General features: G+C 36.4%; 1 protein-coding gene across 3 annotated transcripts; it reads left to right on the plus strand.

Annotated features, from left to right (window-relative positions):
* The first annotated feature begins 19160 nt into the window (after positions 1–19160).
* Positions 19161–53288, plus strand: mroh1 (maestro heat-like repeat family member 1). Of its 3 annotated transcripts, XR_010896907.1 has the most exons (44): positions 19161–19378; positions 20077–20173; positions 21843–21988; positions 23424–23555; positions 24453–24615; positions 25188–25286; positions 25849–26000; positions 26611–26751; positions 27003–27095; positions 27984–28062; positions 28875–28988; positions 29147–29220; positions 30308–30430; positions 30811–30918; positions 33081–33225; positions 33717–33760; positions 34276–34417; positions 35110–35162; positions 35355–35462; positions 36164–36283; positions 37106–37228; positions 37487–37633; positions 38390–38416; positions 39270–39392; positions 39583–39662; positions 39803–39941; positions 40059–40154; positions 40242–40346; positions 40992–41127; positions 41283–41395; positions 41528–41680; positions 42794–42948; positions 43051–43216; positions 44286–44491; positions 45738–45875; positions 46211–46325; positions 46987–47133; positions 47480–47668; positions 48290–48439; positions 48593–48727; positions 49371–49473; positions 49620–49685; positions 49971–50245; positions 52054–53287. XR_010896907.1 is itself a non-coding variant. In XM_067406780.1 (43 exons), exons 2-43 carry the CDS (start codon positions 20143–20145, stop codon positions 50045–50047), a joined length of 4956 nt encoding a protein of 1651 aa, XP_067262881.1. In that variant the 5' UTR covers positions 19161–19378; positions 20077–20142; the 3' UTR covers positions 50048–53287. The 3 variants fall into 3 exon arrangements, 2 of the variants coding, with proteins under 2 accessions (XP_067262881.1, XP_067262894.1); XM_067406780.1 differs by having other exon boundaries at positions 49971–53287; XM_067406793.1 differs by lacking the exon at positions 38390–38416 and having other exon boundaries at positions 49971–53288.
* The last annotated feature ends 18801 nt before the right edge of the window (positions 53289–72089 follow it).

The raw sequence follows: 72089 nt of genomic DNA on the forward strand, positions 1-72089 counted from the left end.
ACTGGCTGCTTATATCATCTTTTGCAGTGAGACCAATGAGCTAATTTTTTGGCTGTGCAGTTTTGTTAATGTAGATTAGGGCCCAAAACAAGTCATCCATTTTGGGTGTGGGTGAGTACATGCAGATGGATTTTTAGAACAAATATTTGCTGGAAACTCTCAGGGCTCCATTATGTATGGCGTAAAAAACAAGAATTGAGTATAATGTACAATTGTGTCTGCTTTATCCTCAAGCGTTGGCTTGGTTGTTTCTTTTCTTTATAGAGTTTGGCAAAATTGTTCGACTGTAGTGGCCAGATCAGAAATAATATGAAAACCCTTAATGCAGGCCATAAAGTGTTCAAATGATTTACAAAATGGCCTCAGTAAATTTGGCATTGAAGCTTATAGTAAATTGTCAATAAAATGTATGAACTTTCAAATTTACTTTTTGAAGCCTAACAGGAAGTTTTTGCTGTTCATTTATGATGGTGCTCTAGTATGTTTGATCATGCGGCCTATTCATAATTTAAACTGATTCTTGTGTGTGTGTTCACACAGTTTGAAGGATCTTTAGGACATATGCTTGTCATTATCCATTGAGGAAAAGCTCTGAGTGAGTGTAAAGGAAATCCACAAGGCATATATCAGTCATATACTGGCGGAACATTTTCTCTCACACATCCTTTTTTAAAATGTACGTCCTCGATAGCATCCAAAAACAAATAATTGCGGTCACTCCGCCATCTGAAATGAATTGCCAAATTGCCCTCTTAATGTTGCCTCATTTCAGATGAATTTGTGTTGCTGAGTTATGCCTGAAACCAGCCAGAGACAGAGAGGGGACATCAGCACTTCATCAGCACCACAAAAAAAAAAAAACTTCCTTTAAAAGAGTTTCATCATTGCTGGATACGTTATAATGGGATGTTAATTGATGGACTGGAGTTATGGACTTTATACTGGTAATTTGTAATGATAAAGCTGACAGATACAATTTTAAGGTGTTTGATGAACAATTTGGGCAGAGACATTATGATATGAATGGGAGAAATCATAACACTCAGTATGGCGCCTGTAGGTTGTAGTTACAAGATCTCATTTTTTATAGAGACATCGCCCGTTTGTTTAATCTTGAATGTGCAAGTGAATTGGTGGAACAACCAGAAAAATACATATGTGTGGCATAATTTGATAACATTTATGGTTGGTTTCATTGATTTGTTCATTCCCCATTTAGGTAAATGGGAGCTTAAACAGGACTTTGTTGTGGATTTCTGAGGTGTCTTTTAAAGAGGTGATTGGCAGAGAGCATGAAAAAGGTATTTATCACATCCTTACTTATCACACTTTATTTGGATACCTTATTCCAACAATATTAATAATTCTAAATTGCATATCATTTAGATTAACCTTGATCATTTTCAAGTTTTCATTTCATCACTTCCTCTACTGAGATGTAACTCACTTAATCAGATGTGCAGTTTTTCCTCAAGATGGGTTGGAATAGTGCCATGTTGATATAACCTTTGCCCTGAAACCATCTTCCAAGAGCATCATGAATAAGTTCAGCTGAAATGTCCTCACGGCAGCCTGCAGAGATTACAAATCACACAAATGTGTTTGTAATGGCTGTAAAATAGAAAATAAATGCAAGGAAAGTGCAGTTTACAGCTCAAATCCACGGTACGCTTGATGAAATACAATAAATTACGTCTAAAAAACCCTGCTTCTCTCTGCGCTGGAACTTGAAAAATATTTTTATTCTTTTTTTTTTTTTTTTTTTTAGAAGTGAGGTTTTATTTTATATTTAAGCACTGCCTGACTATCTTTAAATGGAGATGGGGAGTTTTAGGACTGAACTGAGATTGTTTAAAGACTTTTAATTCTTTTGGGGTATTTTCTACAACACCCACTCAGGCACAGATTAGTCCTTTTCCAAACCTTTCAATGCTGCCCTCAGGAGTGATTTCTGTGCTTGGTATATGCTTCATGGGGTAAGATGTTTTACTTACAGCAACAGTGCATTTTTATGAGCCTGCCATGCACCATAATGAAAGTGTTTTTTCTGCTTTCTCCCAGAACAGCGGCCATACTGATGTACTGTATCAGTTGAACCAAAGGGAAAAACAAGTTATCCGCTTTTGGAGAAACACTGGAATGTGAGAAGTCTGCTTAATCATTTCATCTGGTTTGCGGTGTTCATTTCTACACAGTTCCCTTTCGAAGTTGAACTTTTACGCTGCGTCTTGGTATTGGCTATGGGGAACGGCATCAGCGTGACCGGTGTCTGAAGCATGTGTAAACAAACAGCAGTAATCATTGGCAGACAGCACTCTGTCACACACGGAGTATAAAAGTGCACCAGAGTTACACGTCATCAGCTTTTTTGTCTTCAAGAGCTACTTGTTTGAATGCATGTGTAAGTTAAGAGTCTATTGGAGCCTGTTCAACTCTCGAGGGAGCTGGATGAGCTCATTACATTGCATTCACGATAAGCTCTGTTCTTGCTTGATTTTCTCCTAAGGGATAAGAATCTAGTGTTTACACAGAAAGCATTTGACTATCAAGGGAGCTGGAGGCACTGTATTCGCAGTAGGAGGCTCTGTTATTGCTTCATTCTTTCTAGGGATATGAATCTAGTTTTTGTACAGAGCACGTTCAGCTCTTGAGGAAGCTGAATGCATTCATTGTGATGCGTTCACTGTGGAAAGCTCCACCCATGCTTGACTCTCTCTTGAGGGATTACAGGCGAAAGTCTGCACTTCGCAATCCGGGTCTCACGGCCACTGAGGGGGCAGGGCGTGATTGATCGCTGGGATTGTAGGTGTTGCATAGTGAGGAGTCTGACAGAAGTTTTTCCCCTTTTTGGACATCTCCTGCTACCTCTGTTGCTTTCATGTCAGCTTGCGAGCTATCTCTCCCCTTGTGCTGCATCCTCTTTGAATGCTCCTGCCTTGCCACAGATCCAAGCGTGTTCAGCTCTCGAGTGCTTTAGCGGGTCTTAAATAGAGTGCCTTCACTCCAGGCAGGGTATGATCTGCTCTTTCCCAGGTCATTTGGGTCTTTAAGTAGGGTCTAAGCTCCCCTGTGACTTCCTTGGGCTTACCTCCCTTCCAAAACTGTTTTTGGGTCTTGAAGAAAAGACGTATGCTCCCCTTGGGTGATGATGGTCTCTCCAGATGATCAGTGTTACAACTGATGAGTGAAGGTGGACTGCCAATGGTGTCCCTTGTTGTCATTGTAGCATTCTATAGTTAGCCATTAACTGTAGTGAGTCCTGGAGAAGTGCCTTTACTCAAGTCAGGGTACGAGCTGTTCTTCCCTAATTACTCTAGGGTCATTAAAATGGAGTAGAAGCTCCCCTGCGGTGTGGTAGTACCAAAGGTTATAGTTGGAAATGCTCCCTTTGGTAGGCTGCTACCTAAGAACCTTGTCAAAATACTGGTATGATATGCCTGACGTAGCTGAGGCTATGTTGAATATTTTCCCCTTGGAGCTCTGGTGTAACAGCCGGGAAATCCCTTGCTGTAGAGCATAGAATCTTGGGGATCTTTCGGGGAGTGTTGGCTTAGGGAGTAGCGCCACCATATGAGTCACATGGGATGCGGCCATGGTGTTGATTCAGTCTGACTAATTTGTAGAGTTAATTTATGCCATGCCCACTATGTTTTTACAAATTCATAGGCTAGTGAGGCAGGTATTCCCTCAGTATGGCATAGTAGGTATTGGTTCCCTATAGCGTCAATGCCATTTCTATACCTTAGGCTGGCATATGCAACCTGAGACGTTTTTTGTTTTGGTCATACTTTTTAATACAAAAATCACAAGCACCTGAAATAAAATTATAAAGAGTACCCTATAGAGTGCTGCAGGGCTGACGTATTTTTGTTGGCCAGAAACAAGCTAGCATTTTAGCACTTCCGGTTCCATTTGTTAAACACTTTTTTGTCAATGATAAGATTAACACTGCTGGTTTGTCTGTGCATGACAACTGAAACACTTGACTTGAGCCACTGAAATTTCCCCATTATCTACAATAGGTAGGTGAGCAGAGAGACTGTAAGTTTGGAATATATTTCCAGCTGTCAAGTTCACTCTGAAGTCATGAGCTAAGCGGCCTCAGAGCCTTTCAAGGCTCCAGTTCTGTGACTGTGGATATGTTTAGTTTCATTCAGCATGCCAAAGTTAGAACTGACAGAGGATGGAGGGTCTTCCAGTCGGTGAAATGTGCTTCTGCCACTTTTGTCTACTGTGCTCATAAAGTTCAAACATATATGCATGGACAGAGGCTCCTTGTGAAAAACAAGATGGCCATGCTGAGCTTTGCCAAGAGAAACATAAGTAGACAGAAAAGCGTGCGCAAGCCTGAGAAACATTCTTCTCTTCATGGCAGATCCATCATTTTTTGAGTTCCACATGGTTTGTGTCTGAAACGTTATGTGGTGTATTATAATGTGTTGGGTTTGTGGAGTTTGTTTAACCCCTCTTCTCCCTCTCTGAACCTGATATGCTCCTTTTTTTGCTGATTGACTTGTCTGATATGATCCATTTCATACCTTTTAAAGGTGCCCTAGAACTTTTTTAAAAAAAGATGTAATATAAGTCTAAGGTGTCCCCTGAATGTGTCTGTGAAGTTTCAGCTCAAAATACCCCATATATTTTTTTAATAAATTTTTTTTAACTGCCTATTTTGGGGCATCATTATAAATGAGCCGATTCAGGGCTACTGGCCCTTTAATTCTCGTGCTCCACGCCCACAGAGCTCGCACTTTCCTTGAACAGTGCATAAACAAAGTTTACACAGCTAATATAACCCTCAAATGGATCTTTACAAAGTGTTCGTCATGCATGTGGCATGCATGCGTCAGATTATGTGAGTATTGTATACTGTTACATTGTTTACACTGATTCTGAATGAATTTGAGGCTGTGTTCCGTGGCTAACGGCTAATGCTACATTGTCGGAGAGATTTATAAAGAATGAAGTTGTGTTTATGAATTATACAGACTGCAAGTGTTTAATAATGAAAATAGCGACGGCTCTTGTCTCCGTGAATACAGTAAGAAACGATGGTAACTTTAACCACATTTAACAGTACATTAGCAACATGCTAACGAAACATTTATAAAGACAATTTACAAATATCACTAAAAATATCATGATATCATGGATCATGTCAGTTATTATTGCTCCATCTGCCATTTTTCGCTATTGTTCACCTTTGCAGATCCAGACGTTAATACTGGCTGCCCTTGTCTAATGCCTTTTAATAATGTTGGGAACATGGGCTGGCATATGCAAATATTGGGGGCGTACACTCAAGTACGTAACAGTCGGTGTTATGTTGAGATTTGCCTGTTCTTCTGAGGTCTTTTAAACAAATGAGATTTATATAAGAAGGAGGAAACAATGGAGTTTGAGATTCACTGTATGTCATTTCCATGTACTGAACTCTTTTTATTTGACTATGCTAAGATAAATTAAATTTTTCATTCGAGGGCACTTTTAATGCGAGTTGGTGTTGTAATAGCAACCAATGCCACACAAAATACATTATTAAAATAGTTAGAGTACTTTTACATACTTCAAATATCTTGAATAACTGTAGATTCAAATGTCATATCCAGAATTACAACAGAGAGTATCATTATCTGTAAAAATGGATGTCTGATTATTTTTGTGCTTTTTATTCACATACATTCAGAGATTTTTAAGATACAGAATGTTCTGTTTGAGCCCAAATACACATATGTGTGGTTTTTATGTCAGCAAAGTTTAATATCACTCAAAATGTATTATGCTGTATAATTTAGATTCATGGAAATGCAAACTCTTAGCCAAGACAGTTTTCCATGTTATTTTTCACTCAAGCATGGTGTAGATAGATAGTAACATCTGAATTGGCTTTACACAATTGAAAAGCCCAGTGTAACATCTTCTGCTTGAGAAAAGCGCATGTTTAATCAGTGTTTTGTGATTTAGAAGTGAGATTTAACAGTGATGGGATGTATATATGCATATTCTATCTTTTTTATAAAGTGTGCTCATGAAGTGGAGGATCACAAGGCTTACATTTTCCCAGATACAAAAAATAAAATGTTGCTTATATGATTGAAACCTTTCTAGATGAGATATGGTTTGAATCAAAGTTTTTCTTCTGTTTTCTTTCTTTCAGATGAGTGACTTTTTTTTTTTTTTTCCGGATAAACTCAGGCGAGCTCTCAACTACTGCCAATGTGCAAGGATTATGGGCCACTTTTAAGGCGTGTTTTATTATTAAATAAATTATTTTGGACTTTATATGATTTTTTGCTGATGAATATCCCTCACTATATCTTTGAAAGGAAGTCGAAATATTTTTTTATTTTATATAAATAAAATAATTCCCTTATGTGCTAGAGTAATGGTGGATGAGACACCTGTGATTTCTCACATGAATTTCACTTGGAGAAATATAAGGAGAGATTTGTTACAAAGTCAAAATGTAAAAGAACTACTGTAAGAGCAGGTGCTGTAATGTTTCCTGTGTAATTCATTTTCTTATGAGGATACCCACTCAAGCCACTTTAGCTGTCAAATACCGATCATGGCAGCCGTTGTAAAGCAGCTCTTCCTGCTTCCCTTCCTTGATTACCCTTCATAACCATACTTTGATTTATCCCTCCCTCGTTCTCAAGCGTCAGCTGTGTATTGACCTTTAGCACAACAGGAAACCCCCAGAGTGCCATAAACCAGAAAGCCAGAGTCCTCAGCTGGAAAGCACATAAAGGGATAGTTAACCCAAAATGAATTGAAAAATTCTATCATTATTTACTCACCATCATGTTTTACCAAACATATGACTTTCTTTCTTCTGTGGAAAACAAAAAGAGAAGTTTAGCAGAATGTCTGAGCTGCTCTCTTCCATATGGCCCCTTCTAGTCAAACCAAAGACTTTAGATATGCAAAAAACGCTGCACTCATATTACTTATGAATGGGAGAAAGTGCAATGCACAATATGGCAGAATGGTCCCACCTTCTCAATAAAAGCTTCATATGCTAATTTGTAAAATCGTGTCACTACAGCTAAGAGAGGCATTTCAAAGATGGCTGCCGAGTGAAATTACTTGCCTTAAAAGCCACAATATGTAAATTTTCACAGATTATTGAAAAACAAAGGTGTAGCTTGCTGATGCTTTGATTTTGTGGAATCGTGGGAGGTGTTGTCTTCATATCTACAAAATAAAACCGGAAACCGAGGTTAATGCGGGTATGACGTCATTGATAGGCGACGCACGGACATGGTCCATGTCAAAATTGCTTATTTCTCTGGATTTAAACATTCTTGGAAACGTGGGATAATTGGTGTAAGTCTAAATGTACACAAAATATAACATTGTTTTATTGGTTTTTGGACATTTTAAAGGTGCCCTAAAAATTGAATTTACCTTGGCATAGTTGAATAACAAGAGTTCAGTACATGGAAATGACATACACTGAGTTTCAAACTCCATTTTTTCCTCCTCCTTATATAAATCTCATTTGTTTAAAAGACCTCCGAAGAACAGGCGAATCTCAACATAACACCGACTGTTACGTAACAGTCCGCCCCCAATATTTGCATATGCCAGCCCATGTTCCCAACATTATGAAAGGCATTAGACAAGGGCAGCCAGTTAACGTCTGGATCTGTGCACAGCTGAATCATCAGACTAGGTAAGCAAGAACAATAGAGAAAAATGGCAGATGAAGTCTGCCAATAATAACTGACATGATCCATGATCCAGAATAATAACTGTCATGATCCATGATATCATGATATTTTTAGTGATATTTGTAAATTGTCTTTCTAAATGTTTCGTTAGCATGTCGCTAATGTAGGCTAATGTTGGTTAAAGTTACCATCGTTTATTACTGTATTCGCGGAGACGAGAGCCGTCGCTATTTTCATTTTTAAACACTTGCAGTCTGTATAATTCATAAACACAACTTCATTCTTTATAAATCTCTCCAACAGTGTGTAATGTTAGCTTTAGCCACGGAGCATACTATCAAAACTCGTTCAGAATCAAATATAAACACCCAAATAAATACTATACTCACATGACCCGAAGCATGCATGCAGCATACATGACGAACATCTTGTAAAGATCCATTTGAGGGTTATATTAGCTGTGTAAACTTTGTAAATGCACTGTATTATAGAGTCGCGAGCTCGATGGGCAGGGAGCATGAGATTTAAAGGGCCAGCAACCCCTGAATCGGTGCATAGTTAATGATGCTCCAAAATAGACAGTTAAAAAAATTAATTTAAAAAAATATATGGGGTATTTTGAGCTGAAACTTCACAGACACATTCAGGGGACACCTTAGACTTATATTACATCTTGTAAAAAAACGTTCGATGGCACCTTTAATCTAAAAATCTTACATATTGTGCCTTTTAAAGGGACTTTGGTCAAATCCAAAAAAACAGTACCATAAAATCATCATAAAAGTAGTCTGTGTGACTCATTAAGTTTTCTAAAACCATATAATAGATTTGTCTGGTGGTCAGACTGAAACTGACATAAAAACTTGCTTGACAGCCATGATCACCAATCACTTTTCTTGTATGGAAAAGATTAATTATAAATAACTTCAGCAACACTTAGGGTCCAATTCTCACTATTAACTAGTTGCTTATTAGCATGCTTATTACTAGGATATTGGCTGATTAGTACTTATAAAGTACATATTAATAACTTATTCTGCATGACTATACTCTACATCCCTTAATCCTACCAATGCCAAAACTTAACACCTACCTTAACTATTAATAAGCAGTAATTAGGAGTTAATTGAGGCAAAAGTCATAGTTAATAGTGAGAATTGGACCCTAAACTAAATTGTGACCATAAGTTCTTTTGTGTTCGAAATGCGTTTAGCTTTAAAAGACAAGACATGAGGATGGGTAAATAATGGCAGAACTTTCCTTTTGAAATGTCCCTCAGACATAAGGGCTCAGAATTATATACCTAGAGATCCATTGTGAGGTCCCCTCATGTTGCATGCGTAGTTCACAAGTGTTCATGTTTGTTATCGTAGTTTGCATGGACACTAGACTGATGATCTGCACCGCAGTAAATCTCTGAACTTAAGAGCTAAGCAGGGCGTTTAACACTCTCTTGGGATGCACAGAATCACTGTGAAATTAATCTCTGGTCTTCTTAGTATAAAACACATGCTTGACAAGTGGATTACTACCAACAGATGGCATTGGGCTAGTCTTGCTTCCAAACATCAAGAATTTAGCAAGCAGAAACTGATCCCTTGTTGGAATAAAAAAGGAGTAATAATGAAATAATGTTTGAAATATGACTAGATGAACTTACACAAGCTAAAGCTTGATTAATTCTGTGGTTTATATTAGTGGAGCCAATTTAAAAAATGAAATCATTTGTGCTCTCTGACCCGTTCGCTTCTACTAGATGAAGCCCAACTGAATGGAAACGAATGCAGGGCCTTTTGAGGCAAATTAAAAAATTTTTCTGTTTTTAACTTGACACAGCCTCTTAAATTTGAGCTAAAGTTGGCCAAAGTTGTCCATCTAGTCCATGTTTACATAGTTTATGCAACATCTATTGGCCTAAATTTAAAATGTATTCATTTGAATTGCATATAAAATTTCCATCCATTTGGATACAGATTTAACATAAACAAATGAATAAACTTAACGTGGTGCATATTTGTCAGTCATGCATAAATAAAACCGGTAAGAAACGGGTAAGCTTTCTGTAAATTCTAATAAACTGAATTCATTTTAAATGCACAATAACCAGGTTTATATATTTATCCTCAATAAATCCAATTTGTTTCAATCTCATACATTTCAACTAATTAAATATTGCTTGTTCCTCAATATTTTAACCATATTCATAATTTTTAACTGAATAAATGTAATTGTTTTCACAATGAACAAATATAATTATATGAAAAAAAAAAACCAAATAGATACAAAAAAGTTAATAAACTATGGCATGATTTGTTTTAGTGTATCCTAAATGTTTCTATCCAAACACGCATAAGGCATAAATTCATACTTCTGCTTTGTAATAAAGTATCTGGTAGTGCCAAAATTTATACAAAGGACAGAATGTTTCTCTCTTTCTCAGATTTCTCTGACTGTCCAGTCTCAGCCACAGTGATTTAATTCACTGAACACTAAGAATATACTGTGCATAGTGTTAAAGAGAAATATTGATATGCAGGGGCATATTTATTTCAGAGTATAGTGTGTTGAAATTCCTTTCATGCTTTCTGACTTTCATTCTCATAAAAATACTATAGGGCTTGTAAAGCATCAATAAGTGTGCCATGACACTGAAACCTTTCTCACAGTTGCACAACGAAAGATGAAAAACTTTTCACAGTTGCTGCTTTTCACTGTATTTTGAGGCCATCCCAGAAGACTGTTAAATGGCATTCGTTTCCTTAATATGTTCCAGTTTATGAACAACGTGAACAGTTTGACATATACACTTCAATTACTTTGAGCTAATTTTCTTATTCTCCTTATCATAACTCAACCTTAAACACATATTTTTCCATTTACTGAAAACAATTGAATGATTTTGTAAGAAAATGAAAATTTCTTTGCATTTCAAGCACCTCATATACAAAGTATAGTACAAGTAAACTAACACCATTCATATGGTCAATGGATATTTTCTCATTTCAAATGGGATGGAATGGAGACTTAGTTCAAATAAAGCTGGAATTGCATGATTATTGTTTTGATATCTTAATCCTCTTGCTTAAGAGAATTAAAAACTAATCCTGACATTTCTTTCTAAACAGAACCCTGCTTTTAATTTAGGTGAAATACAATGTTTATGTTAAATGTTAATTTTTAAATAAGGTATTATTGGAGCAAATATTGAATATTTAACTCAAATGGACCATCACACTTGTTTATGTCTTTTGGATGTGATGGGAGTATATAGAGTTCTAGTTTAAAGGGTTTATTCATTGGTTATTTTCTTACAGCTTTGCTTTTCTAATTCACATATTCCAGGTCAACACAATTCAAACTCCAAAAGAGCCTGCTTCAGATTCTTAATTAATACCATTTATGTTCAAAACTAAACTATAAAATATTCCTGAGATTGCTACAGTACCGCAGTGTGAGTCTCTGAGTTGTTATTTGTAGAGCAGGTACAAGTTGCTCTTAGCCTTCCTTAAAGATTAAACCTGCAATTAAAGGATTCACTATTCAAACGTGATCATGTATCATCTGACTCATTGCTGAGAATGGCCCAAAGCACACACACATATGAGCTCAGCGCTGGTATGTGAAGACCAGCCTGAGGTGGCCAATCACTTAAAGCCCAGAATAAAACTTTATTCACAGAGATTTACCGATTTACAAGCCGGTGTCAGTGTCCAGGACGAAAGACAGGAGAGGGGTGAACTCATATTTTTGCAAGTGTTGAGTGTCCTCAGGAGAAGTAAAATTGTGGTTCACAGCTGTTCAAACACAAAGCTATTTCAGCATGCTTAATAAGAAAAAGCCACAAGGGCTGTAAAATATCTTGTAATAAAAAGATGTGTATGTGGAGAGTGGCAAAGATCCTAACACTACACTCTGTCCATTAATTCTGATAAGCTTGGACCTTCCTCCGCTGCTGGCAACGGACTGGAATCAAGAATATTTAAATGATTTTCAAATGCTGTTAACACAACAGCTTATTTTTTTCTTTAAATCTTTAAATTATTTGTACTTGTATTATTAATTATTTGTATTTGTAATATTTCTGTGGAAACTGTGAATTTTCTTTTCAAAAGAACAGTGTTTTTTTGAACACTTTTAACATTCTCTTTACTGTCACTTTTGATCAAATTAATGCATCCTTGCTGAATAAAAGTATTCATTTCTTTTAAAAAAAATAAATTAATAAAATAAAAATAATAATAAAAAAATCTTATTGGCCTCAAAGTCAACAAGGTCTTGAAGACAGTGTGCCTGGTTTAATATCGAAATATTTCTAAGAATGCCACAGTAGCTGGTAGGTACCGAAGTCGGTACGTTTTAACAACTCTATCGGTACTGAAATTTAAAAAATGTGATGCTTTGAGCGCTGTTGAGCGGATTCATTATCAACTCTGATTAGCCATTGTGTTTACGCTCTCATCGATATGTCTGTGATTGGCTACAATGATGTTTGGAATTAAAAGTGGGAGCATTTGAAAGCAGGCGTCTATCAGCGGACCGGTCCGTGATAGACGTCTGCTTTCAAATGCTCCTGTGTGTATCTGTGCAAGCGCTTGATGAAGAGCGTCACTGATGACTATTTACAACGTTTTTGAAGCGATGATCATTGAAGCCAATCACAGAAATATCTGATAAGCGCATGAACACAATGGCCAATTAAAGGTGTTTTTGAATCCGCTCAACAGCGCTCAAAGTGTCACATTTTTTAAATTTCAGTAATGACTAGGTACCGAAGTCTGTACTTTTGACAACTCTAGTAGTTGGGTTTCCATCCGAATCTTTTCAAATTTTGCAAAAAGCAAACAAACAAAAAAATGTGAATTAGGTGCGTTTCCATCAACTTGTCAGAGCGGATGATGGTGATATTGGTAATGTATAACCAACAGTAAATAAAACACCATTTGCGGAAACAGCCGATTAGTCACGTGGGTTTATCTGCTTACCATTTGGGTGAACTATCCCTTTAACCTCAAGCGAGCGCACAAACTTTTTTGTAAAAATAGGGATTTATTTTTCAGAATTTGGTATTTCCATCACTTTTTTAAAATACGATACTTCAAAATGCGCATAAAAATAGGGTGATTGAAACATAGCTACTGAGCTAATGAAGAATGAAATGATTCAATGGGGAAATAAAAGAATTCAGACACTCATCCCATAGGTCACTAATATGACCTCATGACTTCACTGTTTCCTCTGGAGCCAAATTCCACCTGCAAAATTTCTCATTGGGATATTTTACACGTAGCTATACTGACATATTTTAAATCAATGACAGTGACAACACAATTGGATCTTGGAGAGCGTGTTGTTTGGGGCAGGTTTGGTGTGATAAATCTGGCCTGTGGAACAAAGTTTGAGCCAGCCAGGATCTTTTAGATCTCTCTCCTGTGTTTGTGTACTGTATTAATGTCAAGAACACCTGAGCCAAATTTTAGAAGTCGAGAAATGCAAGATCATAAACCGCAAGAAAAAAATTCTTGGTTGGGTGGAATGTACCGTTCAAATGCCTGACAAACACAATGACGCAAACACAGGCATACGGCAAAAATGGTATCTCAAATTTATGTCTGATTTGCATGATGTCTAATCTGATCCAAGATGCATTTGTTGCCAGACTCTTGACAGGTAGATGCTGTATCGGTTTTCACACTGGCTTGAGCCACAGGGCCCTCATCATATGTATCACTTTACCAGCCAACAGCACTGGATTCATGCCACACACAAGAGAGGACCAATGAGAACCCTGGCTCCAGACCTTGCAGACAGTTTAATACCATTAATAAGATCATTTCCTCCTCTTCCAACCTCCCGTCAGTTAGCGTGATAACAACCACATGACATCATCACAGGTAATCTCCAGCTGTAGATATGTGTCTTAAAACCAGTTATACTGGACTCTAGATTTCAGACCTCTGGGCTTAGCAATAACTGTGTCAAATCTGTCTAGTATAAAACAGCATTAAAATACTGTTTTTAAACCAACTGTCAACAAGTTCATCAACTGAAACTACCGAGACCTGCTTTCCGAGACCTGCTTTCCGGGTCCTCAGGGGGACATGTCACCTTTAATAAAGCTAAAATTCTCCTTCACTCTTTCATTGGGCAAATATGTTTATATTGTGTGTTTCATATGGAAATGATGTAGGTGTTTATCTGTAAACGGGCTCTACTTTAAATACGACACAGCATCCACTACTTGAAAGTCATTGCGAACTCATGCTTTTTTAGTCACGAGAAGTCTGATTTATTTCTGTGAACCGTTTATTTCAGATGATTCCATTCAATGAACTGGTTAATGAAGCGAATCACAGGTTCTTTTATGTCAGTGCGTAATGGCTTCACTAATAGGCTGCATATATGAATTTCTTAATTTATTATTTAATTCAGTTTTTATATTAGTTGACATTTTTAAATTAAAAAGGGGTTTCAGGTAGTTTTAGTTTCTTTTTTAGGCTTAACTTTGTGTTAAAAAGTTCAGTTCTACCAAAAACTACAGGAAAGAGGAAAGAGGGTGCGTCCCAATTCGTGTACTTATCCGCTATTCTATGCCGCTTTGTCATACATATTACTCATTATATGTGAGTTTTGTGTTCACAGTGAACATTCTAAATAGAAATATTTTCACTTTAAATACCTGGATGATGCACTTAAGGGGCGGAGCTAAAGAGCTATTTTGGAGCATTGCTTTTTTCGACTCTCTGATTGGTGTAATTTTCTGTACAGCATCATGGGTAATGTAGTTTTTCACCAGGAATTCCTCTGGTAAACATGATTATTTAAAAAAATAATCTGAAATAACGTGGGCTGACGGCTTCAGCAGAAGCAAATACCATGAATTAAAGGGTTAGTTCACCCCAAAATGAAAATTATGTCATTAATGACTTACCCTCATGTTGTTCCAAACCCGTAAGACCTCCGTTCACCTTCGGAACACAGTTTAAGATATTTTAGATTTAGTCCAAGAGCTTTCTGTCCCTCCATTGAAAGTATATGTACTGTATACTGTCCATGTCCAGAAAAGTAATAAAAACATCATCAAAGTAGTCCATGTGACATCAATGGGTTAGTTAGAAGTTTTCGAAGCATCTAAAATACATTTTGGTCCAAAAATAACAAAAACTACGAATTTATTCAGCGTTGTATTCTCTTCCGGGTCTGTTGTCAATCCGGGTTCACGACTCCGCAGTGACACTGCTGACGTAAGACGCTGCTGATGTGTTATCCGGTGCACCCGAGCTTTGTTTACTATATTTTTAAAAATGGTGCATAAGTGTGCATGTCGCAGATGTCCTAATCGCCAAAAACAACAACGTAAAAGTGCATTACCAACGCCGGCAGATGAAAGGATTCAATGGAATCAATTCAATGGAAAGGATTCCGGAAGAGAAGACAATGCTGAATAAATTTGTAGTTTTTGTTATTTTTGGACCAAAATGTATTTTCGATGCTTCAAAAACTTCTAACTAACCCACTGATGTCACATGGACTACTTTGATGATGTTTTTATTACCTTTCTGGACATGGACAGTCTACCGTACAAACATTTTCAATGGAGGGACAGAAAGCTCTCGGACTAAATCTAAAATATCTTAAACTGTGTTCCGAAAGTGAACGGGGGTCTTACGGGTTTGGAACAACATGAGGGTGAGTCATTAATTACATAATTTTCATTTTTGGGTGAACTAACCCTTTAACATCCTGTTTTTAAAGATTTATAAGTTATCGTTCAAAATCAATTTTCTTATGGAAGAAATGAAAGGAGATTTTACTTCAGGAACCTGACCGTTGCACTCTATTACATAGCAGAGGGGGAGGGGCTATCAGACTCCAATGTTGAATGACAAAATAACCTTATAAAATTCAAATACTACATGGCTGAGTACGTAGTATATACTGTAAGTGCATAAGTGCATTTTTTTTCTTTTTCAAGCCTAGTTTACTAGAGATATACAGGTAAAGAGAGTCAGAAGATGGAGTGAAGAAATGCTTGATGCCAGTCCACTGGTCTAAACACGCAATGCTGAACTGTTCTTAAACACCACGTCAGAGATCCATGCTCAGATCAGATTACACTCCTGTCCATACTGATCCCAGCCTGCTCTAACAGCAAAACTGACCCTGACGTAGTGCTGCCGTTTGGAATTTTTGTTCCCCTCGACATGTGGTCCTGATTTCTCTTGTGTTTAGACTGAACGTAAAGGGTAGATTTAGAGCTTTGGCGTGTGCCTAACCTTTATATTACTGCGATTCACCTCTCGTTTCACTGAATATGAAAATATTAATTCTGGGAGTAATGATAGAGCTTCAGGGGGCTCTAAAATTTGTCATGCCATTAAAAGGACTGAGCGCATTACAGATACTCCTTTATGCAGTGTGAGGGACTTTTGATACCCTCAGTTATTTACGTACATTTCAAACTTAGAAATTCTTGTCCCGGTATAAAGTAAGACCCATATGTGAATCTGATTGCTATATATGCGCCAGATTCATTGAGCGTGTAAATGTTATATGAATTATTGATCTATATTAAAGGTGGTTTTGCATATTTGGACGGCAGCAAAGCCTATCGTTTCCACATGAAAGACGAAAAAGAATCCTTTCCATTATAACTGGCTGTTTAAACAAACTATATTAAAATGTATTCAAAGCGGTTCTAAAATGTCACATTTTTCATGACTGAAAATATTTCATCTGCTTATTTGGCTGCATAGTGCACACATGTGTCTGTCACACATTAGGTGCCTCTCAGTAAAAGCAGCAGGTTTTTGTGAACGATTCATCCCGAGCTCTGTTTATGAGACTGACTCTGTAATTCTCTCTCAGACCTGGAGTCCCTACTGGGGTTAAATGGATTGGCTTCCAGTTTTCTCTATGCATTAACAGAGGAGAAAATGTCTCTGTAGTTTTGCATTCCTAATTAAAAATGCCACACAGTCTAGTAGACTTTGGATTTTGTTTAATAAGACTGAAAATCCCTGTTGTGTCTCATCAATTGCAGTAAAACTTTCATTAAACTCCCTGACAAGGCCAAGAATATAAAGAGCGAAAAATATGGTACATGCTGTGCAAATAAAAGCTGTGTAATTACAGCAGTGCTTGAACAGCAGGACACACAAATCAACTTATGCAATACATCATTTCAAGACCTTTGCAGTCAAAGCTCTGTATCTGAATATTAGCACTTGAAAAAAAATTTAATAGGACATTTTTAAAGTTAATCATTATAAACAGGGGTGCACATAACTTTTTTGGTCTGGTTCTCAAGGGAGCACCTGGAGAGCGCCTGCTGCTTGGTACTCACACTTTACGTGACACGCTTATCCTAAAAGCTGCCCTCGTCACTTTGCTCCTGACTGCTCTCCTCACTATCTTCTTTTCTCTCGAACATGGTAGATGATGATATATATATATATTTTTAATCTTATTTTACTAACATTAATGACACAGACAATTGGGCTGCAGTCACTTTAAGAAGGAAAGCACGGACCAAATAACTGACACACATCCGATTTCTTTCTCAACTGTTCACTGATGACATAACCGAGAGAATACTTGCCGAGACAGGTATTTTGACAATTTTGTGTGTGTGCGTTCAAGCGCAAGTAAACGCGAAAGAGGAATTAAATCAGTGTTTGAGCGCTGTCCTGCGCGCGTTTCAGGGGTGTGAGGCTGTGCGCACAGATAAAAGCTCACGAGTCCCGATTTTCGCCTCTTCTTCCGCTTTTAAAATCGTTTTAATGTGTTAATTGGCGAGACAAAACACGTCCAAATGATAAACTTTTACTCTATGATGGTTAAAGGTGCTCTAAGTGATGTCACGCGTTTTTAGGCCAAAACATTTTTGTCACATACAGCAAACATCTCCTCACTATCCGCTAGCTGCCTGTCCCCTGAACACACTGTAAAAAAATGCGGTCTCTGTAGTCGCCACAAGCTCCGAAAACGGCAACAAAAACAAACTATATATATATAAAATGTATGTATATATAAGTTTAATGTCTGCATTAAAAAACACCCTATGCATGTTAAAGATCTTATTGTGAACAGTTTAGCCATGCACACATTTTTAAAAGAAACTTGTAATGTTTAAAACATCCTAACTGGACATTGGCATATACAGGACTTCCCCAATTCAGTGTTCTCAAACCCTGCCCCTGCAAGCTCACGTTCATCTGCCTTTACTTCTGAGTGCAACACGCACATCTCAACATCCAGTCAATAATCGATTCATAGAACCTAAGTACATTTTTCTTTTTTCAATAATACATTACACCCATCACCCGGATATACATCACAATATGGTAGAAAACATCTGTTGCCACTTCCATTTAATTGTGGCTTTAAGATTCAGATTCTCTATCTATAGGGGACTGGCCTGGGTAGTTATCACTGTCACACAGGCAATTTGTTATAGCAAGGGCTATACCTCAGTAATAAGTTTTGAATTATTACAAATGTGTTTTTTGACCCATTTGGGAAAAGTTTTATGGCCCAGAGGGAAGGCCTCCATCTGACAAAGCCCAAAAGGTTCCTAACACATTTCAAGTGTAAAGAGCTCAACAGGTCCCTCTAGTGTGTGTTGTGTGAACTGAGGAAAACACCTGTTAACCTGTAAAGCCTTTGAGGCAGGTTCACTAGGAATATTAAAAATGTCAGTATTCTTCAGGGCATGGCAATTTACTGACAGAAAGAATGTAAAGGTTGACATCACTTTCCTCATGCTCAATCTGGGATAAGATATTCTGTGAAAATGCATGACAGAAAGTGGTTCTCAACTTTTTTGACCCGAAGACCCCTCTTTGTTCAACACAATATTTGATCATTATATAGGATATATTAACATATATGATATTTCCTGAACTTCTGATGTAATTATATCAAAGTTTGTTGTTTTCAAGCTTTTTTTGTTAACAGGAATTGGTAGTATAGATATATATTGTATTAAATAACCATGAAAAATCTTTTTTAAAATTCCAAAACTTCCCAGAATGTATATTCTTTAATAAGAACAATATTATATAAGTACTTGAGGGGTAGGAAAGAAATATTATTGCTGTGTTGATATTATGTGTGTGTGTGTGTGTGTGTGTGTGTGTGTTTCCTTTTTTTTTTTAGAATTTCAATTTATTTAAATTTGAGTTTGATCATTTTAATATATTAATAATAATTTAATAATACTAATAAAAAATGCTAAATTGATCTGTTGGCGTTGTTCCAATGGAACGAATTTTAAAACTACATTAACAAACGTTAAATCATTTCTTTTTAATCATGGTAGATAAAAGGACATTCAGCCGTCCCAAATTGTACTTTTACCTCGCATATGCCATACATGAATAATTAAGTAGATCGATTTGCATGCATTTCGTCTTCTTCGTTGGTGTTTTGAGGACTACGCGACAGGCCACGCCCCCTGTGATGCGTTCCTCCTGAGCAGAAACACGTGATTAGGCGTGTTTACCTATGATACAATGTAGCGTCTATGAGAGCATCAACCTCAGCTGAATTATCAATTATACGGTTACGTTTAGGATCAGAATCACTTATCGGATTTACATTAGGTCCTTCGCTGACAAATAACTGCTTAATGCATCTGAGAAAAGGGAATCAGAGAGTGTAGCCTGCGGGCGAACGAGTCAAGCAGACAGACGAGGGGAAAGGTAACAAGATTGACATATTGTTAATTTTTAGTCATTTTACGTTGTTGTAAATGTATTTTAAGCGATTTTATTTGTATTTCAGTTGTCTTGAATGCATGGCAGCCAGCGTAAATGTAATGCAAACGCTGTCGTGGTAGTTTAATAGGTCGCTGTGGCTTTGAGGAAGTTGACATCGAGTGTGAAATACTAACGGCTGTGGAAGTGACCTACAGTGTTAGTTAGACTATAAGTCCATATCTGCATACGTGCCGTTTTCACTGCACGTTACCTGATCTGTGCTTTTTCTATGTCATATTGCCTAATCACATGGAATGCGGTGTCGGGCTGTGTCTCAACCTAATGAGCTGCCTACCTAGACAGCATTTTTAGGAATCATAGGTGCACTTACGATCCCGATATATCACAGTTACACTTGGTGCTAAAAATGTTGTCTGTCTAGTCCACTGGCTAGGTTTTGAGACTTTGTGTTGTTTAGAAATATTTTTTTATGACTGGTACTGTGATGTAGCCTACAACATATTAGTGTTTTAAATGTTTATGACGGTACTGATTAAATACTCTTTACAATGCAACAATTAAATATTCATTGTGAATATTCTTACAACAATTAATGATGACAATAAACATAACATAATTACTTTGTTTTTTAAGTGGAAAAACTGATTATTGGTTCATCTGTTGTTGGTTTGTATCTGTAGAGTGGGCTCATTTGAGGGATACTGGACCACCAGATGTATTCCTAAATCTCTGCTGCTATCCTCATTATGGGTGTTATAGAGGAGACTGATGTAGAGCGTGAGTAACACTCTTTTCCACTTTGCATACTATATACTTAATGTCAAGTAATTTAATAGTCCACACACCTGCACACAAGCACTTGTAAGCATCATGTCACACACTCTTGTCTAGAGTTATATGTTGAATGTTTGTCATGTTATACATTGATTTGGTTTTCATCTCCAGGCTCTCAATGTAAAGCAACACTGGTTAGTTACTCATAGTGCTTTTGGCTGCTGACCAAATCTGTCTTTAAGGCTGCATTTATTTTATATATAAAAAAAGTAATATTGTGAAATACTATTATAATTTAAATGATAATGTAATGTAATTCTAATGTAATTTAATTTATTCCTGTGATGGCCAAGCTTAACTTTCAGCAGCCATTACTCCAGTCTTCAGTGTTGCATAAAAATAAAAAAAAAGTTATATTGCTTAATATTTTTGTGGAAACGGATCCATTTTTCAAGATTTTGTGTTGTTGGTGAAATAGAAATCTTTTGTAACATAAATTTCTTTATTGTGACTTAATTAATTTAGTGCATCTTGCTGAAAAAAAGGTAATATTTCTTTAAAAACAAACAAAAATCCTACTAATCCCTAAACTTTTGAATATTAGTGTATTGCATATTAGCTCAGCCCTAACAGAGATGGAGAGTCAGATTGATAGATACATACACGTCTTAACTGATGTCAAAAGCACCTGTTTTTCATTTAAAATGAACTACCACATAAATCCAGTCATGAGCTTCTCTTATCCCATTAGTGTCTTTCAACACTGAATTCTTTAGGTTGGAATTGAAGCTAATTGCCCAATGAGTATGTTTAGGCAACATTTACTCTGTGCGCTGTAGGTAGATTAGAATAATCTAATCAGATGGGACTGTATGTGAAGATTAAGTATGGTTAAAATATCCAGATGTTGCAAAGTTTGTGTCAAGATATTCTGCATTGCAGATCCTCCCCTTTACGTTGTACTCTCTATATTGTGAGTTTAGGAGCAGGAGTGAGTCATATCATGAGGCATCCATCATGTCCTCGATGCAGCACTTGTGACCTACTAGTGCATGACTCAGACAGAGTTAATTACACAAATCCCAATGATTAATTGATCTCCCACTCACAAGAGTTGTGTTTGTGTAGGTGAAAAACAGCAATGTCTGGTGTTGAAAGAATATGTGTAGTATGAGATAGTAAGACTAATAAAAGGTCAGTTTGTCCATTGAGAAATAAACTGGCATAGTGGCTCAACCCCAGACTTTTAAATGATAGTATATAATTGGCTGCATCCGAAATCGCATACCCTCTTGGGTAGGTACTTATTTTGAATAATGAATTACTTCACAGACGCTAAAAAAGTATGTTCTATGTAGTGTGAATTAAATTCAGTCGTTTCACTGCCATTCACCAATCCTCTCCTGTGGCTTCATGGGATAGTAAAGTGTCCATCATATGCACATTTGCACAATATTGCTGGTAGTAGGACATCCAGGTACTTTGTGCCTACTTTCTTATGAGTATTGTTAATTCAGACATGCTTCTTTTGCCACATGCTGTTTTCACCTACTATATAGTAGGGAAGTATACGGTTTTGCATGTAGCTTCTGTGTTTGTGTACAACACACATTTCAGAAATGTTCCATCCAGTTCTGTGTACATATTAATGTGTATGTTTTTACCTTATCAGAGGTGACCCTGGCTCTTTTGGATGCTGCCAATGACAGGGACCCGGTGGTGCAGGAACAGGTCAGGAAATCCATCTTGACACTCGGGAACCAGCAGCCTGATAAAGTCCTGTCCATGTGCCAGGACTACCTGCTCAAACACCCCAAGGTCAGCCAAAGATTCTCCTTAAAATATCTGAACCTATTTTAAAAAGGTTTTCCAGAGAAATATTATTGTTCTCTTCAAATTTTCATATGCTTGTCTCTTTCCTCTGTGAAGACTATTAGATGTTAAATAGATTAATGCTGAATGTTGTTGGTTTTATATGTTCTAAAAAGCATCAATTATCAGAAGTTATCATGGATTCAGTCTTGTCTCTGAAGCTTTAGATATGCTAATATTCAGAGGTTTGGTGTAAGTAAGATTTCTTTTAAAGAAATTAATACTTTTATTCAGCAAGGATGCATTTCAATTGATCAACCGAACAGTAAAGATATTAATAATTCTACACAAGATTTTAAATAAAAGCTGTTCAATTGAACATTATATTAATGAAATAATCCTGAAAAGTTGTATAATGGTTTCCACAAAAATATTAAGCAGCACAACAAAGAAACATTTCCTGAGCAGCAAATCAGTATGTTTTCTGAAGGATCATGTGACACTGAAGACGGAGTATCAATGCTGCAAATTCAGCTTTTCTGTCACAGGAATAAATAATATTCTAAAATATATTTAAATAAAAAAACAAATAGTTTTTGTTTTTTTTTTTACCTTAAAATTGTAATAATATTTCACAATATTGCTGTTTTTTTGCCTTAAATAAATACAGCCTTGATGAGCATAAGGGACTTATTTCAAAAACATTAAAAAGTCTTACAATCTCCAGACTTTTGAATGGCAGTATAATTGTTGTCAATCATTTTATGATAAAACTAGCGTAACAATGTCTTTAAATCAAGTACCTTTCCTATTCTAGTCTATTAGAGCATAGTCTGTATTTCTTAAGCAGATGTTTATAATGATAGCCAGGCTACTTTGACTTCAAGCACACTTAACATTACATTGCTGAGTTGGCCTGCTAAACAGGAAGCAGAAACTCTTTGTTGTCTCCGATGATTTGACAGATGTGTTGTAATTCACTGCGTCACATTAAGTAGTCTCATGCCTTGTTTTCATGTTATGCGTATGCGTTACATGATTCCTCTGTTTATGTGGTGAATTTTACTTCCCAGGGAACCTTGAGGTCAAATCGCATTTTGAAAACATTTCCCCATACAGAAAGGAAAGGGAAACACACATTATCAGTTATAAACCATTTATCTGTAACTGTATCTTTTCCTTTTATTGATTTGTAATGACTAGGGCAGACCCACTGCTTACAGACAGGGTTGTGTTGCTGTTGCCTGCCTCTGATTCAGCTCATGTCTGTTTTAATAGTTGAAACACCTGCTTTGTCAGATATGAATACAGGATGTATAAGTTTGCTAATTTAAGACTCTGTGTTTTTACTGATTTAGTATTGTGATAGCATGTCTTTTATAGTATACTTCATTAGTACATGTGCATGAGCTTACTTACAAGTCATCTTTGTCCTGTGTAGCTGGTGGTCGTGCACAGAATGGTGGTCTTGCAAACCATTGAGCTGGTGGTGAAGAGCAGGATTGATGACATTAGTTACCCCAAGATCAAGAGTGTCATACATCTGGCGTCAGATGAGATGACTAAATCAAAGGTGAGACTACTGATTTACACTGTACTGTTCAAAAGCTTTGGATCATTAAGATTTTTTTTTTTTTTTTTGAAAGAAATTAATACTTTTGTTCTGGAAGGATGGATTGCATTGATCAAAAGTGACAATAAATACATTTATAATGTTGCAAAAAGTTTATAAATAAATGCTCTTCTTTTGTGCTTTCTATCAATCAAAGAAAAGTCACATTTTCCAAAAAAAACATTAAGCAGCACAACTGTTTTCATCATTGATAATAAGAAAAAATGTTTCTTGAGCACCAAACCCGCATATTATAAATGATGAAGGATCATGTGACAATGAAGACTGGAGTAATGAAGCTGAAAATTTAGTTTTGCCATAACTGGAATTAATTGCATTTCAAAATATATTCAAATAGTTATTTTAAATTTCAGTAATATTTCACAATATTACACTTTTTTTTGATCAAATAAATGCAGCCTTGGTGAGCATAAGAGATTTCGGTTATACTTTATTTTAAGGTGACGTAATGCATTGTAACTACTCAAATAAGTGCTGAGTAATATAAATGAACTGCATGTACTTACTATAGAGTTACGGTAAGGGTTTGGTTTAGGGTTAGTAACTTGTAATAATGAATAAGGTACTGTTATTACTATAGTAAGTACATGTAGTAACATGAAACTATGTCACCTTAAAATAAAGTATTAATGGGACTTCTTTCAAAAACATTTTAAAAAATCTTACTGATTCAAAACGTTTGAACACTGTGACTTAAAAATAAAAAGAACTGGTTTTGTTTTGAGTGTCTTACTTTCCCCTTTCAATGACATTTAGAAAAATAGTTATGTGACAGGTTACTCCTAAACCTGGCAAAATTGAGTATTAAAACAAAACAAATTGTCTTCTTCTGTACAGGAGGTTGTCCCAGACTGGCAGCAAGCAGCCAGTAATATTCTGGTTGCTGTGGGAAACAAATATATTAATGACATCATGGAGGAGATACTCGGGAAGTTCCAGCCGGGAGTTTTGCCTCACTTCTTTGTGGTCCAAACACTGGCCAGTCTCTCGGATTCAAATGGTACATACATAAAAGGTTTCTCTAGTGATGTCTTTCTTTTCTGAATCTAATTTGATTTCATTAATTTTACAGAATTTTCAAATTTTTGAAGCTTTTATTTTAGTTTTTAACTTGAAAAATTATATGGAAGTTACAGTTTTACCTGCAAACTTTAGTCAGGGAGTTTGCAAATTATATTAGATCATGCTTTGTTGCATTTGACAGTTGATCATCATTTTTTCAGATCCTTATTTTACTGAACCTTGTTTATTATTTTTAGCATCACATGAGCACTTACATTTTTATTTTCACTTCCTGTAAACTTTGTTTTAACATTTCAGGTTTCATTGGGGTCAACACCAGTGTTTCCCAACCTATTTTGTCTTATGCACCTTTGTAGCCACATCATTTAGGCTCAGGCTTTCCCTCTGAGTCAGTTTACCACAAACAGCCTAAACACCCCTTAAGCCTGACATTAATAAAAAAAAAAAAAAAAGTATCTCCATAATGTATATTTGGTCTCTTTGTTTAAGTCCTGCATTCTTGTTTTACGTTTTTGACCTGTTTTGATATGTGTGACATCTGCCCCACAGTATATGGAATGGTACCTTTTCTAAATGCTATAATGGGAACCATGTTGCCCATGCTGGGCATGACCAAACAAGACAACATGAAATGGGTCTTCTCTTCCGGTAAGCTCAATTACAGGTTTGCAAAAAGTGTTACATTTTATGTTTCAGCTAAATATTTAAATATGAATAAATGTATACACCACTCTTCAAAATTTGTGCATTGGTAAAATGTCATGCTCTCTTAATTTTTTTAATTTGATCAGAAGTTTTCTATTTTAATATATTTTATTTAATGATGGCAAAGCTGAATTTTTTAGCATCATTACTCCAGTCTTCAGTATCACATGATCGTTCAGAAATCATTCTAATATGCTAATTTGGTACTCAAGAAACATTTCTTATTACTGTCAATAATAAGATAAATTTTGCTGCTTAATATTGTTGTGGAAAAGTGATATTTTTTTCAGCATTCTTTGATAAGAATAGAAAGTTCAATTAATCAGTATTTATTTAAAATATAATTTTTTGATCAATGTAATGCATCCTTACTGAATAAAAGTAGTAATTTCTTTATTTTTTAGACAAAATTTCTGTATTTTGTCTTTTACTTGTATGAAATGTTTTGATTCCTATTAAATGTTTGTTGTGATGTGGCTTCTCATCTGTTAATGTTTCCTCTTAGCTCTATGCCGATTTAGTGAGAGCATTCTAGAATATCTGGCCAACCTGGACAAGGCTCCAGACCCCACTGTGCGCAAAGACACCTTCTCCAGTGAGATTTACTCAGCCTACGACATCCTGTTCAACAGCTGGATCCAGAGCAGAGAGTCCAAGGTACACTCAATGAGATGGAGCACACATCCAATTACAGCTAACTCACTTTTGAGACTAAAGAGGGACATGAATTTGTGCCAACTGGGTTCATTTCAGTTTTCTTTGGAGTTGAAGCAGGGAAAAAACATGTGAGCCTGTGAAATAAATCTGCTTCTTTCAGAGAGGTGGATTTCTTTGTAATTGCTGAAGTTTAGATTGTGTCATTTTTTCGCCTTTTTTACACATTTAGTTTTTGTAACACAGAAATGTACATTTTAAAAAATAATGGAGTCATTACAAAGCATGCATTTTATACCATGCTGTCATTAAAATACTTCCTGGTCACTGATCATCAAAATAACTTCTAAAATAGCTTTAAAATATTCATAAAGTGATTCTAAAAAATTTTTTTGTGCTTTTTTTTTTTCAGTCAAATGACCATAAACCTAATAATTTACTTCCACTCCTCATCCATTTCTTAATTTTTTTTTTTTTAGTCTGGTTTGGTTATTTTTTTGTTTCTGTTATCATCCGTTTCTGTTTCCGTGCTTGCGTTCAAATGATCTAGTGTGAGAGTGTGGATTCGTGTACATGTTTGTACCTGATTGTTCATGTGTGTGTTATTCTGCAGCTGCGTCTGACTGTTGCAGAGGCTCTTGGGTCAATGAGTCACCTGATGGCACATGATAAACTGGAAGAACAACTTCCCAAACTCCTTCCCACCATACTGAGCCTCTACAAGAAGAATGCAGAACACTACATCATCAGCAAGGTAAAGTTCTCCTTCCTCTGTTTCATCTGATTCACAACTAGAGGAAATGTTTGGTGGACATTAATGGGTCAACCAGTTATTCAATCCAAGTTCACATTCTTTTTTCACTCTAGACTGTGAATGTTTCTATAGTGTGTTCAATAAAGACAACTTATTTAAGCAGAATCAGATCAGATTTTATGACTGATCTATGAGGAGATCTAGGACTCTGTACTGCCTAATGTATTCTAATGCTGTTTGTGTTTGTTCAGAGCTTGTGTCAGGTCCTGGAGGCCTCTGTGAATATGGGCAGTAGAGTTTTGGAGACACAGATTGATGGTCTGTTAGTTGCTCTGCACCAGCAGGTTAGTGTCTCTCTCTCACTCGCACTTTACATGCACCACCTTTTACAGACTTCTTCTAATTCTCTTGCTTAGCTGCTTGTAATTGTGTTTTCATTTTGATGAAACAGGTTTTAAGTTGCCTAACCACAGTGTTGCATAGAGAGCAGCCCAGGGCCATTTAACCGTTTAACATAATAGGAAGTGTCTACAAAAGTTCACCTCTTTGGCTTTGGAAATTTTTTTTTATTATTTAATTTGAAATTGGATTGGAACCATTGTTCATTGACTGATGTTTAATTTACACCATTTATTTTTGAAATTTGAGCATTTTTGTTAAGATGTATTTAATTCATTTTAAACTTTACACCCTCTTTTTATAAGAAAACCAGTTAAATTAAATTTGATCATTTTCATTTAGATTATTTAATTATACTTTATCACTGATTTTTCCATTAAAGACGGATTATATATAATATTGACACCTCCCGAGTAAGTGCATTTGTGTGTGCACTGTGTAAGCATGATGGTTATTGTAGTTGTAGACTAAATGTGAGCATGCATTTACTCATCTCATTTGCACAAAAACAGATTTAAAATAAATATGTTAAATAACACAAATGTACTTTATGTATTTAATCTCACTTTATTTGCCATTGTCTTTGCTTCTGACTTTTTGATGATCCAATTCAATCATACAAATAAGCAAAACTGACTTTAGTTAGTTTTAGACTTTAGTTTTTTTTGTTTATTGCTGCACCCTGTACTGTACAGGCGTGAATTTGCATTTCCTTCAGCCTGAGGCTATTCATTTCACTTTTATGGGAAAGGCCCTTTACATTTGCCATTATTTGTTTGACACAACTTTTAAGTTCTCATTGTCAGTTGATTTACATTTAATTTTCCTTCCAGATATGCTCACCTGTAGACTTCAACAACCCTCCAACTGTGAAAAATCACAACGAGGTCCTGCGATGCTTCAGTATCCTCGGTGGGTCTTGTTTAAACCTTTTTTTTTTAGTTGCATGCAAATGTAAAATCATGGAAACCTGTTTTTTACTAGCCATGTGGTCATGAACTCAAGTGAAGGTTGTATTCTCAGTCAGCTGACTGCTGTTTGCCATATCCTTGTCATGTGCTGATGAAGTCTGAGCTGAGATTAAGTTAAAGTGTCAGACCAGCAGGCTCCTTCAATCAGTGAGAGGATATCGTACAGTTGTGTGCTTAGTGCTGATTTGAGGTGACATACACCAGCTGGATCGCTCTCCTCTTGCGTTTGTGTTTTGTCAAGCAGATGCAAGGAGTCCAGGAGTTGTTGAATGTTTTCTGTGTGCATGTCAGTCATGATGTTTTAATCATTATTGTGTCTTTCAGCTGTGAAAATAATAGGCGTTAGTGCTAGATCTGTACCGAAGCATAAAAGTACATAAATTAGACAAAGAACTCCTTAAATTTATGAATCGTTACATGGGCACATTTTTATTTTATTTTATTTTATTTTATTGTATTAACAAATTACCAAGGTTTTTAACCAATTAATGTTCAACTTGGGTCCTAAAACAAAACCTGTCAAGAGCCACTGGGCTATATAATGTAGCTGTTCACATTTCAGTAGAGACTTTATATGGGCTATTTATATATCGGATCATTTACCAGATATTAAAACCATACGCCATTGACTAACATATATACATTTTTACACAGGTTTTACTGGTTCATTTATTGGCACAGAACACAGTCAAAGTCTATGACGATAACTGAGGGTGAACTTGACATTTTATATTTGGCTGTTTTTGGTCCCAGCTAACACATTCCCGGACCGTCTGATGGTGTTTGTCCTCCAGAGGTTGGAAAACAGTAACGAGAGGAACAGAATGGGCTCACTGGCTGTTCTCAGACACCTCATCAACTCATCCCGTGAGTTTTAAACATGTGATCAAATACGTCAATGATTCCTTTCTCAACCAGACACTCTCATACAGATTGTCATACTTGGTTATGAAAGGCTCAGAATGTTTTGCTGAGATTGGCATGTACAGACCTGTGTTTTTAAAACTCTAATCTGTCCGTTCAAGCCTCCACTATGGAAACCAAGAAGCTTCTAATTCTAGCCAGCATCAGGCAACCTCTGGCTGACCACAGCAATAAGGTACATAAATATAGTCTCTGAATGTGATATGTGACAAAACATGGGTGTTTCATCAACTTTAGGCAATTTTGCCCCTGTGAACCTTTAGAAAATAAACTCCTTTAATATATATTTGTCACACTAGTTTATTTAATTTGTCAACTAACATGTCCAACAGTGAATGTACATGCATTATAAGAGGATTAGTCTTTTTTTCCTGAACTGTCATTAACATTTATGCAGCAGTGTCATTGTCACCACATCTCGAGTTAATGTATTGTGTTTGACAGAATGGAAATGGGGGAAATGATTACAATTAAATTTTGCATAATTGAAATGACACCTATTAAAATATTCTGATCACAAGTGTTAACTTTATTTTTTCTTTCATACATTACAAAAAATATATAATCTCCAGCATTTTTTTCACTGACAACTTGGTAAATAAACTGATACCTTGGTTTGTTATTTGTCTTTGATACTTATGTACTTTTTGTAAAAGTTCATACAGTAAATAATTTTCACACTTCAGTAAACAGTTTTCACAATTTTAAATACTGAAACATATAAATGTTTTCTTTCATTCATTATTTAGATTATTTTAGTTTTAAAAATGTAATGTTTTATTGTAGATTTTAATTTTTTTAAAGTCTGTGACATGGGCACACAGTAGTATAAAAAAGTAGCTAAAATGAGACACACAAGTACTCAAATTTGAATTTTACATATAAATCTATGTGATCTATTTTTATGTATAAAATGTTTTTTTCAGGGATAAATGTGCAGAAATTGATTTAGGGCTTGTTCACACAGAATACATTTTTGCTTTGAAAAACGTAAGATGCGGACAGTGGAATGGGGAAAAAACGCAAGGTCTTGAGACGTGCTTTTTAAAAGTTGAACTGTTTTTAACTTGAGCATTGCGTTTTTAGAACACCGTGTCATGCGTGAGATGCTGCATAAGACGTGAGGGCAACGGTCATTCACGTACGTCTAGCGTGTGTTAGTAGCACATTGGAATGGAAAAATGCATTCTGTGTGAATGGCCCCTTATACTGCTCATTTTGAGTGTTCAGAAGGGTCTTAATGATAGTGTTTACCTGTGCAGGTGAAGAAGAGAGTGGTGCAGGTGATCAGTGCGATGGCTCATCATGGTTACCTGGAGCTGGAGGGAGGAGACCTGCTCGTCCGCTTCATCATCCAGCACTGTGCTCTACCGGACACTTACCATGTACAAACAACATTTACTGGCTAACACATTTTATTATCTTGCTGCAGATCAGCAGTGTCACATGACTGTAGCTGCAACTGAACTTTCTGCTCACTGATCTCATTTTAACTTCTCTTTGATAAGTCTACAAATCTCCTTACCTGATTTCCCATGCATTGAATTGCAAGATTGTTTCAGACCTCTTTAGCATTCAATTTAGCACAGTTCATAGTCCATATTGTATCATATGTCAGTCATACATTAGTTTTTAAATATTTGCGTTAGCTAGGGTGGTTCCCTCAGTTTGTTCGCTTTGAACTCTTACTGACTTCAGCCCAGCCCTAGTTATGCTTGATTGTTTAATGCAATATGGGTAATAAATTGCGTTAAAATTCTTACAGCGAGGACAGCGACCACCAGACCCAGAGGAAGTGACTAATGAGGCCCTGCGTAGCATGTGTGATAACACACTACATCTTTTCACTACTACAGTGGGCCGCCTGACTGACGTGAGTACACACAAATGTACACCTTCCTCAAACAAGTTAAAATGGTTTCCTTTGACACTTGAAGTCAAGGTTCTTATTTTAAAATGTGCAATGTTCAGGTTTGTTCTTGTTACTGTTCTGCAACATTTTGATTGACTGATATTGCATGTCATTTTATTCCCTTATAAGTGAACTTGATAAATGTCATAAAGCTGTCATATCTCAGCCATCATTCTTAAGACTGTAAGGGGAGCTGCCATTGAAGAATTTAACCTGATTTTGAGGACATGTGGGGACCAAATGTAGTAATTTAAAAATCAACCATCGGAAAAACAATATTGATCACCCACTGTTCTGAATAGTAGGGGGAACATCAATGTCTGTGGTGATGACAGTCTTGCTGCCACTAAATCAGACACACGCACATCTGCAATGCGTCTTACTATCTTAAAGACAACTCAATGAAACTCTTATATAGTGAGAGATGGGCTTTGCAGTCATTCAGCACAGTCCATCATCTTCACAGCCAAAGTCAGCAGCCTCAGCCCGGCACTGCCGCTTGTAAGAAAGAGTGTCTAGAGAAATATTAGATCTTTTTTTCCTGTGAGCTTCCCAACATCAACAGCAGGCCGTTGACAGGGATCTCTCCTCAGCAGACAGACGAAGACAGTTTATGTGCCGATGAGACTGTCTCCATTCCCTCTGCCAAAACGCATTCGAATGATAACCAGGAAAATGTCAGAAGATGAACACCTAGCCAGATTATTTTTAGATTTTTGTTGTCTTACTTGTTAACATGTTGTTTTAAAGTGCTGAATTTACACTTTTATGAGATTTATTGTGAGGATTTATCAAGGTAGACTGATTTTGTTTAACATTTTATATTTTATATATAATTAATGCAGTGATTAATATGTTTCAGCTGGCAACAGGTTATTTAACCCTAACTGATGCAGTGAGTAGCTTCTCATTTCTCATGTCGGAAGACATCCTGTGGTCATGGAAAAGATGTAATTCTGTTTCAGTAGGGTCAAATTATTGGCCTGCATTAAGCAAAGAAAACAACTAAGGAGATTGCTGAAGCTACTAAAATTGAGAACAATGCATTTTTAAAACCTGGGAGGATAGTGGTGAATCCATCATTTTCAAGGAAGAAATGTGGTCGAATTTTATTTATTTATATATTGAATGATTGTGATCAGAAATCACTTAAACATTTAGTAAAATAAAATAGTAAAAAATCAGCAGTATAACTCAAGGCTGTTTAATAGTGAAAGTAAGAGCATTTCCACACACACAATGTGAAGAGAACTCAAGGGATTGGGATTAAACAGCTGTGTAGCCTTCAGAAAATCACTTATCAGTGAAGCAAATCGGGGAAAAAGGCTTCAGTTTGCTATGGAGCATAAAGATTGGATTTTGAATCAATTGAAAAAGGTCATGTGGTCTGATGAGTCCAGATTTCAGAGTTATGGGCACATCAGAGTAAGAAGAGAGGCAAAAGAAATGATGCATGCATCATGTCTAGTGCCTACTATACAAGTCAGCGGGGATGGTGGTATAATCTGGGGTTACTTTTTTAGTTGGTCAGGTTTAGGTTCATGTGCCCAAAAAATGAGGTCAGCGGAGTACCTGAATAAATCCATCAAAGGATTTTTCTTCCCTAATGGCATGGGCATATTCCAAGATGACAATGCCTGGATTCATCATCAGGCTCAGATTGTGAAAGAGTGGTTAAAGGAGCATGAGACATCATTTTCATACAAGGATTGGCAACCACAGAGTCCAGACCTTAACCCCATTGAGATTTTTTGGGATGTGCTGGAGAAAACTTTATGCAGAGGTCCGACTCTCCCATCATCAATACAAGATATTGATGAGAAATTAATGCAACTCTGAATAGAAATAAATGTTTTGACATTGCATAAGCTTATCGAAATGAGTGCCGTAATGAAAGCAAAAGGTGGTTTAACTCAAGATATATAATAACTGATATCTTAAATATAAAAGATAAATATCTTTTTATTGTATATTATATACAATAAACATCCATTATTATGTATCATCAGTTAAATCATTGTGAGATAATAACACTTTGCCCTTTATCTCTCTACACTTTGTCTTTCGTTTACTGAATATAATGTTTGTACACCTGAATTGAGTGCATGTTATTTCTCATATAGGTTCTATGGCCGATGTTGCTTTGCTACCTGACCCCAAATCAGTATGCCAACGCCACCACCCCCTTGTGCAAGAGTTTAATTCTTCTGGCCAATAAGAAGCGAACAGCACAAGAACCCAACTTCATCATCGACTTCAATGCACAAGGTGCGGACACACACGTATATACGATCATGATGTCACTGATGAGCTTAGTCCCAGACTGAAAGCTTTTCCAATGTCTGACCTAAAGAAACCCTTGAATCACACTTTGTCTCCTCGGCAGTGCGGCAAATCCAGCAGCCACCATTAAATCTTTTTTTTTTTTCTTTTTTTTTTCGTTGTTGGACTGAAACTAAATTGCACTTGCAGACACTTTGTTTTCATTGCAAGTCGTTTGCTTTGCCTGTTGAGTCTGTTTCTAATTAGTCAAATGAAAAGTGGTATTTATCAACTGAATAAAGTTTTTTGGGCAGAGGGTAATTGTTTCTTATGCTGACAATGATTAAATTGAACTCTAGTAGGACAAATAAGTTCTAGGTTCAGTGATTATTTATTCGTTAATTGTAATGCTTTTGGATCATGTGCTTACTAATGGGTTACCCTTGTCTGCTCTCCCCCTCTCACTGTCTTGCTCTGTTTCTTTCCTCTTCCTGCAGGTTCTAGTCTTCCCTCACAATATATCCTGATGATAAGGCTTTTGGTAAGTGTCGAATTCCCAGTGTTTTTTTTTTTTTTGTTTGTTTGTTTTTTTTTAATCAAGCATTATCAGTTTCAGCTGGGTAAACAGTGAATTTTATGTTTTATTTTCAATGTTTTACATTCAATTATTTATTTATTTTTTGCATAATGACCATCAAACTTGATATTTCACCATTCTATTGCAACTTTCATATAATACTGTTCAAAAGTTTGTGGTCAGTTTTTTATTATTGAAAGAAATTAATACTTGTAATCAGCAGGAATGCATATAATTAACTTTAATATATTGATATAAGACCTTTATATTAAAAAGTTATTTTTCAAATAAATGCTGTTCTTTTGATTTGACCCCAAACTTCTCAACAACAGTGTTTCTAAACATATGATACTTATATACATAAGATTGGTGTCAAGCTAACAATGTCTATTTTCTCCTGATACACTCCTTTGGGTCACGATGTGATTTAATTGCTGCTTAATGCAGACATCTAAAATTAATGTTTTATTTTTCCTAAGGTGAATGCCTCGTTCCCGTTTCGATGCAGGGGACATGGTGCTCCCTCCCTGAGTCTGCTTAGTGCTATCAGCCCTAACATTCACCCTAAAGCAGAGCCACTGTGGGAAAATGAGATTCCAAAGCTGCTCAGTTATCTTGAAGGTTTGTTAAATTATACAACAGTGATGTAGAGGATTAAGTACAGCACTAGGCCTCACAAGGCCACCAGACCTACTGGTCATAACATCCACCTGCACACTTCAATGTTCACCAATTCACTTCAGTGTTGGTGTTGGAGCTAAAACCAAAGATGTCCAGCAGTGATTGTATATCAAGAGCAGGGACATGTTTGTTTGCATTTCCGGATCAAATAGAGAGTCTCCGCATTAGACACTGACACAAGCCACAAGAGAATACGCAAGATGTTTCAAAAAGTGGTGGGGACAATATCGACCCTGGCAAACCCTGGTTTGGACATGTCCCACCCATCCCACAAGAAAATTATGCCTTTGCCACTAACTGAAACTTTACAGGTTCACTCTGTCTGGCTCTGTCAGTTTTTAGTCGAAGGAGAGGTTCTTTAATCATCTGCTAAGATGAGGTTTCAGTGAAACCTCTCAAGTGTCTCCCAAAACCACCTGTCCTTAGAGACTCACAAGACAACCAGATGTTTCCAAGATATAGCCAAAATTATATTTAAATATGAAAACTCATATTTCACATTCCGTGACTCTTCCAAGATAGTTACATGGTGTAGCTTTAAAGACTTATATTGGGTATCCCATTATCTTTGACTTTTTCCAGAGTGTGGTTTGAATGGATCTCTGACTGAATTGTGTGTATCTTCTAACCAGAATCAACAGAAGAATCTCTGGACAAAAAGAAATGGGAAGAAAGTTTACTTAAGGTCTGTAGTAATGTGTATGAATTCATAAATGGTTATTGAAAAGAAAAGCTTGCAATTTATTAAAAAAATGTTATCAAGAAATCTATAGGACTAAAGTAAAAGTTAAGCATTGACAAGAGAACATGCAAACATCCTAATGGCCAAAGTTGTTGATGGTGATTAATCAGACATTGCTTTCTGATTGTGATGAAGCTCCTGTCTAAAACTGTGGCAGCCATTGACGACAGCCAGTGGACCGGTCAGCTTGCAGTAGAAGTCACACGATACCTGCCCACCTACAACAACTCACTGGAGGAGAAGGTCAGTTTAGAAATCCATCTGTGTGTCTCATATTATAAAAAACAATAACGCTTTAGTATCACAGAAAAGGATCAGTCCAAGTCAAATAGCTGTTTCTATTGTCATTATTTTACATTTTACATCTTCCGGAAGCCAGTTGTTATAGTTTATAAATATGGATTTTTTTTTTTTACAAAAATGCATCGCTTTGCTTCAGAAGGCCTTTATTAACCCCCTTGTGCCGTATGGATTACTTTTTTGATGGATGGATGTGGTTTTTGGGCATCAAATCTATGGTACCATTCCCTCCCATTATAAAGCTTGGAAGAGCCAGGATATTTTTTTTAATATAAATCTGTTTGTGTTTGGCTGAAGAAAAAAAAAAAATCATATACACCTAGGAAGGCTTAAGGGTGAGTAAATTATGGGATAATTTTCATATTTGGGTGAAGTAAACTTTTAAGTAATCATTCGTGAAAGAACTAAATGAGTGAACAGTTTCCTGTTATTGATGCATTGAATGCTTTCTGTGTAAAAGATTTGAATAAATATAAATATGTATAAAACAGCAATTCAAGAACATGGTTCTTAGCTTGTTTGGATTGTAGCCTACTAATGAATGTTTCATGTATTTCCCCCAAACCAAATATGTATTGCAATGTATATTTTACTTCATTTCCTGCATTCTTTTGATAAACTCTTCTTTCTCTGTTTCTTATTAGAGTTTTTTGTATAGGTGTGTCGGTGTGATTCTCCAGCAGTGCTATAATAAAGAGTTGGTCAGGAAACAGCTGCAGGAGATCCTGATCAGCACTCGTCACAATGATGCAATCGAAAGAACGGTACACGGCTCTCAGCGCTTGTACACTGAACACTTATCAGTTCACTTCTGACTTATGAATTAAGAGAGAGTTTATGTGCTGACAGTAAAACTGCTTGCTCGATCACAATGTTCAGACAGCACACTAAAACCCTCTCTGGGGAATTATGTATCTTAATTCATCCTTTTTACCACATTGTTACAAAAAATATTAAAGCTAAACCAAATATTAGGGAAAAAAAGTCTAAAGCTAGTCTCTAATTGACTACCAGTAAATAAAACGAAGCTTTTACAAACATTATAAACATTTTTAATTTGTATTTTAGTTCCCCTCACTCCACAACAAATCCTTTCAATTTAATGGTATTCAGAACAGAACAGTATTAAACAAACATGAATTATAGTGTCATTCATTTTAAGCAACACTTATTATAATCACTAAGCCTAAACAAATTTCAAATGTGCTTGACATTAATTCCATTATATGGAATATACTTCGGAATACAAGTTGCAGCATGTTTCAGATGATAAAAAAAACATGACTTCTGGAAAATACGGTAATCAATACAGTAGTCCATTGGTGGTTGACCAGTCAACCTTTTTGACTCATACCTGTATCCAAATTTTTTGCGTTTGAATTGTGTGCTATCAGTTATCATTAAGAACACAGATTCCATATAATTTCTAATCATAGATAGGTATAGAACTGATGCAAATGTTCCACAGTTTTGATATCTGAGTAATTGACTACAAGTAAATAAAACTATTATTTAAAGGTTTTTGCAGTTATTTAAAAGCTGCTAATTAAGAATTATGGTGGTAACAGGCAGTAATTGGTTTGCAGGGTGTTGCCATGGGAATCGGGCTGTGTGCCAGCAGCCATCTCGATGGCACTCTGGAAAAACTGGAGGAATTTGGGAAGTCTGACGCCTTTAGGAAAGCCTCAGGGATATTTGGTCTTCTCAAAGTAGGGCGAGTTTCATTGTGCTTATTCTTTTGATTCCCAAATCAGTTAAAAACTGTAACATTTAAATTTAGTTTGAAAGGGTTGTTTTGCTATACTATTTTACTTTTTTTAATAATAATAATTGTGAAATTTAAGAGTGCACAGTGGTTCATAATGCAAAGGTTAAGTAGTAAAATTATAATTATATTAGGTTTATAAAGTGCTTCAGAAACCGTATTTCACACGTGTATCTTGTTGTTACTTTTCTTGTCATTTCAGGATAAAAACGATGTTGATGTGGAGAAAATGAAAAGCACTCTAATTTTGTGTTACGGCTATGTTGCGTTGCACGCTCCAGAAGATCAGCTCCTCACTCGCATCGATAGTGACATTCTCCAAAACATCTCCAAGAACTTCAACACTAAGGTAAAACACATGGGACTCAGCTGTAGCACCATAATATTGTCTGTCTGCTGCATAAAAATACTTTTTGTGGTTTGAAAACAGAGCAGTATTAGTGAGTATTTGGAGCCAATGAGATATCTAAACTGGTAATTCTAAAATGTTATTTATTGAAGCTAAATGTAAAGTTTTGTGGTTTTTGGGTTATAGTCAGTTTTATAGTCATGGTTAACTTCTGGGAAAATGAACCAAAAATATTGATGACTCAACTTGCATTTGCATTGGTTCTTTGTTGGAGGTTTTTGGAAAACAATTAAATTTCATGCCTCTGTAGCTCTATTATGTTAGATGAACAGCTCATTTATTTGATCAGAATTAATACATTAATCATTTCTCATTGTTTGCTACAGCAGTGAGGCTCAAAACTGAAAAATGTGTTGCTGCTGTGAGGTGTTTTGCTAAATAAGTCCTCTGAATGTCCTAGTATATTGTTGACAAGATTCAGTTGGTTGCTTTTGAGGCTGCAGTTATGACAGTTTGATCTAAACGATTTTTAATGACAAGGATCATTAATTCTCTTTGAGTGTTGAATCATATCTCATCCATATTCATAATGTAATTGTGCGATTTAAAATAATTTCACTGTTTGGGAACCATGTAACTCATTTTGTTTTAACATTCTGCACTCCAGTCCAATTTGGATATCAAAGTTTTTAAATAAAATGGATTATCTTACATGTTTGTGAATTACATTGGATCATTACTTTTATTGTTGTACAGGTTCTGGGAATTAAAGTAGAGACCAAGGTACCGTGAAGGGAAGCGATCATGAGGACCTTCTCTCACCTCTGACCTTTAAACTTTAACTCACTTTCTCTTGATGCTGCAATCAAAAACTTTACAGTATAACCTTTTGAGCTTCTCAAAAAAGCTATCTCTTTATGACACTCTCTATGAGACCGAGTTGTAAAAAATGTTTACGCTGGGCCGTCACTAGCGGGGTGAAAGGTGGTGATGATTCTAGGGAGGCCCCTCAATTTCAGCTGAGGGGGACAATCCATCTGGCCCGGAATGAGATTTCAAGGAGGCCCACAGCAACAACATGCACTGGGGCCCTGTATACCCCAGCTACGGCCCAGCGGTTACATATAAAGCTCTTCCTATTTAGTCTGAATCTTTTGATAAATTAGAGATAAAATAAAGATGACATTTAAACTCATTTTACACTACACTTGTAAGTAAAAGATGAATGGTTTTTGAGAAGGTCAAAAAATGCTCACTAACCTAATAACTTTTGTCTTACTACTAAAGCATCACAGTGTTTAGATACTTGGTTTTCTGGCTTTTCTGGATTTTAGGTGGCTTGATTCATCAATTCAACTCTTTTTCTATTGAATCACAATTAAATTGTCACACATTGTGATTTTCATCTCTTATTGCACTATGTTCAAAGTACAAGTAAGTAAATGTTATGAGTAAAACATGTATATTTATTTATAATTAGCATGCTGAGTGCGACTGTGACCTGGAAATACTTTTCTTATTCCAGGTCTTGATTTGCCTGTGCTGTTTGATTGACACATGCACTGTTCCATAAATCACAGTTTGAGTGTGTTTTCATCTCTTTCTGTGTGTTTGTATGTACATGGGCACTTCATAGGACCTGACTATGAAGCTCAGCCTCATTCATAGTGTTGGACTCATTGCCAAGGCCATCAGCAACAGTGTCCGTAAACAGGGCTTCCTGTTCTCCCGCAAACAAGAGCTGATGGGGGTTATGATGGTGAGAGGTTTGATATGAAGATCATTCAGTTTTTAATATACAGTAAATATTTTCAATGTACTTGCAGTATATGAATGATTACAGACAAGTTTCCATTGGGCAAAATCTAGGAGATAAATGTGACCTGATATTAAATGTTATTTTGTAAATCTCAGATCAGTTTCAGAATGATTCTTTTATTTTCCTGTAGGATTTCATCAAAGCTGAACCAGCAGATGTCATGCGGACCCCTGTTCGCCATCTTGTTATGACCACATGTGCCAACCTCATGTATCCTACCATTTTAAATCTTTCTAGTGTTCATCTGTGGTTTTGTCTTTAATTGTAAATATATGCTAAACGTTTTTGACCATCGTGATTCTTAATGAAACAGTGCCACAATCTATTAAGAACTTGACTCAAACCTTCAGAAACTTAGATCCTCCTTTATCAGAAAATGAAAACTTTGACTTGTTAAAAACATGTTTGAATGGTGTTTATGGGCTTCCTACTGTGGACACTCTGGACAAAGCTAAAGATGAAGAAGCCCTGGATCCACAGCAAAGAGAGGTCAGAATAAAATATGCATGTACAGTACCTACTTATCCCTGGGAGTGTCTCCTCTATCTCCTGTATGCTTTAAACAAAAAGTGTGTTTTTTTACCACAATGCTTTTTTTCCCCTCAGGCATTATATTCAGATACTTTTAACGCTCTTCTTGAATTGCTGAAAAATGTGTTAGCCAGAGATTTGAGTCCTGACGGTCTGCAGTCTGTTTTCAAGGTAAAGTAGAAACTATGAAAGTTACTTGCCATTTTGTAGTCCCTTTGTCTGAACCTCATGTATTGAGTCCTTTTGCATTTTTTCCAGCATATAGAGAGCTGGCTGAGCTCAGGACAAGACCATGAGCGGGAGAGGGCAGTAAAGACCATGGCAGAATTACTACAGTTTTACCTGGACCATCTCAATGTGAAGGTAAAGGACTGTATGTGTGTGTGTGTGTGCAAATATTACACACACGTCTATAAGATCCATAATTAGTGATAGGGCCTTAGAGTCTTTGAATTGCTAGAGTTGGGAAATGTTTCTTTTAAAAGTTGTTACAATATTAGCTTACTCATTATATATTTTTTAAGCATCTCTAAAATTCCTATTGTTCGCAAACATACTAAAGAAACTTTTTCAATACTTGTGCACCAACATTGGAGAGGACGAGGGTTTTGTTTGTAAATTATATAAATAAAAAAGTAATTTGATTATATTATAATCAAAAGATATTTAGATATTATAGATTACTGATATTATTTTAAGTCATTATTTTAAAGCGTATTTGTTTTTACATGTTGAAAAAAGGTTCTGGTTATTTGTAGATCGTTACCCTGGACACTGTGAATTGGTTTGTTCAAGACAAATCTCTCACATCCTTTAAATGCAAAGCATTCACTTTAAGCTCCTATTAGTTTTATTCTGCCCAAGCTGAAATGTTAAACACGATCGTTTATTTTGTCTTCCTCAAGCCAATGATTAATGAAATGTGTGCTTTTGGGAAAAATGTACTGTAGTTAGAATCTTATTAGTTCTCATGCTCAGTTCTCTCTCTCTCCCTCTCTCTCCCCCTAGAATATAGTGTCATTCCATAATTTGGGAGCTCTTGTGGGGCGTCTGGCCCCACGGTGCACAGACCCAAACCCTGAGGTGCGGCGGGCAGCCATAGACTGCATCTATAGTCTAATGTACATTCAGCTGCGCTATGAAGGTACTGCCTGGTTTTTCATAGCAAAACTCAGTTTCGTCTGACCCAGGGTGGGTTTCAGATCGACAGTGTGTCAGTATGAACTTGTTTACACTGGTATCTTGTTCTGGAAAACTTAGCAAAGTGTCTTGCCTCTTCCATTTTTCTCTGTTTGGCAGGCTTTTCATTGGACTACAAGGACGATTCAGTTGAGGGTCTTTTAGAAGTTCGTGAGAAGCTAAGCAATCCTGACCATTCAGTCTTGTACAACACCTGCTCTGAGCTGACTAAGGTAAATTGCCTCAATGTAATTTTCTCCTAAAGCACTGATGCTTTCAGAGATCTTTAAGGATCCACCATCTCTCTTTGTGAAATTGAAACAGACTCTCTTTTTCCCTTTCCACCCCCGTTTCCTGTGTTTTAGATCATCAGTAAGCGTTTGCCCCAGCAGCAGTTGAGCACCCTGTTGTTTATACTGTTTGATGGTTTGGTGGACTCTCAGTCCAACTGTTCCAGAGCATCCAGTGTGATCCTCAACACCTTGCTGAAGAACAGAGGTGCTGGCCTGCAGGATCTGGTACATTACACTTTCATCAGATTCTGGGAAATCAAACAATTGTTAGTGCCGGCAAATGCTCTAACATGATCAGTATATATTGGACATGGAGCTTTATAGACAAGCGAACTGATATAATAAATATCATCTCTATGTATAATCCTATTTATTTGAATGAACTGGTTTGTTATATAACTGGCAGTTTATATAAATAAATTGTTAAAAAAGTATTTACAGAATAATTTTTAATATTTATTGTAGTAAAATATGTAGTTTATACAGCTCCAAGTGTTTGGATGCCATAAAACTATTGAAAAAGTTTTCCATACAATACTCTTCAAACGTTTGGGTCATTTATTGAAAAAAGTTTCTTATTTTTCACCAAGGCTGCATTTATTTGATCATAAATGCAGTAAAAGCAGTAATATTATGAAATATTATTACAGTTTAAAATAACTACTTTCTATTTTAATGCTTTAAAATGTGTAATTTCCTGAGATGGCAAAGCTGAATTTTCAGCATCATTACTTCAGTCTTCAGTGTCACATGATCCTTCAGAAATCATTCGAAGATGGTAATTCAGTGCTCAAGAAACATTTCTTATTATTATCAGTGTTGAAAACAGTTGTGTTGCTTAATATTTTTGTGGAAACCATATTTTTTTCAGGATTCTTTGATTAATAAGAGTTAAAAAGAACAACATTTATTTGAAATAGTATTTTGTAACAATGTAAAAGTCTTTAATGTATCTTTTGATTTATTTAATTCATTCTTATTCTTACTGAATAGAAGTATTAATTTCTAATTAATAAAACTAATTCATTGAAAGATTGCAACTCAAAAGAACAATTAATTCTCAAATTGAACAACAGTTCTATCAATTTCATTGTTTACCATCCATGAAACAATAGAAAAAATGGCAAGAAACAATAGAGTGGATTTTTAGTAAATAAAAACTTAACTTAAACTTCAGTCTGTAGTTTAACTACTTAAAATTATTAGTAGCTTATAATGTAAAAAAGTAGTTCAAAAGTAGTTTTTATAACACTCCCAAAATTCAGCTCACATGTTCAATAAAATTGTAATTATTTTCTATCTTGTCAGTTTTCACTTCTTGTGTCTTGACTCTGTCAGGTGCCAGAAATGTTGGAGGTGTTGCACAACCGGCTGCAGGTGATTGGTGAAGAACAAGTGAAGGTGGCCATTGGTCAGTCCATCCTCATCCTCTCTACACAGCACCTGCAGACAGTGGTCAACACACTCGTCGCCTACCCACTACCATACGACAGGTGATTATTGTGTGTGTTTATGTGCATGGCATTCATTGTCTGTCATGTGCTCCATGATGCTCAAGCGTAATAATGATGTGTGTGTGTGTGTGTTTTCTCCAGCTGGAGCTGTGAGATGTGGATGGCTTTAGGAGCAGACAGCACTCTGGCCCTGCAAATCATGGAGATGATTATCGAGAAGCTGAGTGTTATGGTTCCCTATGTAGATAAGAAGGAATCCATGTTGAGACCTGGTTTGACCAAAGTTGCCACAAGCCACCCGTTGGCTGTAAGTTTTAATACATTTAGGATTTGTATCATTTGGCTTTTAAAACACATAACACCTCATCCTAACTAGGCACAATGTGTCAATTATGCAGTGTCAAGTAATGTTTTTACTGAAAGAGAAGTTCTGCTTGAAGCAACAAAATCACAACAAATTGAACAAAATCCTTGTGAAGCTAGACGTAGGGATTTTACTGTGAGCTTCATACTTCCCATCATGACATGTCAAGTGTTTGGCAAAATGTCTTCACATGCAGTGCTATTGACAGTCATGGCTTGTTGAAACAAATATTAGTGGATGCAATTAATTGCTTGATTCTTTTCTGTTGCATTAGTTAGGAAATGGTGTTAAACTATTAAACCTCTTTTTATTCATTTTATTTATAAATGGCTTTCACTTCCATTCAAAAGTTGGGTGTCAGTGAAATATCACTTAATTTTGTATTCACTTGTATTTATTTGATCAAATATACATTTGAAAAAATATATTGTGAAATATTACAATTTAACATAGAATGATTTCTGAAAGATCATTTAACAATATAGAAAACAGTTAATATGGTTTTTTTTTCTGTGGAAACTACATTTTTTCATAAATCCTTGGTGAATAGAAAGATAAAAAGGTTTCATTTGAAAGGTTTTGTTTGAAATATCGGTAACACTTTATTTTAAGGTTTTTAACTGGTTTCTTATTAGTATGGTACTTATTAAGCACATATTATTCTTCATGGCCTTATTCTACATTCCTAATCCTACCCTATACCTAAACTTAACAACTACCTTACTATCTATTAATAAGCAGTAAATTAGGAGTTTATTGAGGGAAAAGTCATAGTTAATAGTTTATATGTGTTCCCTATACTAAAGTGTTACCGAAATATCTTTTGTAATCTTATAAATTTCTTTTATTTTCACTTTTGATCAATTTAATGCATCCTTGATGGATAAAGCAATTAATTTCTTTAAAAAAAAAAAAAATCAAACTACCCCAAAATGTTTAATCGGTAGTCTATTTGTCATTGCTGTGTCCTTTTTGACAATTAATAGTTATTGATTTTTATTCTGTTTTCTAGATGACATGTGCCCTACGTGAGATGATGCTGAATGGTCAGTCAGCTGACGCCGTGGCGTATCTGTTTCCAAAGCTCTTCAGCGCTCTGCTGTTGCGTTTGGGTTCTAGCGTGGGAGTTCAGCTACCGAAAGATCTCAACAGCAACAGCATTATTTTAGACCGCAAAACAACCAACAAAAACAGTGTGGCCAATTTTGATGTGTGCGGGTGAGTGGCATAAATATGGAATTGTGCTATTGTGGTTATTCAGAGTTACACTGTGAACACAGTGGGTCTCAACCTTTTTGGACTCTAAGGCCCTCCCCCTGTTATTGCTGTTGTAGTTGTGAGAAAGCAGAAATATGATTGCAGTTCAAATCTGGATTTCATGTGTAGTAAAGTTATTTAAATAGAGATTGGAGTTTTTCCCCAATAGTTTAATGTCAATAATAATTTATAATTTGTTAAGATAGTTTTAAGTCATCTTGTGGACTCCATGGAAGTTTACTGAGGCTATTTTATTTTTATTAACATTAGATTTATTTTTTTAAATTAATAATTAATGTTCTGGCTATGTATAAATTAAACTTAAAAAAGACTTAAACAGTGGAAGTTTTGGTTTATTTTTGTTTATTTACAACATAGCTACATACTAACTAAAAAAAAATAAATGGACATGCTTATCTGAAAATACTTATTTAAGAGTAAATGGACCCTTTTCACATTTCTGGGGTTCTCAGAAGTGGAAGTTGTCATATTTGGGTAAACTTATATAGTGGTGAATAGGAGATGACAGTATTTATTCCCATTTGCTCCAATAGCAAAAGAAAAAATCCATGATAACATTTCCACAGCTTTCCAAAATGGGGAAAAAAATATCAAGAGATTGATTTCGTTGGTCAGAAGAGAGAAAGATGTCAAATTTGCCATCACTCCCTCGGCCTCGCAGCAGCGTTAATTAGTTTTTTGTCATTTACTGCCAAAGCAATATAACACAAAGTATATTGTTTTAAGAGTATAAACTTTACTAAATTTGCAATGTTGATAACTGTGGAAACGCATCATCACAATCCTTGAATAAGGTCCTTGTTTGTTTAATGTGAGAAGTATGAGAACACGATGTGTTACGAGTGCAAAGGTTAGGAAAATGGTTATGTGTTTTTATTTGTCATATATACAGTTTAGCAGTCATTATACAAAAAAAATGTCTGACAGCAGAATGTTGCTTTTGGCCAATTTGAAAAATAAAATAGCACCATGTTGTTAAAAATACACCGAAAAATGTCACCAAATAGATGTGCTTATTACTGTCATGCTGTCTAAAAAAAAAAAAAAAGGGTTTCAAATCAATCGCTTAGGAGGTTTTGGGTCGGATGGTGAATTTAAAGGTAACTGCTCATGCAGACATGGAAGCAGCTCAGGATTTGATATAGAGTTAATAAGACATCTGTGTTTCTCTTTCCTGTGTGTTCAGGGTGGCAGTGGAGGCCTTGCGGATCCTGCTGGGTCGAGCTCAGCTGGACGCTGTCGTGAAACCATTAGATCAGGAGGGAGCTTGGGACAAGATGAAGGACCCGCAGCAGCACACAACAGGAGTCACTCTGCTCTCCAGGTACACACACCTGTCCTCCGTCATACCCCAGTCCTCTTGGACTTTTTGTTGTTTGCAGACTTTTCTGCTTTGTTCTAAAGGAGAAATGTATGACAGTAGAATTGTTCTTGAAGGCACATGATGTGATCAGTTACAACATTTTGAGAGTGCTTCACGTCAATTTCAAGCTGTTGTAACAGCACATGGACTCATGCAATGTGTTTGTGGAAACTGTCAAGTTCAGAGTAATAAAAATAAGTGTTTGAAGTTAAAACACTGGTTTCTGTCCCGTTGTGGTAAGATTAAGTGTGGTCTTCTACAGTACTACATTTTGAAAAAGCTATTCTTTCATTCAGAGCAATGGCAAAGCATGCTGGTCCAAGACTACCTGCCATTGTGGAGAGTCTGTGTCCTTCTCTCTGTAATATTTACGAGTGCCAGAGGATCACAGTCACAGCGTTCTTCTCTGAGGTGAGAATATTTAGTTTTCTAATGTGATTTTAAGTTAACAGATCTTAATTCAAAGTTTAGTAACAATGAATAGCTTAAGACTAATTATTTTACAAAACCATAGATTGTTCAGTTTTGTTTGTTTTTTCTTAAACAGTAGTTCAGTTTAGTTCTGTTCGAGAGTTTAGGGTCAGTACGACTTTTTATTTTTATTTTCAAAGAATTTAATAATCATATTCAGCAAGTATGCATTAAATTGATCAAAAGTGACAGGACATACTTTTACATTGTTACATAAGCTTTCTGTTTCAAATAAATGCTGTTCTTTTGAACTTAATACTTAATCCTTAAAAAATGATCATAGTTTCCACAAAAATATTAAGAAGCACAACTGTTTTCAATATTAATAAAACTTTGGCTTGTTCTTGTATTCACCCCTTATAAGTCCAATACGACTCAATACGACTGAATTTGACCTGTGCTACATAAAAAGAAATACTAAGTGCACATTTTTATGTTATTTCAGAGACGATCAATTCCAGTTTACTGTGTAACAGAAATGCAATGAACCATATTCTTTTTTTAAAAAAAAGAAAAGTATACAGGAACCTTTTCACACCCACATAATATGTTCTAATAGCTGTATATTAGATGTCAAGATTTATTTGTTTATTCCTTCTAGCTGCTGAACCACCATGTAGTGACTGAACTGATGATTTTGGACATGTTGATGAACAACATGATGGAAAGAATTACTGACACCTGCGGTACTGTCCGCATGCTGGCGGTCCGAGGCCTGGGGAACATTGCTGTGGGCTCACCTGAGAAGGTACAGAGGATCTGCTTGACATCTGAAAACAATAATTGGATGAAGAGTCTAACTGATTTTTTTAGGCAGTGTTTCTTGGCAATAGTGTGAGACACATGGCAACTTGTTTATGCAACAATCAGTAAGGAAGCATGCAGAAAATTGTCTGCATTCTGAAATTTTACCTAACTGCTGCCAAATAGTTCCCTGTGTTCCTCACACCCTCCATTGTTCTGCTCTGATTTTGTTTTTCTTCTCTCTGTAGTCAAATGAAGTTTTGTCATTACTTCCTAAAGCTTGGTAACAAAATCAGTCAGTTAAGTGTGTAATTATATATTGCTAAACATTGCTGTTTTTTCTCATTCAGGTGAATAAGTACGCAAAGGAGCTTTTAGCAGCTATGAGTTCAGGTATGGAAGAGAAGGATGATCCAGGGAAACTCATCACACTGGAGGCCATGTCAGGAATGTCAAAGATATTGCTTTACCTGGACCAAAAGAACGTCCACCTGCTTGTGGTTTACATCTTCATGAAGATAAAACCCTTTCTGGAGAATGTGAGTGTTGAGAAAAGGCACAAAATATTTAAATCACAATTATGAAGCTGTAAAAATTGTATTTATTCTAATTAAAAAAAATATCAGTTTGATTACTGAAAAAAAAAAAAAAAAAACTGTTTCCAAAAACATTTTGTTTGTGTTCCACATTTGGAACCTTTTCTACCACATTGCAGGAATAAAAAAAGAAATCATAAAAACTAATATTAAAAATTGTTGATCCTTTGCACACAAATTTGAGGTTAACACAAATTATGGTGTTGACTCTATACTGTTCCCATCCTGGCATAGTTTTGTAATTAAATATAATAATTTGATAAATTGTCTATTTTGTTTTAAATTTCAGCTTTAAACTGTATTTACATGTCCATAATTTTGGTAACAGGGTTGCAAAAGCTTCAAACAATAAAATGAAAAGAAAATAAATAACTTTTGTTCGGCTTCCTAAAGTTGACAGTCAACACTTTCTAAAGTGTTAACACCTATATTCACTGACAAATTGTATGAAGAAAATAAAATGGTGCCTTTTCTTGGTAACTACAGGCTATTACAGTACAGTGTTATGGTAGTGGATTTTGTTGTAAGGCTTAAATCGAAAGAGCTTTTTTCATGTTCTGTCAGGAGAATGATGAGATCCGATGTGCTTCCATCGTGCTCCTGGGAAACCTGTCAAAGTTCGGCTCAGGTGAGCCGGTCTTTAAAGACCAGATCCACAATGTTCTGGTCAGCTTGCTGTTGCACCTCAGTGATCCCAACCCTCAAGTGGTCAAGGTCAGTGTTTAGTCTGCACACACTCCTACAAAGATTGCTTTTATTATTATAGGTATAAACATTGAAAGTTAGTTAAAAGGATGATGCAAATACCAGATAATACTAAGAGAATATTGCTTGTGTGTGTTTATGTGTGTTTCTTTGTTCCCCTAGGCATGCAAGTATGCCATGCGCATATGCGCTCCAGTCGTAGGTTCAGAACAGATCTCTGCCATGTTCCAGAATCATCTTCTTGAGGAGAAGGGTCTGCACTATGGAGAGTTCATTAATGACCTCACCAAATACCTTGTACGGCAAGAACCAAAGCTTTATTATACATACACACATAGAATAACTGCACAGTACATTCCGTTCATCTCTCTCTGCATGATTCCCTATAAAAAAATACTATTATTACAGTATAATCACTGTGCTATGCCACATTTGCACAGATCTTTGTTTTCTTCCTTGATATACTCAATGTTTTTAATGTTGTCAGCAGTTTTAGGTACTAAATCCAGTTCACACCAAGAGCAATAACTATAACGATAACTATATTAGCGTCCACACCAACACACAGTATCATTGTTTATTACAAGCATGCACTGCATTTGAGTTGTCTGCTGCTTTAAATGCTCAAGCCCTTTAAAGCAGGATGGATTGGCTGTCAATATTTCTATCATCCATTATCTGGAAAAAAAAAATCGTTGTGAAAGTGATTCCAACAATATCGTTCCTCTGTGCCGTTATTGTTATAGTTGAGATTATTCTTTTAAATTTAGAAAGATTTTTAAAACTATATCTTTATCATTATCATTACAGTTATTGTCCTTTGTGTGAATGGGCCTTAACAGATTATTATTTTTTTTACTGATTATTATTATTATTATTATTAATGATAATCTTATTAAAAAAAATAATAATAATAAAATCATAATGTGTGTTCACAAAGATCCAGGATTTCCCAGGCATGCTGAACTTCTACCACATCACAGTCATTCAGTTCTTCAAGAGTAACTGGGCTGAGATCAGAGCCAGTGCTGCCATGTTCATTGGTAAAAACTTTTTTTTTTTTAGTTCAGTGTTTAGTATTGTAACTATTTATGCTTCATTGAATAGTTGTTTTTAACTTTAATAGTGCAATACAATATTTAAAAAAAAATTGTGTTGGATTTGTAACTGTGTTTTTGTGAATTTTTAGGTTTTTTGCTTGGGAACCTTCCTGATGAGCATTTCTCCCATATGAATATGGGCTCAGTGACCAAGGGTAGGTACAGCAGTTCTATAATAATATCCGCAGTCAAGAGATATATTTAAGGAAGGACAGCACATCCTTGTTATTGTGCTACATTTGCTGTTTCTTGGCACCTAAGGAATCTATTATTTTTGCTTCTATTTTAATGATGATTTTGTCTGGTAAAGTGTATTGCTGTAGTAACTCTTAAATACAGTAAAAGCACCACTTAACTTGTATGTTAAACAAAACTTTAATTTTTCTTTGATTAATGGACAAACCAAATAATTTTCCCCTCACATGTTTTCCTGTCTTCAGGTCTGGTGATGCTACTGCAGGATCCAGATCCCCTCGTGCGGGTGAAAGCCGCTGAAGCCATGGGCCACTTTCACTGACGTTACCTCCACTCTACAGCCAATCAGATTGGTCTTTTGATTTTAAGTTTGTTGCTTTGAATAAGGAGGAAGCCTTGAATTGTTGTTCTATAATAAGCCTTGAAAGGTTTTTATTTTTGACCAAAGACTGTGCACTAGTTCTGTAAGAGAAGAGAAGAATAAAAAGAAGACATGTATTGACGTTACAGCACTTTTACTGTAAGTACTCTCAGATTTACGGTGTGTGTGATCCCTAGAGTGTTTTTTTTGAAGTTTGTATGCAAGTAGGCTTACACTAATATTGCGTGCTAAATGCATATCAACTCTTCATTAAAGGGGTCATGAATTGAGAAATCTAATTTTCCTTGATCCTTTTGAAATGTAAGAGGTCATCGGACTAAAAACGTTTCAGAACTTGACTTCCTTGTTAGTCTAAAAACAGCTTTTATTGAAACCAAGTTCTGAAAACAACTTGTTTCGGATTTTGTCACATTTATGACGTAATAGTGCGATGAAAGATCGCCTCTGCAGAATCAGATGTGGAAAGTGGTTATTTATTTTCAACTTTTTGAATGTCTCAGTAGAGCAATATTTGTTTGATCGGTACATTTCACTGTGGATATTTTGGTAAATCAGTCGCAATTTTGCCGCAGACTTTTACTGTAAGATATGAACCCGATTTCTGATATGTAATGCTTCATGTACAGACAGACATTCTTCGTCTGTTTATGCGTCAGTTAATCAATTCACATTGTTTGTCTAGTCTGAAAATAATGTTATTTAAATTGATTCAATTATGTACAGAAAGCGATCAAAGAACGCTCCCTTTATAATCACTGGAGCTGTCAATCACACAGCTTGTGTTTATCAGTGACTGAGTTCTGGACTCTCTCCAAAACTTCCGTTATAATCAATGAAACTGTCTACACTGCACAATGACTTTAACACAGCGTGTGCACTGTTAGTTATGATGAAAGCATTTGTGAGAGTGCAGAAATCAAGTTGCAATGCCAAGATCACTGCATTCATGTGCTCAACAGTCAGTTTGTCATCGGCTACAATGCTCATCGCTGCAAACTTTCACACGACGAGATCTAAATATAATGCTGTGATCAACAATTTTCACGATTAGTTAATCTGCACAGCTGTAATAGTAAAGACTTTTAATCATTTTCGAGAGAGTTACACATGTAATACTTATTTCATATGCAAAGATGTTAGCCAATCCTAACAGTGGGCGTTTACATTTAAGTCTCACAGGAGACATGCCCTTCCAACAGAGCGTTCAGAGTAGAAAATGGTAAAATCAGGGTAGAAAATGGCCTTTTATTTCTAAATTGACAATTTTTGATGTAAAAATCATACTAACATGACAAGTGCACCTCATGAAACATTATAAAATAAAAAAATGCAGTTCATGACCCCTTTAAATCATCATTATAAATGTATGTAGGATGAATCAATATATTGGAAACCAAAATCAACACTGCAAGGTTTTCCTGGTAATTAAATCTGATGTACTGCTCAGAGTTTAATCCTATAAAAATGTTTTAAGGAGACTGTTGAGTCATATTGACCACCATAAACCTTCAGCAATAAATCACCCTAATAGGGACATGCATTTGCATAATCTGCTTAGCCATTAACTGCAACTGAATTCTCCTGTTGTCCACAATCAAAAAAAGATAAGCATTTATAGAGTTTTTGCTGTAACATCTGTGGTTGTGATTGTATTTCGTGCACTACAGTGGAACAAACACAATTGAGCTTCCTTCTCATCCAAGTCGGAAAAGTAGACAACAGTGCCAAAATATAGATTTGTAAAAGATAAGTTGTATTAGAGTATATGTTATATGATTTCATGTGTAGCTGAAACACTAGTGCCAGCCTTTCTGTGGCACTGGTTTTGTAAAGTATATCTTAGAAACAGTGGCCACTCTTGTGAATTCATAATGTCAGAGTTTGAGCATAAAGAGTATTGAATGAATTAAACTGAAGATTTCTTTCTTTTTTTTTTTTTTTTCAAGTTTCATCTTAATGAACAGGACAAAAAGTGATAATGGTATGGTGCATCAGCTATTTTTACAAGTATGGTACATATACTGTACAGTGTCCTCAAGAAGTAGTTGGACATACTGAGATACAATGTAAAAACTTTTGATATAGTGGGTCTATTTCAATGTAAATGGCCTAATAGTGTCTTCATTCCTTTAGCTGCTTAATATTTAATGAATGTAGGCATTAATTAATTAGGCAACAAACACTTTGTAAACTGCATTGGTGTGATTCTCATAGTCTCACAAGAGCCACGCATAGTTAATTACAAGAATTACAGTCTTAGATGATGAAAATGATCAGAAGTCAATTATGTTTATATTTTGTCTGTTCAAAAGTTTGGGGTCATTTGCATTTTCTATTCACCAAAAAATCCTGAAAAAATATAAAATTTTCCAAACAAATATTAAGCAGCACAGCTATTTTCAACAATGATGATAATAAGGAATGTTTCTTAAGCATCAATTAAAGCAGCATATTAAAAATGATTTCTGAAGGATCATGTGACACTGAAGACTGGTGTAATGATGCTGAAAATTCAGCTTTGCCGTAACAGGAATAAATTACAATTTAAAATATATTACAATGGAAATGTTAATTAGTAAAAATATTTCACAAAATTACCATTTTCTGTATGTGTTTTTTAATCAAATGAATGCAGTTTTGGCAAGCATAAGACACTTATTTCATAAACATTCAAAAATCTTGCTGACCCCAAAACTTTTGAACTGTATGTCTGTTCTTTTCTGCAAAACTGGCTCTGGTTTGGCTCTGTGAAGAAGAGCCGAAACTGGGTGTGGAGAGAGAGAAAAATATAACAACTCTGTTGCTCAGGGTTTTGAATATGCATTAGCACATGTCAATCAAATTAAAGTGCTTACTAAGAACACTTAAACACTTCAGAATTTAGCAATTAGTTGCAGTTGTTATTTAATGTGGTCAGGAACCCTGTGTGGTAATGACACTGGGATTCATTCTTGGCTATGTCACAACCATCACAAAATAAGATTGTGTTTGTTTCTGGGATGGATTTCAGAGCAATCAAACTCCCACTGAATGTTTCACAGGTCTGCTGGGCGATCATGGCATCAGGTGTTACGTTTGCATCATCTCATCAATTTGTTTTAATGTCTTTTATTTTTTGACAGAATTGTTTTGTATCATGTAAAGCTGATCTCTGGATGATGGAGATAACGATATGTAGAACTCAATCATTAAAGTTATTGTACATGACGACCCAGACCTCAACCCTGTCATGTTCGTTTAGAGTGCTGGAATTTTTAAGTTCACACAACGTTATTTTATTTATGCACATGCTGACCTCAAACTTTTGAACAGTGGTGTATTTAAGCTACAATGTTTTTTAGAAAAACATTAGACAAAATCCTTCCAGATCCAGACTGGTTGGTGCATCCAGATTTGAGCTAAAGGAGTGGTCTGATATTTCTTGGTGGTGTTAGACATCCCTTAGTACCTTGGAGAACCATATTAATAATGATATTCATTCAATAAAATGTTATAGGCCTTTATATATCAAAGTATCACGATATTAACATCTGATTCCATCGAGCATGGTACCGCGACAGCACTTTTCTGTACTGGAAACGCACTACTGTGTGTATTTCACTTCCAGAGGTAGCCACAAGAGGCCGCCACAATGCGTGTTAAAGAAGCCCCTTGACACTTCCAGCATTAAAAGCTGACTAACAACATAAATGACGAGCCTAACTGAACGAGATTGCTCATCCAACAATAATTCTACTGGACCAAAAGGTCAAAGCTACCTTGATTAGATTCTGATTTTCAAAATCACATTACATTTGCAGGCAAATAGAAAGGCCTTTTAATCCTTAATGAAGGTGTTTGAAAGATTAGAGGCAGGACTACATGAGATTGTGACTGTGGACACGTGGTGTGTACCTGAGGGTAATTTTCTCTGTTGGATGCGCTGGCCGTCCTTCTCCCTAATCAAGCTGATCTTGCCTTTCGGCTCACGTCTATTGACTCTCTCCACCTATTCTGCCGGCTATAGAAGCAAGATTAGCCTTCATTTGTTTGCAGTTTGATAACGTTTTCATTGTGTCCATTTCTTAAATTTAAAAATTGGCAGAAAATAGGGAAAAGGTTTCTGTGAGAGAGAGAGAGAGAGAGAGAACTGGAGCACATACACTTTTAAAGCATCTTCTTCCATCATTCCATTCTTCGTCTCCTCAGCCAAACTGACAAATATTCAGGTTGTGAATAAGTCTCTTCTGATATTAATTCAGTTCCTTTCATCATAGCAATTTTTATGACAGGGCCTTCTGCATTAAAAACAAGCTGAAACATCAGAAAACTCCTCAAGGCTTCATTTAATTCTGCGAGAAGAGCCAAGTTCTGATGTTCGGCTGATATAATCAGCACATGCTGTACTTTATCCCTGCAGTTTACCTGCGGAACTGAGCTTTACACTCCACAATGTATGTAATATTAAATAATATAATTTATAAATGGCTCAGAGCTCGTAAATGCGCACTATAGCAGCCATATAGATAATAATCTTCTGACATTTCTTTGTACCCACAGAGCAAATATGAGAGTACATGCTGTTTACTTACTTTTTATCGACCGTTTTCAGAATAATTTTCCAAATGTTATTTTCTGTCAGTATTACTTTACAGAACTCAGATTGTTTATTCTATACAAACGCTCCGATTTCTGCACTGTAATGATTTCCGCACACTTTCAAGGGAAAGTTTCTATCTCTCTCATTCCCTCTCTCTATCCATCCTTCTGGTTCTCCCTCACCCTTTCTCTGAAATTACACTCATTCATTCCCCAGTGTCAGAGCAGGAGAGAGAGACAGCGAGTGCGTATCTGCAGTTGACCTGGCTCTCTGAGAACATATGGATCTAATCTAAGACTCGATTGCTTGGCTCACATGTGATAGTGCCCATCAATTCATACCCTGTGATGCAATGGGAGAAAATCCTTCCAGAGTTCTGAGGGTATTATATTTCAGTGCGGATGATGCCGGAGCAGGCCAGGGCAAAATAGATTGTGGCCTCATGGATGTTAAAACTTTTTCTATATGTAATGCGGCATTAATCTCTGCTTTTTCGTGGAATATTTCCCTGGAATGAAAACAAACAAAAAGCAGCATTAATAATAAAAGAAGAAAAGGAAGATGATGATTACTTTATCACTTTGTTGAAATAGTAACCCACAGTAAGTAAAGATAATGTTTTTCCATTATTTTCTGATGACTTGATCCAGGCCAGTTGCTTAAATTCACTCCCCCCAGGGATTTTCAGCAGGGGTGCCGCCAATTATTGTTTGATCTCAAACTAATTTTTGCGAAAATATTCATAAACATACATAGCTAAAGTTAAAAAGCTGAATTTCAGCTCAATTATTTAATTCTTCTTCAAAGTGTATTGGGTTAAAATTATTCTCTATCCAGCAAGAGTCCTTGGCCAACACTCCAGAATGGGTTTTTTTTTTCAGCGATGCCATAGAAGAACCATTTTAGTTTCCCATAAAGAACATTTCTGTAAACGGTTCTTAAAGGTGCCCTAGAATTAAAAATTGAATTTATCCTGGCATACTTAAATAACAAGAGTTCAGTACATGGAAATGACATACAGTGAGTCTCAAACTTGTTTCCACCTTCTTGTGTAAATCTCATTTGTTTAAAAGACCTCAGAAGAACAGGCGAATCTCAACATAACACCGACTGTTACGTAACAGTCGGGGTGTACGCCCCTAGTATTTGCATATGCCAGCTCATGTTCAAGGCATTACACAAGGGCAGCCAGTATTAACGTCTGGATCTGTGCAGAGCTGAATCATCAGACTAGGTAAGCAAGCAAGGAAAACAGCGAAAAATGGCAGATGGAGCGATAATAACTGACGTGATTCATGATATCATGATATTTTAAGTGATATTTGTAAATTGTCTTTCTAAATGTTTCGTTAGCATGTTGCTAATGTACTGTTAAATGTGGTTAAAGTTACCATAGTTTATTCACGGAGACAAGAGCCGGCGCTATTTTCATTTTTAAACACTTGCAGTCTGTATAATTCATAAACACATCTTCATGCTTTATAAATTTCTCCAACAGTGTGTAATGTTAGCTTTAGCCATGGAGCACCATCAAACTCGTTCAGAATCAAATGTAAACATCCAAATAAATACCATTCTTACGCGATTAGACGTTGCATGACGAACACTTTGTAAAGATCCATTTTGAGGGTTATATTAGCTGTGTGAACTTTATGCTGTTTAAGGCAAGCGCGAGCTCCGTGGGCGGGGAGCGCAAGATTTAAAGGGGCCGCAGCATGAATCGGTGTATAGTTAATGAAGCCCCAAAATAGGCAGTTAAAAAAAATTAATTTAAAAAAATCTATGGGGTATTTTGAGCTGAAACTTCAGACACATTCAGGGGACACCTTAGACTTATTTTACATCTTGTAAAAAAACGTTCGATGGCACCTTTAACCATAGAATGCATAACATGTCAAACATGTTTATTTGTCTACTTTCCTTGTGTATATGCATTACAAAAGATGCAGTTGTACTTTTTTTTTTTTTAAACTCTATAAACTAATTTAGATCTACTTAGATCTTCTGCATCTGAAATTGAGTAGGTTCTACTTTTGATGAAGAACTTCACGAGTGTTATAAAAGTATGCATATGTATAGTATGAATATTACCAAGCATGAATGTGTATGAATAGTATGAATGCAGTACTGCATCTGCCACCATGTTAGCATTGTCCTGTGAGTTGTGTCCTTTCTTTGCCATTTATGACTCCTCTCCAATGGTCTATGAATAATAAAGTGTCCATTGGATGTAAACTACAGAATCATGGCAGAAGTAGAAGGTCATCAGGATACTAGGCTACTTGTTTGTCTGCTGATTTATGAATACTGTGAATTCAGACATACTGTACTACTCATTTCACATACTGCTTTTCAACTAGTAGGGAGATATGTGTATTCAGACATGGAGTTGGTTTCTGAGGCAAATTATCGGAGTAAAAAACAAACAAACAAACAAAAACAGATTTGTAATTAATACATAAAGTTTTAAGAAAATAAATATTATTGGCAAAAATGGATCCAAAAATACTGTCTTAGAGTAGTGATACTTTTTCCCCCCATCCTATGACTAAGAAATATGAAAATTACATTGATGAGGGTCAGAAACAAGTATTTTGAATAATTTATGGAATATAAAATAAACAAAGGTTTTTTTTTTTGTTTTTGTTTTTTAAATCACAGTAGGTTGGGTCAATTTAAACCTCTATGCATTCTAGGGTTAAAAGATCCATAATCTAAAAAGATCAATCTGAAGAAACTGTTTTCCACTATATAGAACCTTTTGTGCAATGGAAAGGTTCCATGAGTGTTAAAGATTCTTCATGGACCCACAGGTGCCAATAAAGAACCCTTATTTTTTAGAAGTGAAGAACAGACCCCATGATAAATGTGATCTATCTGTACAGGGCATTATTTGGTTAATAATGCTCTGTTTTTAATGAGGAATCACCACTGTTAATAGAGTCTTAATTAACCAGAAATCGCCCACTCCTTTAAACTAATTAAACAACATTTGATCCATTTTATCAGAAGGACTCTTAAATTGTTTTCAGTAGTTGAAGAGGACAAACGTCCTTCAGGGAGAGAGGAGAATTATTTTGTCAAGAGGACATTCAGAGAATTACTCTGCCTCTCCAAATTAAACGTCTGGTTGAGCCACTCAGAATCAATTTAAAGTGTCGTTCTGGTAGAGGACAAGCTACCTTTGCGTGTTAATAACTGTCAATTAATGAATTCAACTCTCAGATGGTTAAACTCATCACAGCTCTGTGCCGTTGTCTAATATTAATGCTAATGATGTCAAGATCTTCTGAGGGCAAACTTCAAACATGTTGAAATTACTCATAATGGTTCAGAAATATGTGTCTAAGGAGAGGACAGCCGGTTTGGAGACTTCTAAGAGGTGATAATTGCATGCTGCTGTGATGTCAGCATGTTCTGACCCCTTTTAACTCTGACCCAGGATCACACAGAAAAGTTAGCCTCTCTCTGGGTCAACATGCCAATTCAGAGGAATTTAAAGAGACGGAGAGATTGGGCCTTGCATTCCTTGACAGTCACAGGAACTGAATTTCAGAGACAAAAAGAGATAGTGGGGAGCATTTGCAAAACTTTCTCTCAAAAACCTGTGTCTTGTCTTTGTGGCATCTTAATACATTGGGGCTCAACAATAAGAATAGCCCGCTGGCCCATGGCCAGTGTGAGGGAGGCCGGCTGACAGAACCAACGTTTGCCCTTTTAGGCCATTGCTGCTTTGACGCTGAAAAATGTACATTCATTCCTCTTGCACATCCAGTTTTATGCCTTGCAAACTTAAAGGACACCTATTACGCAATATCCACTCTTACATGGTGTTTGGACATAAATGTGTGTTGGCAGTGTGTGAACACAACCGCCCTACAATGATAAAAATCCACCCACTCCTTTTTTCTAAACCAAAGCAGTCTCATTAGACCATAGACTGTAAAACAAGATGGACGACGCACCTTCACTCTCTTCCATTGTAGTAACTAAATCCGCCAGTGTGCCAATATGGTGCTGACATCTTGAGTCTCGAGTCTGCGCATAGTGAACTTGGAGCCCGAGTCTGCGCAGTAGTGAGCACGAAGTGGAGCCGCGATATCAATGTCCCGCCCAAACTTACAACAACTCATGTCGGCGTGAAATAAACAGTTATGGAAATGTTAAAGCTTCAATTACCTTTCAAAGATCCAGAAAAAAGTCTGTTGGCACCTCAGTGACTACTTCCCGCAACTAAAACCAAACTTTTTTAAAGAATGAACATCTGAACTAACACCAGCCTGATAAAAACTGCCTAAAAAAAGACAGAAATTGTCTTTGAAAAAATATATATATTTAAAGTAGGCTATAATTTCATTGTTTAGTTTGTCTCATTTCCCAATACATTTCATGGAGAGGGCGGGGTTTATGACCTATACTGCTTTCAGCCACCTGGGGGCGATCGAGACTCTTATTTTTGAAGATAATGTGCCCCAAAATCTACCTAAATTCGTTTATGTCTGTGCAAATAATTTCACTCCAGACTGTTTTGTGAACAAGTGGCAATTCAAGGCAAGCTTTGCTAAAAAGTTTGTACTCAAGGATGGATCTGTACCAACTTTTCGTGATCCTCCAGAAGTAAGTGTCACACTGTTTATTTTTTATAATTTTTCAGCAAATCGCCATTTCAGTCGATGTGCCTGTTAGCCAGTTCCACAACAAATGCAGCGAAGGACATAGGCTGTGTCCGAAAACTGGAAAATGCTGCCTTCTGAGGACACATTTCAAGGTAGTAAGGCATCAAGGCACGTCCGAATCCAATGTTAGCTTCACTTCCTGTCTCATGAGATACCTTCCTCAGATCGACTTTTGAAGGAAGCATGGATGTATCCTTAGCCATACGTACTGTATATCGATGGCTGCGTCCGAAAACCTAGGTAGCTGTCTTGCTGCCTCGCTATCTTAAAAGAGAATGACTTGTACGGCAGCATTTGTGCATGAAAGCACCTCACGAAACTGATTTCGGACAGACTTCTGAGGCAGCGTAACAGTTTAATGATCTACAGCAATATAGCGCGAGCTTTGGTGAGAACTAAACAAATATTTAATTACTACAGTAGTAATTTCTCGATACAAATTATATCAAAATTGAAATATGTTGATCAAAATCGTACATTCATACACAAACTGAGCAGCAAACGCAACTTTCGGGCGCCATCTTTATTTTTCTAGCTCAACTGTCACAGAATGGAAAGCACAGGATTGTGGGTTATCAAAGGCAGCTAATGGTGCGTTCAAGTCATGTCGGAAAGATCGTATTTACGAGCAGAACTGACATGAATGCCACCACAATGTCGTAAATACCAGTGGGAAGCTCGTAATTTTCTTTAAGCTCCGATCTGTACGAGTTGGGGGCGTGTCAGTCAGAAACATGGCGAAATACCACAATATTACAGGTATTTAGCAGTGAATTGTCAGGCTTTTCTATTTACAACAAAGTAAGCTGATTCCCAGCAAAAAATACAATAGCATCACAGTATAAAAATGTAATATGCAACAATAAAGTTTACAACAGCTTCATAAATTAATTAAAAAACATAAAAAAGCAACATACAACTAATGTACATTATTTGCTCTACATTTTCTAGAAGCAGAAGTGTTGTAATTTTGTGTAATTAATTTAGAGAAGGCACACCGCCATCATACTCCGACGAAAGTGACTTGAACGCACCTACCGTCGTACACACGATTTCCCACCTCGTAAATACGAACTTCCCAGGAAGACTTGAACGCACCATAAGGATATATGGAATGGAAAGCACAGGATTGTGGGATATCTAAGGCAGCTAAGGATACATCTATGCTTCCTTCAAAAATCGATCTGAGGAAGGTATCTCATGAGAGAGGAAGTGAAGCTAACATTGGATTCGGACGTGCCTTGATGCCTTACTACCTAGAGCTAGGCTGCGTCCGAAAACTGAAAAATGCTGCCTTCTGAGGACACATTTCAAGGTAAGAAGGCATCAAGGCACGTCCGAATCCAATGTTAGCTTCACTTCCTCTCTCATGAGATACCTTCTTCAGATCAATTTTTGAAGGAAGCATAGATGTATCCTTAGCTGCCTTAGATATCCCACAATCCTGTGCTTTCCATTCTGTGACAGCTGAGCTAGAAAAATAAAGATGGCGTCAGAAGGTTGCGTTTGCTGCTCAGTTTGTGTATAAATGTACAATTTTGATCAACATATTTCAATTTTGATATAATTTCTATCGAGAAATTACTATTGTAGTAATTAAATATTTGTTTAGTTCTCACCAAAGCTCGCGCTATATTGCTGTAGATCATTATACTCTTCCGCTGCCTCAGAAGTCTGTCCGAAATCAATTTCGTGAGGTGCCTTCATGCACAAACGCTGCCATACAAGTCATTCTCTTATAAGATAGCTAGGCAGCAAGACAGCTACCTAGGTTTTCGGATGCAGCCCTAGTTGAGCTAGAAAAATAAAGATGGCGTCCGAAAGTTGCGTTTGCTGCTCATTTTGTGTATAAATGTAGGATTTTGACCAACATATTTCAATTTTGATATCATTTCTATCGAGAAATTACTACTGTAATAATTAAATATTTGTTTAGTTCTCACAAAAGCTCACGCTATATTGCTGTAGATCATTAAACCGTTACGCTGCCTCAGAAGTCTGTCCAAATCGTTTCGTGAGGTGCCTTCATGCACAAACGCTGCCGTAAGTTACAAGTCATTCTCTTATAAGACAGCGAGGCAGCAAGACAGCTACCTAAGTTTTCGGACGCATCCCTACTGTTGTCTTGGAGACCATATGTCTGTCGTCTATTTTTTTTATTCGTCTTGTTTATATACTTATATAAACTATACGTTTGTAAAGAGCAGTGTAAAAGGTGATTGTCTTGAAAAACTGTGTACGTTTTCTGTAAAGACAAGACATTAAAAACTCTGTTTATTTGCAAAGGCCAGCACTTTTGTCCACTAACCATTCAAAAACGTCCAGTTGCATTCTTAAAGTTGTAACTTCTTCCTGAGTCTCAGTCTCCATCCAACTCCGGTTTGAACAATGTAAGGCTGAAGACTGTTACTGACGATCGTCATTTTGGCTGCATGAGATTCTCCAGCTTTGTTGTTGTTGTCGAGCAAACGAAGCGTGGGTTGTTAAAGCTCCGCCCTCTTCTGGAAAGGGGGCGTGGAGCAGCAGCTCATTTGCATTAAAAGGGACACACAAAAACAGCATGTTTTTGCTCACACCCAAATAGCGGCAAATTTGACAAGCTATAATAAATGATCTGTGTGTTATTTTGAGCTGAGAACTTCACAGAAAAATTTATTACATCTTATGAAAAGGGGCATAATAGGTGCCCTTTGAAGGGTTAGTTCACCCCAAAATGAAAATATTTACAGTAATTACTTTATAAAGAGATCGGAAATCTAATACTCACATGTAAACATTGATCAGTGAACATAAGCAGAAGCTCAACCAAATGTGAATTCTTTTTGTGCTTGGGCCAAGTGGAAAGGAAAAGTCATTGTAGAACCCTGACCACTGAAATCAGCAGTACAATCTACACATCATAATAGAGTGCCCCAGGGATGACGCGTTTTTGTAGGCAAAACCCGGAAGCGAGTTAGCATTTTAGGACTTCCGGTTCCAACGCCTTAAAGTCTATGCGTTTTTTGAATGGGGTTTTGCTAAATCGCCTGAAATAAGGTCTGTGGTTAACAAAGCCTCTAAATACTTTCACGTTTTGATCTATGACATAAAACACACCAGTTATAACCCACTTGTGATTTTTTTTAAACTTTTACTGCGTCTTCAAATCGGCGGTTGCTAACAAATTGCTAAAAGGGACTACTTCCTTTGGCGGGGACTTCAGACGTCATCATTAAAAACGGGACATTTGGATAGCATTTCTCATGAAAAAGTGGATAAGTATTCATACACAACGCAGATCATAATCAGCGGGCATGTTTTTAATTAGAGTTGTTTTCTAAATAAAGTTTGAGGACGCTTGCTGGTGACGACGTTGATCCGCGACCATGGTGTGCTGTAGTCCGTTTATAGCCTACTGTTAGCCTTTTATATCTGACGACTTTATTTAGGCTTCAAAATCTATAAATGTTGTGTTAACTTGTAAAGATTATCTTGATAGACAAAACGTGTAAGTGTCATGACCCTTTGTTAAACACAGAGCTTATTTTCTGCGATTTTCCAAATGTCTATGGGAAAATGAATAGGCTTTGTCGAGCGAACCCGTGCGCCGCTAACTTCCGGGTTGGCCTACAAAAACGCGTCATCACTGGGGCACTCTATTATTGCTTCTTTAGCTCCAATATGTTTCAGTTAATTAGAATCTTCTTGTATAGTAAACACACTACAGTATAAACAAAAAAATGGGCTGGCCCTTCTAAAAGGCATGGCTTCATTCTTACCATCACCATATTGAATATTACAATTTTTCCCATTCATTTTTCTATGAGTGTTTAGTCTCCTCTGCCTTGTAATGTCTCTCTGTTCCGCATTCGCTCGGTTATTTTTGCATAGTTCCTTTAACTAAAACAATTCAGACAGTGTGTGCAAATAAACGCCACTGTCAGTAAGGGCAATTCATTCTTTGTGAGTTTCCTCCAGTGTGACTAGGTGAGCCCTGGTCTGGTTAGGTTGCTGCAAGTGGTCTAATACATCCTTGTTAGGTTGTTGAAGGGACCGCTGAGTGATGCTGAGCTCACCAATGATCCTGCATACACATTCGACTGCTTGTTAGTCAGAGGAAGGCAGAACAATCGAAAAGTATAAGAGTAAGAAAAGACGAAGCAGACACAGAGAATAAAGTTTGTGCAGGTCAGACTGATGCTTGCGGCCCTCCGTGTCCAGAGTTGGCTGCTTGTTAGTACGCCAGGACCTCTGTCTTCCTTCACCTCCCCTCCTCTCCATCTCCACTGGCCCCGTGTGCTCCTGGATGGCCAGGGGTCACTCCCAGCCAATTTAGAGTGATGCACATCTACTCTGTCAGCCGCCAGCTTCCACACCGAAAATAATTACCGAGTGAGCATCTGCTGTCCCTGAGAGACGGACGATAGAGTCTGACACGAGCAGGACGGAGAAATTCCACACTCTGTTTCTCTTTTCCCCCATCTAAATGGTGGAGCAGGCCCAGAGGAGGCTATAGAGAGAGAGAAACACCTGGTGAAATTCTCCCTCAGTGATCTGTGCATATGCTTAATAACTTTGCTCTGTAGTTAATTGGAATAATTGCCCAAAATGCTCTCGGAGAAAAGAGGGCGGGATGCCCTGAGGAGAAAGGAGGAGGGAAAGACTGCAACACATGCAAATACTTTACATGTTTCTGTCAACTCAAGCGCAAAACGCATATAGTCTGAGACTTAAGGCAGGTGCCTTGTTGCCTCACTTCCCTGTAAGTTGAGAACTAGAAAATGTAGTTTTGGAAGGTTTGACAAGTTTCCAGGGCACTATAATTTCATGTTTATTTATCTAAAACAATTTTAAGTGAGCTTTAGAGATAACCAAGCAAATATTTAGAATTGCTACAATGCGTGTTTCTTTGTAAAATACAAACAATTGTATTCCATAACTCCAGTATACACAGAAGACGTTTGTGCATTAAGAAATATGAAGCGTAGTGTAGTGGAAATGAACCAAAAGTGTTGCAACTCACGTCATTATTTGTATAGAAACGTTCATGCGCACTATGCTGAAAATGCAGCAAGACGCAATGCAACATCTAAAGCCTCATGTTTAGTAAAATTACTAAAAATCAGCACATGGAGTGCACAAAACCTGCACCTTTTCAACCTTTGGAATTGACACAGCCATAGATTATTCAGCCATTTCTGTTAATGATGCGTTCTTGTGTGGCTTTATACATCATTTGTCACTGTGTGTTCTTATTTGTTAATGTCATTTGGACATTAAATCTGTGTCACCTTCATTGTTTTACCTGTGATTAATAACAGTGTTTGCTGTCCGGATCATCCCTGGCTGAGTGTCTTTACACCAAAACAGAGAGTCATGTTCATGTATACCTGCAGTGGTCCGTGGCTGTGACCTGTCACCAGTGATGAACCACTGATCCTGCAGAAATGTGAGCTGACTGTCCTCCTTACACAGAGGCTCTTCTGTCATCTTTCTGTCTTTGAACTGCACATTCTGAGCCTTAATGTCTGCCTTATCTGCAGTAAAATTTAATACTCCTGCAAAGGCCCCTTTCAACTGTGCACAACTTTTTATATATTTCAAAATTAAAATGAAATACTTGCTATTGTTAAATATATCATTAAATGTTTTAAAGGTTTAAGGCACTTGTCCTCCATAATAGAAGACATGAGAAGACTTCAAACAACTTCTGGTAAGTGAATATAGCGATCAGGCAGTGCTCACTAGTGGTTTATTCTAGAGAGTGAATGACTGTTTAAGTGCACTGGAATGATTTTCATAATTGGACTGCCTTAGAAATTGCTCTCTTGCCAGTGTACTTGAACTAGGGAGTGGACTGAGATACACCCTATTACTATATTAATAATGACTGGAATATCTTAAGATTTGCCAGTCAGATGATATTCTGTACTACCAGTACTACTATAGAATGTGCAAAATATTGCATTTGTATGTAACAATTGTTGATGAACTTGAATTTATTAGAATACACTACATCAAGTTCTGTACTTTCAGGGAAGAAAGTAAGATATCAAAGTTTTGCTCTTGAAAAAAGAGAAATAGACAGTTAAAAATAGCAGAACGGGTCCAGATGTTGTGTTTGTGGACAGCTTATTAACAGACCTAAGTGTGTGATGCTGCGCCTCAGGCGCTAAAAAGTCCCAGAGCTCTGCAATAATGTCCACAACAGAGACTAATTAAAAAAACACACATTTCCACACTTCTCATCACACACCAAGAAGAAGCAAGTTAAAGTAACTGAAGTTTGTTTTGATTAAGGCTAGAAATACCATACTAAATACTGTTATTAATTATATATATATATATATATATATATATATATATATATATATATATATATATATATATATATATATATATATACTGCCCTGTCAAAGTCACTAATTGGATTTATTAATACTTAGTCTATGAGTCTATGACTGGATCATTATTGCAAAGATTATTATGTTTCTAGCATGTTACATGTTTAGCAACAGTTCTTTTAACCCTAATTGATGGAGTGTGTAGCTTTGCATTTCTTAAACAATCATGTAGGCCATATTCAAAGATGATAAAGCCAAGATTCATCAAGTTCAAGACCTTGACCAAAAATTGATGCACCTCTTGATGGAAATAACATCACAACATTTATTTCCATCAAGAGGTGCGTAAATTTTTGGTCAAGATCTTGTATTGACAATGCAAAAGTCGAGCACTCTGTAAAGTCTACTCCAGCACATCCCAAAGACTTCCAATGAATTTAAGGTCTGGATTCAGAGGTGCAAATTCATGTGTGAAAATGAATGTTCATCCTCCCAAGTTCCAAACATTCTTTCACAATTTGAGCCTGATGAATCTTGGCTTTGTCACCCTTGAATATGGCCATGATGTTTCTCCCTACATGGTTTTTTTAAGAAATGAAAAGCTACACATTCCATCAATTAGGGTTGAAAGAACTGTTGCCAAACATGTAACATGCAAGAAACAAAATAATCACAGCAATAATCATCCAGTCATAGACTCTTAAGTATTTGCCTATTTAAATCCTATTTATTTTTTTGCTGTATCAAAATTGTGTGTGCTCTCAGTTTGAATAGGCATGATGCTTATATACAAATATAGCAAAAGAAACTGGTGCGATCGATTACTTCCATAATATTCATGACTCATCAATGAATGTACAAGAGCTAATGCATGTAATCTCTTCTGTGCGCTATTCATTTATTCAGCCACTCAGTACCTACATTCCCCTTACAAGCATTTTGTATGTTCTGTTATTGAATGATTAGTGCTCTGTGCTGCTGTACTGTACATTATTCAGGTGCAGCTTATCCTTGCAGACACCAGCACACATGTAACACAACTTCATACATATGTATGTGGGCTGACATACTGCAAGGCCGCATGTAACAGAGGCCATGTGTCTCTTCACACACGGTCCTACACGCCTCTACAGGAAGAGCTCTAGCCCGTTTGTCAGTTGAATATGTTTATTTCAGGGCTATTTTAATTATAGTTCATTGGAGTGTGTCACTTCACTTGTGGAGTGTGTGTGTGTGTGCGAGTGTTTGCGTTTGAGCTTGCTGGGTGTAACTCCCAGGTCTTTATGTGAGAGAAGTACTCGTTCATCACTGTCTCGGGGGACAAAGGAAACCTGTAGCGCATGCTAAGTGGCCCAGCCCTCCGCATGGCTGTAAGAATACATTAGGGTACACACACACAGCCTAGCACATGGCTGCCAGAATACATTAGGCTCTACACACACACACACACACACACATATCCCCGTGATAATGAGCGCTGAATTCTTGATGCTTTCCTTTCTCATTCTCTCCTATCAGCACTCCGCAAAATCAGTATTGAGTGGACTGATAAGACACTCGTATGGACAATAGACACCTCCTTTGTTTGGTGGCGTGCTTGTTTATTATTCACTTGCATTGTAGGATTGCTTGCTTTTGCTCTCTGGCATGTGCTGCTGCTTTCTCGGTGTCTCTCATACACATACACGTTTCTCCGACCGTGTCTTTTGTCTTCTGTCTAGTGTAGTAAGCTTGTTTTGGATGGCCACACACATAATGCACGGGTATGCTGTGGTTCCATTGTCACCATAAAAGCAATGATTCTCAAGCTTTTAACAGTAAAACAAAAATTGCAGGACACCCCTAATTTGTTTACTCTATATCTCGAAATAACATCACATTTTCCATGCAGTACTGCTGTTTTGTGCTTATTTCTTTTTTGCCTATGAAAATAAATGAGCTGACTAATGAGCTAGCTAAATTGTTGGACTGATGTATGCACACTGATGTCTGTTGAAGTCAGACAACAGAGAGAAATGATAAAGCAGTCAGATAATTCTAGAGATTAACACATATTAAAATTGTAGCAGCTAAAAAATCTAAATTTTTTTGTTTTTCATTCATTGAAATAAAGCTAAAATAATCACATTATGGGGGGAATCACATAAATAAATGTTTTTCTCCAAAACACGTTGGCCACAATTATTGGCACCCCTAGAATACACTTTTTTTAGCACACCAGGGTGATCATGAACATGAAATTGTCCAGCCATGACTTCCTGTTCTACAGGAGTATAAACATGAGGAAACACAAAGGCCAAATTCCCTTAATCATTCATCACAATGAGTATAACCAAAGAATATAGTTCTGATGTGCAGCAAAAGATTGTTGAGCTTCACAAAATAGAAAATGGCTGTAAGAAAATGGCTAAAGCATTGAAAATCCCCATTTCTACTACCAGGGCAATGATTAAAAAGTTCCAATCAACGAAAGATGTTACAAATCTGTCTGGAAGAGGACGTGTGTCTAAATTGTCCTAATGTGCGGTGAGGAGGAAAGTTTGAGTGACCGAAGACTCTCCAAGGATCACAGCTGGAGAATTGCAGAGATAAGTTGAGTCTTGAGTCTCAGATAGCCTTAAAAAATGATCAAACAGCACCTGCATCCCCACAAGTTGTTCGGGAGGGTTTCAAGAAAAATCCTCTGCTCTCATCCAGAAACAATCTCCAGCATATTCAGTTGTCAGACACGACTGGAACTTCATACGGGACCGGCTTCTATGGTCAGATGAAACTAAAAAAAGAGCTTTTTGGTACACACATGGATAAAAAGTACCCCATGCCCACAGTTAAATAACACTGGATTTTTAATGTTGTGGGCCTATTTTTCTGCTGGAGGTCCTGGACATCTTGTTCACATGGTATCATGGATTCTATCAAATACCAACAGATAAAAAATCAAAATCTGACCGCTTCTACTAGAAATCCAATAATGGGCCGTGGTTGGAACTTCCATCAGGACAATGATCCAAAACAAACATCAAAACCAACACAAAAATGTGTCTCTGAGCACAAAATGAAGCTTCTGCCATGGCCATCTCAGTCCCCTGACCTGAACCCTAAAGAAAATGAGTGGAGTGAACTGATGAGAAGAAGCACGAACATGGAGCTGGGAATCTGAAGGATCTGGAGAGATTCTGCATGAAGGAATGGTCTCTGATCTGTTGTCAGGTGTTCTCCAAACTCATCAGGCATTATAGGTGAAGACTCAGAGCTATTATCTTGGGAAACGGAGGTTGCAAAAAGTATTGAATAAAAGTGTGCCAATAATTGTGGCCAACGTGTTTTGGAGAAAAAAAAAAAAATGAATTAAAGGTCAAAAGGATAAACAATGCAGATTTATTTTTACAGTCATCTTTGATCCTATTTACCAAGGGTGCCAATTATTCTTACCACCACTGTATATATATATATATAATTTTTTTTTTTTTTTTTTTTTTTTTTTTTACAGTGTATATACTATAATAGTATATAAATAAAATAACGTTTATACGTGGGAAACACCTGATATTATTGATAGCCGATATTAAAACAACGTACAATTTTGTATAAATAAATTAAAAATAAAACACTAAAAATTATAATCAGTTGTTTTAAATAATTTAAGGCTTCACAATATTATAATGCAGAATTAAAAATCGTATTAATTTGCTGAAAATTTAATTGAACAGTGTTGTTATATTGTTAGTGTTTTTAAACTTTAAATGAGCAATAAGTAACAGCAAAATTAATATAAATGTAAAAAAATTAGCATAAACAATTAAATCATCAATATAGAAATATACTGATAAATATTACACTAATACTCAGCTAGTTATATTATTCATTTTTTTCAATTATGTCAGTTATATAATTTTGTTTATTTAGATTTTTTTATCACTCACTCATCTCACAGACCAGTTAGAAACCTTCAGTGGAGCACAGTTTGAAAACCCCTGCTATTACATATGTCATTGGGTCTCTAATGGTGGATGTATTTACCATTCATAGGTAGCAATGGCTGTACGATAGTGTGTGTGTGTGTGTGTGTGTGTATAGGGTGCACTCTCATCAGGCCTAGCTGGTGGCAGAGCTCTTATCAGACAATGTCAGACCTCTGGGGCTGCCAGTTTGTTCCGTACCGATAGTGACTAAATTAAATCTAGATCCTCCACCAATTATTTCCCTTATGGCGGCAATAATTGTTCCCGTTAGCACCCGCAAAACCGTAATAGACGCCAGGGCGACCCGTATGTTTTGGTCTTGCTTTTGTTTGTGTTGGCCGTAACGGCACGTTAGAAGTGAAGTGATGTGTTCGTAAAGCCTATTTGCTGCCTGTTTTTGTGTGATGGTCCAGACTGCTTTCAAACCTGCCAGGCTCTTTTGTCACTGAGCATATATAAGCCCCCCTTGCTACACTCCCACTTTCCTTTGCTCCTCTCTCTCTTTGTTGCTCTAGCACAACATTAATATGGTGAATAGGCACTTCAGGGTTATTTGGGAGCTTTTCAGGGAAGTGTAAGCAGAGGGGAGAAGGAATAATGAGGTGTGGTGGCACAAAACAGACTAAATGAAGAGATAAGACAAGATTATTATTGTGGAAATGGTAAAGTCAGCAAACCTCCTTTAGGGTTCTGCATAAATCTAAAATTACAGAATTGTAAAATTATAAGAAGCAGCATTGGCATCTCATGCACCAACCAGTTTGTGAATCATTACTTTTTATCACTACATTTTTTTTTTTTTTCTGAAAGATTTTTTTTTTTTTTTTTTTTTTTTAAATCAATGCACACACATGCTGTGAATGCTTTGAATTTCAAAGATTTGCAAGTGCTGAATTATTTGTGGAAGAAAACTCAAATGGTATGAATTTATTCATCCCAAAATAATCATGCATATTCATGAGTCCCCTCTGCATAATGTTTTAGGGGGAGGGGCAGACACAATAGTGGGTTACATAGCAAATCTAGTGTCTGATATCATTTGTGACATCTTCTCTTTTCTCCCCTTAATCATAATGATAAAGTTTAATTTCTAAATAAGACAATTTAAAAAATTATATATATATATATGCACACACTATACACACAATGAAAGCTCCCTAAAACCTGTGGCCCATGTTAACGGAAGATAAGCAGGGTGAGCATCAGCCTCCAGCAGCAGGTAGCCTGTATCGAGGACAGCAGACATCACCCCTCCTCTGTACACAAACCCAATACACACACACACTCTTATTTTGAGCTCTGAGGAGGCAAAGACTTTAAAAGTTTATTCTACTGCAAAATAGCCTGTATTTCTGAATGCTATTACAAAACAAGAGTGGGTTTACACATTGTTATGCTGTGGAAGCAGAAGTGTTTGTCTGTAATAAAAGCACCTCAGGGAATTGCTTGTGTTTGTAAATGCGGTGAAGTGGTTGGCATAGGATTCCACACAGTGTTCTGTAAGACATCTTTACTGCAGTTGATTTAATTTTCATGGTTTACATTGTTCCACGAGAAAATTTTTGTGTTCCTTTCTTTTTCTTTTTTGTCTTTTCCCCATCCATTCTTGTCTTTTTATTTCCTTCACTCCCCTATTCTTTTTTTAATTTCCCCTTTCTTTACTGCATTCTTATTTTGCTTTATTTTATCCCTTCCCTTCCCTTTTATTTTCCTATTTACTTTCAGTTCTTTTCTTCTAATCATTTCCTGTCTTTATTGTTTTCTGTCCTTATTTTTACCTTTTCTAATCTTGACTGCTATCCCTTTCCTTTCCTTTCCTTTCCTTTCCTTTCCTTTCCTTTCCTTTCCTTTCCTTTCCTTTCCTTTCCTTTCCTTTCCTTTCCTTTCCTTTCCTTTCCTTTCCTTTCCTTTCCTTTCCTTTCCCTTTTAGTTCCCTCACTTTCCTTTACTTTTTATTTTCCTTTTGTTTCCTTTTTCATTTTCCTTACTCCCTTCCATTTTATTTTCCTCTTTTCCTGTTTGCTTTCCTCTTTCATTCTTTTTCTTTTCCTCCTTTCCTGTTTTGCATCCTCTTCCCTTTCTTTTGTTTTCTTTTTTTTTCTTTCGCAACCGGTTTGTGTTTTAGCATGATGCCTCAAATTACATCTCATAGAGGAAAAAATGGACCCAGTGGATCATTTTATATGAGCTCTGCTAAAGGCAATTTTTTTTTTTTTTTTTTATGATTTTGGCATTCTATCTCTGTTTATTAAATCAGAGAAAATGCCCTCCCTTGGGAAGTTTTGGGCTTTTGACCAACGGCTGAAATCAATCCCACAACTGAAACGGTGTGATGAAATTGGACTCCCCACGAGGAGCAGGTTGGTCCAGGGAGACGTGGGTGAAATTTAGCTTTACTCTCATCTTTTTCCTCCTTTCTTCCCCCATTACACATCTCCTTTA

The sequence above is a fragment of the Chanodichthys erythropterus genome, chromosome 2 (assembly GCF_024489055.1).
Source record: "Chanodichthys erythropterus isolate Z2021 chromosome 2, ASM2448905v1, whole genome shotgun sequence".
Lineage (NCBI taxonomy): Eukaryota > Metazoa > Chordata > Actinopteri > Cypriniformes > Xenocyprididae > Chanodichthys > Chanodichthys erythropterus.

What these genes read in the sequence shown, in the direction of transcription:
- mroh1 (XM_067406780.1), top strand. Translation starts at nt 20,143, where the DNA reads ATGGGTGTTATAGAGGAGACTGATGTAGAGC. An exon ending in ATGAGATGACTAAATCAAAG is followed by an intron (nt 23,556 to 24,452) that starts GTGAGACTACTG and finishes TCTTCTGTACAG; the next exon opens with GAGGTTGTCCCAGACTGGCA. An exon ending in CCACAAGCCACCCGTTGGCT is followed by an intron (nt 43,217 to 44,285) that starts GTAAGTTTTAAT and finishes TCTGTTTTCTAG; the next exon opens with ATGACATGTGCCCTACGTGA.